This window comes from Prionailurus bengalensis, chromosome C1, assembly GCF_016509475.1.
Source record: "Prionailurus bengalensis isolate Pbe53 chromosome C1, Fcat_Pben_1.1_paternal_pri, whole genome shotgun sequence".
In the NCBI taxonomy this organism is placed as follows: domain Eukaryota; kingdom Metazoa; phylum Chordata; class Mammalia; order Carnivora; family Felidae; genus Prionailurus; species Prionailurus bengalensis.
Window position 1 is genome coordinate 101,936,163 of NC_057345.1, and position 72,089 is coordinate 102,008,251.

The following is a 72,089-nucleotide window of genomic DNA, read 5'->3' on the forward strand; positions in this document are numbered from 1 at the left end:
CTAGGTAAAAGCGGTGTGCTACTTATAGTGCAAACACAACCTCAAGATAAGTCTTGCAGCAATTCCTTTTAATCTCTAAGTTCTTCCTATACATACTTGGCCTCCAAAAGCCATCATATATGCTACTGTAATTTTAAGCCAAGATTTTAGAACATCCTTTAATAAGTATTTTTGTATTTTGTTTTACTTAATAATTACAACTTTATTGTTTCCTAGTCTTTGCAGATACAAAACTGAAGTACAATAAAGAAAAAAAAATTATGTCCCAAATTATAAAGTCAGAAATGGCTGAGTCAGGGTTCAAATCCAGATGGGTCTGATTGCAAGATTGTAAAACCCTCTAGGTCCTTTCCTCCACCATGTGGCAAACTGACATGCCAGGCAGCTTCTCCTGAAAGCGCTTTGGACCCCAGGCCTCAGCACTAATGGGGCATTAGCATTTCTCTTTGCATTCATCCCCAGACATCCTTTCAGCTTGGCTTATTCTGACACCATATTTCCTATAGCAAAGGAAATGCTGTAAAATATGGGAGCTTTCAGATGTAGACTTGATTGAAATGGGTGAAGTTTGTTTTCTTTTATGTTCTATTTCTCTCTCATGCCTTCATAAGCTAGTGGATCCAGATGGCTGAAAACACCAATTAAAAACAAAGAGAACACTAGGGAAGGAGCAAGGGAGAGAGAGATACCAAGTGGTAATTAGGGATGAGACAGCTGAAATGGCTTCATGATGGTAAAGATTCTTTCATTCCAGAAGAATGTGTGTGCAAATTAGAGTCTTTTTCTCCTTCTGCACTGTAAAAGCAATTTAACATTAATAAATTGCCACCAGAGTTCTTTATTTCTGTAAGAAAATGTATGCCAGTGTATATTTCCACAGTAAGCAAAGTATGTCATTTAATTTACAGATTGGCTGGTGGAAAAAGGTGAAGGAAAAAGCCAGGCTTCACAGATCCTTAAACCCACGGTCAGACAACCTATGTGGCTAGTCCAGGGCCGGCTGCTTAGACGACAGACATTTTTAAGGCCCACCAGCCTCACCTGAAAGCAACTGAGAGAAAGACTTAGCACCTTGGAAGCACACAGACTGACCACTTTTGCATTCAGGAAACCATATGCATATAAACTTCTCTCAACTTAGAAGCAAAAGTGACAGAGGCAGAGAGAGTGAGAGGAGGGGAGGTGGTGGGTGGGAGGAAGAGAGACAGAAAAGAGGAAAGGGAAAGGGGGAATGAGACAGGCTACAGAAAAGGGAAAGAGAAGAGGAAGGGGTCAGGAGACATGGGGGAGAAGGGAAAAGGGAAGAAAGAATGTAATATGGGAAAAACTAGAGAGGAGAATTACAGGCTATTTCACAAAAAAATATATATATTACTTTCTGATACCAGAAATATTGTGAAATAGGTTAAATAACTGCTTCTATGTACTAGATTCACTACTAGCAAATTTAGGAACAGCTCTGTAATGACTTGTGATTAGCTTTATACTTGCTCACTTCTAATAAAAACCTTGCATATGCTTGAAAGCAGGTTTACTCAAGTTTACAGAAGCAGTTTGTTTGAGAAATTTGGGGGGCAGGCGGTTTCCATTGGGGAACCAAGAAACAGAAAATCTGAACAGAACAAATTAGTAGCAAAGAGACTGAATCAGTAATCAAAACTTCCCAACAACAACAAAAAGTCCAGGACCGGATGGCTTCACTGGTGAACATTTAAAGAAAAATTAATACTACTCTTTCTCAAGCTCTTCCAAAAAAACTGAAGAGATGAGAACAAACACATCCAAACTAATTTTATAAGGCCAGCACAATCCTGATACCAAAGACAGACAAGGACACTACAAGAAAATTACAGGCCAATATCCCTGATGAATATAGACGCAAAAATACTCAACAAAATATCAGCAGGTGAAATTCAACAGCATATTAAAAGAATCATACACCACGATGAAGTGTAATTCAGTCCAGGATGGTCCAACATCCACAAATCAATAAATGTGATACGCCACATTAACAAAATGAAGGATAAAAATCATATGATCGTCTCAATAGATGCAAAAAGAGCATGTGACAAAATTTAACATTCTTTCAAATTAAAAACTCTCAACAAATTTGGTGGAGATGGAATGTACCTCAATGTAACATGGGCCATATATGACAAGCCCACTGCTAACATCATACTCGATGGTAACTGAAAGCTTGTCCTCTAAGATCAGGAACAAAACGAGTTTGTCCACTCTTGCCACTTTTATTCAATATAGTACTGGAAGTTCTAGCCAGAGCAATTAGGGAAGAAACAGATTTTTAAAAATCCAAATCAGAAAGCAAAAAGCAAAATTGTAATTGTTTGCAGATGACTTGGTATTATGTACATGAAATGTTAAAGACTCCACCAAAAAAACTATTAGAACTAATAAATGAATTCAGTAAAGATGCAGGATACAAAACTAGTATCAAATATCAATTGTGCTTCTATATACTAGCAATAAACTATTGAAAAGAGAAATAAGGAAATAATCCCATTTACAATGGCATCAAAAAGAATAAAATACTTAGGAATAAACTTAATGAAGAAGGTGAAAGATCCGTACACTAAAAAACTATAAAATATTAATGAAGCAAATTGAAAAAGACACAAAAATATGGGAAGATGTTCCACATTCATGGGTTGGAAGCCTTAATACTGCTCAAATGCTCATACTACACAAAGCAATCTACAGATTGCACGCAGTCTCTATCAAAATTCCAATGGGATATTTTTTTTGCAGAAGTAGAAAAAATAATCCTACAATTCTTATGGAACCACAAAAGATCCAAATAGCCAAAGCAATTCTGAGAAAGAACAACAAAGCTGGAGGCATTACACTTACTGATTTCAGATTATATTACAAAGCTACAGTAATCAAACACTATGGTATGAGTATAAAAACAAACACATAGATTAATGGAACAGAATAAGCCCATAAATAAACCTATGCATATATGGTCAATTAATGTCCAACAAAGAAGCCAATAATATATGGGGAATAATGGGGAAAGGATGGTCTCTTCAGTAAATGGTGCTGTGAAAACTAGACATCCATATGCAAGAAAATGAAACTGTACCCCTATCTTACACTATACACAAAAATAATCTCAAATGGATAAAAGCCTTAAATGTAGCACGTGAAAGCGTAAAACTCCTGGAAGAAAACATGATGGGTAACCTCCTTAACACTGGTATTTGCAACGACATTTTCGATTTGACAACAAAAGCAAAGGCAAGAAAAGCAAAAATAAACAAACGGAATAACATCAAACTAAAAAGTTTCTGCACAACAAGAGAAATAATCAACAAAATGAAGAGGCAACCGTCTTGGAACAGGAAAAAAATGTTTGCAAACCACAGACCTAATAAGGGGCTAATATCCAAGATAAATAAAGAACCTATACAACTCAATAGCAAAAAAAAGCCTTAATAACCTGATTTTAAAATGGGCAAAGGACCTAAAGAGACAGTTTTCCAGGGAAATACAAATAGCCAACAACTACCTGAAGAGCTGTTCAACATCACTAATCATCAGGAAAAGGGAAATCACAACACCGCAGTGACATATCACCTCATGACTGTTAGAATGGCTATTATCAAAAAAGAGATAAATACTGACAAGGATGTGGAGAAAAGGGAACCCTTGGTACAGTGCTGGTGGGAATGTAAACTTGTACAGCCACTATGGAACAGTATACAGGCTCTTCAGGAAATTAAAAACACAACTATATGATCTGGCAACCCTACTTCTGGGTTTATATCCAAAGACAATGAAATTATCTCAAAGAGACAGCAGCACCCATATGTTCACTGCAGCTTTATTCATAATCGCCAAGATATGGAAACAACACAAGTGTCCATCAATAGATGAATAAGGAAAATGTGGTATACATTTACGTTATTCAACCTAAAAAAAAAAAAAAAAAAGGAAATCCTGCCACTTGAGACAACATGAATGTACCTGGAGGGCATTATGCTAAGTGAAATAAACCAAAGACAAAAACTGCATGGTATCACATACATGAGGAATCTTTAAAAAAAAAAAAAAAAAAAAAGTCAAACTCAATGCAACTCCTTAGCTTCACCTCCAGGGCATCTGATTCACTAAATAGAAAGGTTGGGAGAGCAGGGAAAGTACCTGGGAATTTGCATATAAATAAAAATTTGCCCATCAGGCAATCCTAAACTATCTTTGAGAACCCCCCCAGACGTAACTTTTAGTGTTCAGCTTCATTCTCTTCACTTCCAGTAATGTCTGTACAGTCCTACTAATTTTCTGCATAGTGCCTACTTAAGCAAATTACTGCATGAATTCTCCTGGGTTTTCATTGTATTTCTCTTGTCACATGGTTTAGAATTAGGTCAATCTAGGGGCGCCTGGGTGGCTCAGTCGGTTAAGAGTCCGGCTCGGTTTCGGCTCAGGTCATGATCTCACAGTGTGTGAGTTCGAGCCCTGCGTCGGGCTCCGTGCTGACAGCACAGAGCCTGCTTGGGATTCTCTCTCTCTCCCTCTCTCTGCCCCTCCCCCACTCACTCTCTCTGTCTCTTTCTCAAAAATAAATAAATAAAACTTAAAAAAAAAAAAAGAATTAGGTCAATCTACAGTGAGTTAGGGTAGAAGTAAGAAAAAGCAATTTTAGCCAGGAAGAAAATCAAAAGACAAAAGGTTACTCTTACCAAGCCATTATATTTTTTTTAGTGGCAAAAAAAAAATTAATTTCAATATATAAAGCCAAGAAACAAAAGCTTCTTAGGATCCAACTGCTTTCAAAACTCCATTCATTCATGTGTTTTGAATTGAGAATGCTGGAGCTGTAATAGTAGTGTCAGCAAAGCCACTAGACTGTTTAGTCACTGTCTGGAATCTTCTCATTTAGGGACTCCTAGCCCTGCTTTCAAAATCATACAGGTTTTCAATCATCCCGGGATGTCATAGAGTACTCAAAACCAATTTCAGTTTAACTTCATTTAAACACAGCAATTTCTACTTAAAATAACACTTAGGATACAATTAAAGAAAAAAGTTATGAGATAATGTCCAATTCTTCCTATAAAAACAATTCTTCCTAAAAAAATCTCTTTACATTTTATTTATCTAGCAAAAGGTCTAAGAATATAGTCACTAAAATGTCAACAATGATTCCCCCTGAACAATACAAATCTAGATAAATTCAAATTTTTTCACTTTTTCTATTCAGTGTCTTTTTCTGAATTTTTCTAAATTAATATATAAACAGGAAATAGGAAAAAAGAAATATATTCCTGAACGGTTATAGAAATCCGGCAGTTACAGGGGCGCCTGGGTGGCGCAGTCGGTTAAGCGTCTGACTTCAGCCAGGTCACGATCTCGCGGTCCGTGAGTTCGAGCCCCGCGTCAGGCTCTGGGCTGATGGCTCGGAGCCTGGAGCCTGTTTCCGATTCTGTGTCTCCCTCTCTCTCTGCCCCTCCCCCGTTCATGCTCTGTCTCTCTCTGTCCCAAAAATAAATAAACGTTGAAAAAAAAAAAAAAGAAAACTTTCTCTTTAAAAAAAAAAAAAAAAAAAAAAAAAAAAAAAGAAATCCGGCAGTTACAGAAATCATCATGTCAATTCTCAGTTCATAATCAATCCCTCTATCGTCAAGAGCATCTTTTCTCTTAAATAGTTTCTTTTCCTCAGATTATTTCTCCTCAGAGTCATTCAAATATATACCTGGTAGGGTGCCTGGGTGGTTCTCTTGGTTAAGTGTCCAACTTAGACTCAGGTCATGATTTCATGGTTCATGAGTTCAAGCCCTGTGGCTCTGTGCTGTCAGCTCAGAGCTTGGAACCTGCGTCTCCGTCTCTTTTTGCTCCTCCCCTGCTCATGCACTGTCTCTTAAAAATAAACACATTGTCTCTCTGTCTCTTAAAAATAAACACAAAAATGTTTTAAAAATTAATAAAATATATTTTAAAAAATACACCTGGTACTGTAATACTGGAATGAATGAATCTCCCTTTTGTATTCCCTTTCCCTCTGGTTACTAACCCTGGACATCTTTCATAGAAGAGTTTTCTTCACTTTGCACACCCCTTTCTCCCCCAACAGTAGCACATTACTTCTATAAAATCGGTGGTTGTATTACATTTAAAATTGTTTTCCTTCTCATTTTAAATAATGCACAATTATAAACAATTTGGAAAAATAAAATAAAAACCATCCATAAGTGCATTATCCAAAAATACACTAAAATATTAGCTGATGTTATTTCCTATTAAGTTTGTATATACATATGGGTGTGTGTGTGTGTGTGTGTGTGTGTGTCTAGTTGAGTGCAATTCACTGGGCCCTCCAGAAAAAAATTTAGCCAAAGAGGTGAAAGACCTAAACTCTGAAAACTGTTAAGACATTGATGAAAGAAATTGAAGATGACATAAATGGAAGACATAACACTCTCTGGACTGGAAGAACTAATATTGTTAAAATGTCCATTATACACAAAGCAAGCTACTGATTCAACGCAATCTCTACTAAAATCCCAATACTATTTCTCATAGCACTAGGACAAAAAAATCCTAAAATCTGTATGGAGCCACAAAAGACCCTGAATAGCCAAAGCAATCTTGAGAAAAAAAGAACAAGGCTGGAGGTATCACAAGCCCAGATTTCAAACTATACTACAAAGCTAGAGTAATAAAAACAGTACGGTACTGGCACAAAAACAGATACATAGATCAATGAAATAGAATTGAGAGCCCAGATCAACTCATGTTCATATAGTCAATTAATCTATGACAAAAGGGGTAAAAATATACAATGGGAAAAGAGAATCTCTTCATAAATGTTTTTGGAAAACTGGAAAGCTACATACAAAAGAATGAAACTGTACCACTTTCTTACACCACACACAAAAATAAACTCAAAATGGATTAAAGACCTAAATGTAAGACTCCAAACCATAAAACTCCTAAAAGAAAACATAGGTGGTAATCTCTTGGACATGAACCTTGGCAATATTTTTCTGAATATGTCTTCCCCAGGCAAGGATAACAAGAGCAAAATAAGCAACTGTGACTAAATCAAACTAAAAAGTTTTTGCACAGTGAAGGAAAACATCATTATAATGAACTGGTAGCCTATTAAATAGGATAAGATATTTGCAAATGATGTTACAGTAAGAGGTTAATATCCAAAATACGTAATGAATTCATACAACTCAACAACAACAAAATAATAGTAGTAATAACCCAATTTAAAAATGGGCAGAGGACCTGAATAGACATTTTGCAAAGAAGATATACAGATGGCCAATAGACACATGAAAAGATGCTCATCACTAATCATCAGAGAAATGCAAATCACAACCACAATGAGCTATCACTTCACACTAGTCAGAATGGCTGACCATCAAAAAGTCAAGAAATAACAAATGTTGGACACCATGTGGAGAAAAGAAACCCCTTGCACACTGTTGGTAAGAATGTAAATTGGGGGGTGCCTGGGTGGCGCAGTCGGTTAAGCATCCGACTTCAGCCAGGTCACGATCTCGCGGTCTGTGAGTTCGAGCCCCGCGTCAGGCTCTGGGCTGATGGCTCAGAGCCTGGAGCCTGTTTCCGATTCTGTGTCTCCCTCTCTCTGCCCCTCCCCCATTCATGCTCTGTCTCTCTCTGTCCCAAAAATAAATAAACGTTGAAGAATGTAAATTGGTGCAGCTACTGTGGGAAAGTATGAAGGTCCCTCAAAAAACTGAAAATAAAAGTATCATAAAATCCAGTAATTTCACTTCTGGGTATCTACCCAAAACAAACGGAAACACTAATTTCAAAAGATATATGTTTATTGCAGCATTATTTATAATATTCAAGATATGAAAGCAACCTAAGTGTCCATTAACAGATGAACAGATAAATAAGATGTGGTATGTACACACACAGACACACACACAGAGGAATATTACGCAGCCATAAAAAAGAATGAAATATTGCCATTTGCAACAACATGGATGGATCTACAGAGTATGGTGCTAAGTAAAATCAGTCAGACAGAGAAAGAAAAATACCATGTGATTTCACCTATATGTGAAATATAATAATAACAAACAACAAAAAAGGAACAGACTCATAAATATAGAGAACACATTAATGATTGCTAGAAGGGAGGGGGACTGGGGAGATGGGAAAAATAGGTGAAGGAGTTTAAGAGGCACAAATTTCCTGTTATAACTTAAATAAGTCATGGGATGAAAAGTAGAGCATAGGAAATTCAGTCAATAATATTGTAATAATGTTGTATGTAACCACACATATGCTGTATATATTATATATAATGTGTAATTGTCAAATCACTATGTTGTATACCCGAAACTAATATATTATATGTTAACGATACTTCGAGTAAACTTTTTTTTAAAAAAGATGTCTGAATCTCTTTCCCATACCCATTTCAAATCCCCTGGAAGAAGGCTCAAATTGGCTCAGTTACCCGTTTCTAGTCCTATCAACTATGGACAATGTGAGGTCATTAACAGGGCTCCTAGAAGCTGATCACTGGAAATGGAGGCCACAGCAAAAGGGACTCCATTAAGCAGGGTAGATATTTCAAATATACCTTACCATATAATCAAAAACTGGTAGAAGACCTACTGGGTGCACACTTGTCTCTGAAAGGGAAAACTCAGGCTGATGTCTTTAGAGAGGAAACATCATTTCAGTAACTGATGGTGTTTTGTCTGTGTATTAGGTGAGTTTCATTTTATTATGGCTAACTATTCAGTAGTCCATAACTTCAAAATTGTCCACTTGGATATAACTCTTCTTTACTTTTTCCGGGAAGTAAGAGCTGAACACCACTCTGCCTTTTCTTTTTCTGAAATATGGATTTTAAAGATATAGTTGAAAGTATTAACATGAATTCATGGTTTTAATTTATATAGCTGATAGATAGATAGATAGATAGATAGATAGATAGATAGATAGATGTGTGTGTGTGTGTATACACTGAGAAATGGCAAAGTGGCCCATGACATCCAGACACTGGATGACACCCACAACTAGGCCTTGATGTTCTCCTTTATAAATGATGTCCAATATAAATGATCTTACAGAGCATAAATACCAGATAAAGCCACTCTGTGACTATCTCATATCAACCAGACAGGAATGTTCTTGAAATGGCACCAAAAAACACAAAAACAAAAACAAAAACAAAAAAACACTTTGTAGCTTTAAGCATGGGGGGAAAAAAACAAAACAAAACAGGATCACCGTGCAAACTACAAAAATAACAAAACATCCCTCGATTTTGGCTACTGTGTTGACTGCTTCTTTTCAAATTATAGCTTTAGGGGCGCCTGGGTGGCACAGTCGGTTAAGCGTCCGACTTCAGCCAGGTCACGATCTCGCGGTCCGTGAGTTCGAGCCCCACGTCGGGCTCTGGGCTGATGGCTCAGAGCCTGGAGCCTGTTTCCGATTCTGTGTCTCCCTCTCTCTCTGCCCCTCCCCTGTTCATGCTCTGTCTCTCTCTGTCCCAAAAATAAATAAACGTTGAAAAAAAAATTAAAAAAAAAAAACAAAAACAAATTATAGCTTTAACCTCTCTCTAGTCTTCTCTTTTTCTAGATAAAATATATTAAGATTTCCAGAGCAAAGTCCCACTTCCTTAAATACTTCCCCAAAACGCCTAACACAAGCCCAAATATTGTAGTAAATTCCAACACCGTCTTACTAAAATGACTCATCATTATCCATGGTATACAACCTCCCTCATGGCATTAAGTAGTAACAACTTGTATAAGTACAGGTGTGTTCCTAGTGGACGCTGGCTAGAGAGTACTGACAATGAGTGTGTGTGTGTGTGTGTGTGTGTGTGTGTGTGTGTGTGTACGTGTGTGTATGTATATCTATGTATGTATGTATTTCCTAAATTTACTGTCTGCTGACAAACTCCAAAACAATGACCCCTAACACCCAGATATTAAATTCTAAATATCCTTTTCCAATAAGGCAACAGACTCCTTAGAGAAAAGACTAATTCAAGGACTGGGGCGGGGAAAGTAAGAGATGAGCCCAGAACATCTTACGGTGCCAGGAAGAAATACTTGAAAGAAAGAAAGAGAGACAGACTGATAGCCGGAAGGGGGGAGAGGGGTGGGGGGGGGGAGGAAGGGAGGGAAAGAGAGAGGAAGATGGGAACTTGTCAAAGGACACAGGAGCCTACTTAAAGGGGCTCCTGATTACCAAATATGAGACAACTTGAACAACAAAATAATAGTAATGGATTACAGCTCACAAAATAGTAAAAAATCCATCCGTCCATACTAATACAAATAATTGGGCAAATAAATCAATGGGGAGGAGTAGTTCTTCCTTACAATTCCAACTAATAAATGTAAACAAAAATCATGAAAAGAGAAAATTATCAATTAACAAATATCAAATGTTTCAGGCAAAAATCATCAATGGCTTAAAAAAATAGTGGACAAAAAGTATAATGATAAATGGTTTTTCATGGTCTCAAAATATCTCATCACCAGATACTTATTAATTGTAAAAAAAAAAAAAAGGTTAACTTTAGAGTGGAGAAAACCAGCAAACATGACCTTTAATTATGTAATAAATGTTAACATCACAAGTCATGGGAAAAATTCTTAATCATGTGCTTCTGGATGCCACAACGTGAAAAACACAACACTTGCTTCTTTGGTAATCCTAATCATCAAGAAATATCTGACACACCCAAAATGAAGAATATTCTACAAAAATAACTGGCAAGTACTCCTCAAAAGTGCCAAGTCACGGGGTGGCTAGGAGGCTCAGTCGGTTGAGTGTCCGACTTCGGCTCAGGTCATGATCTCGCAGTTAGTGGGTTCGAGCCCCACGTCAGACCCTGTGCTGACAGCTCAGAGCCTGGAGCCTGCTTCAGATTCTGTGTCTCCCTCTCTCTCTGCCCCTCCCATGCTCATGCTCTGTCTCTCTCTCTCTCAGAAACTAAACATTAAAAAATTTTTTTAAAAAAGTGCTGAAGTCATAATAGAAAAAATGAGATTAGAGGATTGTTCCAGATTAAAGAACATGTGAAAATTAATGGTGATATATGATCCTGGACCAGAAAAATGATATTGTTAAAATATGAATAAGATCTATTAGATTAGATAATAATATTGTATCAATGTTAGCTTCCTGATTTTAATAACTATATTGTAGTTATTTAAAATGTTAGCATTTAGGGAATCAGGATTATGGAGTATTTGAGAATTCTTAAAACTATTTTTTGAACACTTTCATAAGCCTGCAACTATTTCACAATGAAAAGAGGTTTTTTAATTTAAAAATGAGACTTCTATCTTATAAAAAATAATAGACTTCTATCCTTTACTCTTGTTCTACCGATGTACTAAACTAACAAAAGGGCAATTAAACTTTAAGCCTTCAAAAGCCACATGCCATAAATGCCTCTTTAGGGAACAGTTAACACATAGGTTACAAAAATTGCAAAGAAATATATACTATCTAAACAAATTTTACTCATGTTCAGTTTCAAAAAAATACTAGTGATCATATAACATAAAAATTTAAAAGCTACTCAGGCAATTCTACACATTGTAGCTTTTTCCTATTATTTCCTCTTATTTTCTTCTTTTTCCTAATCCCTTACTACTATTGCATTTTCAATTAAGTTTTTATTCCATTTATTTTTATTTCTTAGATAACTTTTTTAATATTTCTCAAAAAATTTTAAGAAAATAAATTAACAAAAAGCACCCATAATCTCATCCTATTTTTAAAATGATTATTTTATTTAATTATATAAAATATAAACTATAGTCTTTTTAACACTGTCAGTGTTACAAGGTACAAATAGCACTATAATTGTCATAATTTTACTCATCATGCCTAACATTGTATCTACCCAAAGTCACAAAAGAATGTAATCAGCCAGATGTTTAGTCCTAAAAAAAAAAAAAAGATATAAACATATGACTATTAGAAATACCTGGTGTTTGCATAGATTATTCCAGTTTTCCTCAAATGTTCAGCTTCATTTGGCACAGTGTCTCACCTCCCTGGGTTGATGAACACCGATTCTCTCACACTATACTATCTATAAAGTCCAGAAGTAGGCTTATACAAGTAAATCTATATATTGTTGACACTTCAAGATGAAGGGATAGCTCACATTAATGTTAACTAACACAGTATGTTTTGAAATCGTCTTTACTGCCTTGACAAATCCTAGGAATGGTGGTTAAAAACGTAGTCTAAAAGAGATTCCCTGTATCATAGTAATTAATCAACCGTGGACTAGGGGCAATTCAAGTTTGAAGCAATGCCAGTAGCCTGGAGTGACAATGTTATTTAGAAGAGCTTCTTTGAGTCGCCTGGGTGGCTCGGTCAGTTGAGTGCCTGACTTCGACTCGGGTCATGATCTCACAGTTCGTGGGTTTGAGCCCCGCATCGGGCTCTGTGCTGACAGCTCAGAGCCTGGAGCCTGCTTCGGATTCTGTGTGTGTCTCTCTCTCCCCCTCCCCTGCTTGTGCTCTGTGTCTCTCCTTCTCAAAAATAAATAAACACTAAAAGTTTAAAGAAGAAGAAGAAGAAGAAGAAGAAGAAGAAGAAGAAGAAGAAGAGGAGGAGCAGCAGCAGCTTCCTTGGCCCACTGGAGGCAGAGAAGGAAAATAGTAACATGGAACACTTAGCCCCAAAACTTCAGGTATAATATAGGCCTTTAGTTAGTTCTGGTAACATCTTATCTCCCTGGGGAGTCTCTCCATCAAAAGATGCCCCAGCCCTTTAGCCAAAGTCTTAGGGTATGTTATGAATGTCCTTGGTCAGCACTGGGAAGTAACTATAACATTTTGTTATAAAAATTACAGCATTACATATGTAGGGCTTTTATAATCATCATTATGATTTCCTCTTTGTCTGCTATAAGGCCCCTCCAAAACTCTTTGTTTTAGTCAGTACCACAGCCCCACTGTATATACCATCATTACCAGGCACCACTTAGTATGCCTATTTCTAAATTTATGAAGAAGTAGAGTGTTTGTAGAGAGGAGTTAAGATGTGGAGGCGCATGGGAACCCTAGCTTGCCTCGTCCCTTGAACACAGCTAGATAAATATCAAATCATTCTGAACACCCAAGTAATCTAGCTGAGGACTCAGAGAACAAACTGCACATCTAGAGGGAGAAAACAGGCCACACCATGGAAGATAGGAGGTGCAAAGACAGGATTTGGGGGAGAAAAGAATTGCAGGTGGCTATAGAAGGGAGGGAGCCCTGATCATGGGGGTGGGGGGAGAGAAAGAGAGAGACAGGACAGAGCACCACTGACTGGGAAAATGAGAAGGGCTGAGTATCATGAGTTTTCACAAGCAGCAGAGCTCAAAGACTGAAGTTTTAAAAGTCCATGCCATGGTGGGTGTGGAGCCTGGGGGTTGCAGTGATGCTCCCCTGCAGGAGGGCAGAGGCCAGGGAGCATGGTCTGAGGTTCCCCTAGGTTGCACTGGGAGACAGAGTTCCCCTTTTTGGAGTGCATTTGGAAGAGATAGCATTGCCTCTCAGGACACAAAAAAGCCAGTGAGCGCCATTGTGCTGTCCCATCCATTAGCACAGGGGCAGAGATATCTGCTGCGGGCAGCCAACCTGAATGCAGGTTTTATGCTTCTCTTTACTGTAAACTCCAAGCCTCTGCATACTGATGCGACTACCATGGGACAAAATGACACCAGCCACACCCCAACAAGACCCACACCCAGAGGATCAGTGAGGGTCCTTGCCATGCCGGGTCCCTAAAATTTAGAGTTTTGAAACTCAGCCAGCATGCCTGAGATAAAACACAAGTGCACTGCACCGCCAGGTGAGCAGACAGCCTAGACACAGACAGGTGAAGGCAGGGATCTGCAGGATGTCTGGGACACACAAGGGGAGACTGTTCACTCTTCAGTGAGGGCTTCCTGAACAGTGGTGGGTACAAATTCTCTTGAGGGAAGAGAGATTGGGCTGACACCATTTTAATCCCCCATGCATCAGCATGGACAGACTTCAGTGAGAAACACAGTGCCCACAGTGGAGGCTTGAGCAGTTTACACTAAGTCCCGCCCTCCCTGCACTCTGCAGGTGCATTTTTTACTAGGGCAAGTGTGCCTGAGAGCCAGAGCAGAAGCAAGCCCCTCCCCCAGAAGACCAGCACAAAACCCCCATACGCAACCAAGTCTACTGAGCATAGAGTGCTACAAAACTTCAGTTCTAGTAGAAGTAGGATCTGGCTTCCTTTAAGAAGCAGACTAAAAGCACACCTACTTAAAAGTTGCCACACTAGACAACAACCAAACCCTCCTCACCCCCCCACCCCCACCCCGCCACTGCAGGCAAGGAGAAACTCTGCAGAGGACTGACCTGAGGGAAAGAGCAGCCAAAACACAAAGGCAGAGTGCATACAGCATATAGCAGAAATACCTCCTGAGGCCCCAGGCCCTGGACAGTATATGACCTCTTCTTAAGCCATTTATCAACAGCAAGAAACATAACTGGCTTTCCTAACACACAGAAGAAGACAGAGACTGGACAAAAATGTCAACTGGAGGAATTCATCCCAAAAGAAAGAACAAGAAAAGGTCATGGCCAGAGATCTAATTGAAATAGAGATAAAGAATATGCCTGATCCAGAATTTAAAACAACAATCATAAGGATACTAGCTGGGCTTGAGAAAAGCACAGAAGACACCAAGGAGGAGCACCTGGGTGGCTCATTTGGTTAAGGGTCCAACTCTTGATTTTGGCTCATGTCATGATCTCACAGTTTGTGGGATCGAGCCCTGTGTAAAGCTCTGTGCTGACAGCGTGGAGCCTGCTGGGATTCTCTATCTCCTCTCTCTGCCACTCCCCTGCTTGTCCTCTCTCTCAAAAATAAACAAAATAAACTTTAAAAAAAGGACACCAGGGAGTCCTTTACCCCAGAGATAAAAGACCTAAAAACTAATCAGACCAAAATAAAAAATGCTATAACCAAGATGTGAAACCAACTGGATGTAATGACCACATGGATGGGAAAAAACAGAGGAACAAAGAAGCGATATAGAAAATAAAATTATGGAAAATAATGAAGCTGAAGAGGGAAAAAATTATGATCTTAAGGTAGACTTAGGGAACTCAACAACTCCATAAAGCATAATAACATTTGTATCATAGGAATTTCAGAAGAAGAGAGGGAAAGGGGTAGAAGGTTTATTTGAGGAAATTGTAGCTGAAAATTTCCCAAATCTGGGGAAGAAAGCACACATCCAAATCCAGGAGGCACAGAGAACTCCCATCAAAAGCAGGCCAACACCTAGACATATCATAGTTAAATTTGCAAAATGCAGAGATAAGGAAAAAAATCCTGAAAGCAGCAAGGGAAAAGAAATCCCCAACTTACAAGGGGAGACAAATAAGATTAGCAGCAGATCTACCCACAGAAACTTGGCAGGCCAGAAAGGAGTGGCATGTGATATTCAATGCACCAAATGGGGAAAATATGCAGCCAAGAATACTTTATCCAGCAAGGCTGTCATTCAGAATAGAAGGAGAAATAAAGACTTTCCCAGACAAACAAAAACTAAAGAACTTCATGATCACTAAACCAGCCCTGCAAGAATATTAGAGGGGACTCTCTGAGTGGGAAAGAAAGACCCAAAGCAACAATGACCAGAAAATAACAGAGAAAATCTCCAGAAACAATGACTTTACTAGTCATACAATGGCTCTACATTCGTATCTATCAATAATTACTCAATGTAAATGGACTAAATACTCCAATCAAAAAAAAAAAATAGGGCATCAGAATAAATTAAAAAACAAGACCCATCTATATGCCTACAGAAGGCTCGTTTTAAACTTAAAGACACCAGCAGATTAAAAGTGAAGGGATGGAGAAACATTTATCATGCTAATGAACATCAAAAGAAATCCAGAGTAGCCATACTTACATCAGATAAACTAGAACTTAAACCAAAGACCGTAATAAGAAATGAAGAAAGGCACTATATAATAATAAAGGGGTCTATCCAGGGTGCCTCGGTGGCTCAGTCGGTTAAGTGTCTGACTCTTGATTTTGACTTAGGTCATAATTTCAGAGTTTGTGACTTTGAGCCCTGCATCAGGCTCCGTGATGGCAGTGCTGAGCCTGCTTGGGATTCCCTTTCTCTCCCTCTCTCTCTACCTATCTCCCACTCTCTCTCTCAGGATAAATAAATAAAGAAAAAATAATAAATAAATAAATGAATGAATGAATGAATGAATAAATAAATAAATAAATAAATAAAGGGGTCTATCCAACAAGAAGATCTAACAACTGTAAATGTTAATGTCCCCAATTTGAAGGCACCCACCTATATAAATCAAAAAGCAAAAAACATAAGCAAACTCACTAATAATAATACAGTAACAGTAAGGGACTTTAATACCCTACTTACAACAATGAGAAAATCAAAAAGGAAACAATAGCTTTGAATGACACACTGGAGCAGATGGACTTAACATATATTCAAAACATTTCATCATAAAGCAACAGAATACACATTCTTTTCAAGTGCACATGGGACATTCCCCAGAATAGATTAACTACTGGGTCACAAATCAGGCATCAACAAACACAGTAAGACTGAGATCATACCACACATATTTTCTAACCACAATGCTATGAAATAAAGTCACACACACACACACACACACACACACACACACACAAATTGGAAAGACCACAAATTCATGGAGGGTAAAGAAAATCATACTAAATAATGAATGGTTTAACCAGAAAATTAAAGAAGAAACTAAAAAATACAGGAAAGCAAATGAAAATGAAACACAATGGCCCACAACCTTTGGGATGCAACATAAGTGGTTGTAAGAGGGAAGTATATATCAATACAGAACTACTCAAGAAGCAAGAAAAATCTCAAATATACAACCTAATCTTATACCTAAAGTAGCTAGAAAAGAAACAGCAAATGAAGACTCAAGCCAGGAGAAGAAGGGAAATAATAAAGATGAGAGCAGAAATAAATGATATAGGAACAAACAAACAAACAGTAGAACAGATCAACAAAACTAAAAGCTGGTTCTTTTTTTTTTTTAAGTTTATGTATTTTTGAGACAGAGAGAGACAGAGCATGAATGGGGGAGGGGCAGAGAGAGAGGGAGGCACAGAATCCGAAGCAGGCTCCAGGTTCTGAGCCATCAGCCCAGAGCCTGACGTGGGGCTCAAACTCACAGACCGCGAGATTGTGACCTGAGCTGAAGTCAGACGCTTAACCGACTGAGCCACCCAGGCTCCCCTAAAAACTGGTTCTTTAAAAGAATTAATAAAATTGATAACCCCTTAGCCAGACTTACAAAAAGAAAAGAGAAAGGACCCAAATAAATAAAATCATGAATGAGAAAGGAGAGATCATAACCAACATGACAGAAATACAAACAATTATAAGACTATATTATGAAAAATTATATGCCAACAAAGTGGGCAATCTAGAAGAAGTGGATTAATTTCTAGAAACATACATTCTACCAAAACCGAGACAGGAAAAAATAGAAAAATTGAACAGACCTATAACCAGCAAAGAGATTGAATCAGTAATAAAAAAAATCTCCCAACAAACAAAAGCCCAGGGCCAAATGGCTTCCCAGGGGAATTCTACCAAACACTAAAACAAGAGTTAATACCTATTGTTCTCAAGCTATTCCAAAATATAGAAATGGAAGGAAAACCACCAAACTCCTTCTATAAGGCCAGCATTACCTTGATTCCAAAACCACAGACCCTACCAAAAAGGAGACTTACAGGCCAATATCCCTGATTAACATCAATGTAAAAATTCTCAACAAAATACAGAAAATCAAATCCAACAGTGTTTTAAAAGAATCATTCCCCACCAACAAGTGAAATTTATTCCTGGGTTGCAAAAGGTGGTTCAATATTCTCACACATCAATCAACGTGATATACACCACATTAATACAAGAAAAGGAAAGAACCATATGATCCTCTCAATAAATGAAGGCACAGCATTTATTCTTGATAAAGACCCTCAACAAAGTACACATAAAGGGAACATACCTCAATATCATCAAGGCCATATATGAAAGACCCAGAGCTAATATCATCCTCAATGGGAAAAAACTGAAAGCTTCTCCTCTACCATCAAGCACAAGACAGGGATGTCCACTCTCACCACTGTTATTTAACATAGTACTGAAAGTCCTAGCCTCAGCAACCAAACAACAAAAAGAAATAAAAGGCATCCAAATCAGCAAGGAAGAAGTCAAACTTTCACTATTTACAGATGACATGCTACTCTATGTAGAAAACCCAAAAAATTGCTATGATTGATAAATGAATTCAGCAAAGTTGCAGGATACAAAATCAACATACAGAAACCTGTTGCATTTCTATATACCAAGAATGAAGCAGCAGAAAGAGAAATCAAAGAATCAATTCCATTTAAAATTTCATAAAAAATAGAATTCCTAGCATTCCATGCTCACAGACGGGAAGAACAAATATTGTTAAAATGCCCATACCACCCAAAGTAATCTACATGTTTAATGCAATCCCTATCAAAATACTACCATTATTTTTCACAGAGCTAGAATAAACAATCCTAAAATTTGTATGGAACCACAGAAGACCCGGAATAGTGAAAGCAATCTTGAAAAAGGAAAGCAAACCTGGTGGCATCAGGATTCTGGGCTTCAAGCTATACTACAAAGCTGTAGTCATCAAGACACTATGGTACAGGCACAAAAAACAGACATATAGATCAATGGAACAGAATACAAAACCCAGAAATAGTCCCACAACTTAATGGTCAACTAATCAACAAAGCAGGAAAGAATATCCAATGGGAAAAAAGACAGTTTCTTCAACAAACAGTGTTGGGATAATTGGACAGGAACATGCAGAAGAATGAAATTGGGCCACTTTCTTACATCATACATAGAAATAAATGCAAAATGCGTGAAAGACATAAATGTGAGACAGGAAACCATCAAAATCCTAGAGAACACAGGCAGCAACCTCTCTGACCTTGGCCAGAGCAACTTATTACTAGACACAAGGGAAACGAAAGCAAAAATGAACTCCTGGAAACTCATCAAGATAACAAGCTTCTGCACAGGGAAGGAAACAATCAATGAAACTAAAAGGCAGCCTTTTGAATGGGAGAAAATACTTGCAAACGACATATCTGATAAAGGGTTAGTATCCAAAATCTATAAAGAACTTATCAAACTCAACACTCAAAAAATAAATAATCCAGTTAAGAAATGGGCAAGAGACATGAATGGGCATTTTTTTTTTCCCAAAGAAGACATACAGATAACTAACACACACGAAAAGATGTTCTACACTACTCACTATCAGGAAAATACAAATAAAAACCACAAAGAGATGTCACATCACACCTGTCAGAATTGCTAAAATTAATAGCACAGGAAACAAGATTTTGGCAAGGATGTGGAGAAAGGGGAATCCTCTTTTGGTGGGAATGCAAACTGGTGCAGCAACTCTGGAAAATAGTATGTAGATTCCTCAAAAACTTAAAAACAGAAGTACCTGACAACCAAGCATTTACACTACTAGGTATTTACCAAAAGGATAGAAATACACTGATTTGAAGGGGCACATGCACCCTGATGTTTATAGCAGCATTGTCAATAGGCAAATTACGGAAAGAGCCCAAATGTCCATCAACTGATGAATGGAAAAGATGTGGTGTATATATACAATGAAATATTACTCAGCCATCAAAAGGAATAGAATCTTCCTATCTGTAAGGACGTGAATGGAGCTAGAGAGCATTATGCTAAGTGAAATAAGTCAGATAAAGACAAATATGTGACTTCACTCATATGTGGAGTTTAAGAAACAAAACAGATGAACATGGGGAAGGGAAGGAAAAATATGATAAAAACAGAGAGGGAGGCAAACCATGAGAGGCTCTTTTTTTTTTAATTTTTTTTTTCAACATTTATTTATTTTGGGGACAGAGAAAGACAGAGCATGAATGGGGGAGGGGCAGAGAGAGGGAGACACAGAATCGGAAACAGGCTCCAGGCTCTGAGCCATCAGCCCAGAGCCTGACGCGGGGCTCGAACTCACAGACCGCGAGATCGTGACCTGGCTGAAGTTGGACGCTTAACCGACTGCGCCACCCAGGCGCCCCATGAGAGGCTCTTAAATACAGAGAACAAACTGAGGGCTGCTGGAGGGGTGGTGGGTGAGGGAATGGGTTAAATGGATGATGGGCATTAAGGAGGGCACTTGTTGGGATGAGCACTGGGTATTATATGTAAGTGATAAATCATTAAATTTTAAGTCTAAAACCAATATTACACTACATGTTAACTACCTAGAATTTAAATAAAAACTTGAAACATAAATAAACTTAAGAAGTGGATATAAGAAGTTACAATTGTTCAGTATGTGTATACCTGTGTGTTTGAAAAAGTGCTAAGTGTTAGTCCCCATATACCTAAGTCTATCCACCTTGTTCTGATAACAATTTGCTTCATGTTACAAGGCATAGCTGTCTTTGAACTGAAAGAACAAGTGCCACTTGGGGCGCCTGGGTGGCTCAGTCAGTTAAATGTCCAACTTCGGCTCAGGTCATGATTTCACAGTTTGTGGGTTCGAGCCCCGCATCAGGCTCTGTGCTGACATCTTGGAGCCTGGGGCCTGCTTCAGATTCTGTGTCTCCCTCTCTCTCTGCCTTTCCTCTATTCATGCTCAGTCTCTGTCTCTCGAAAATAAACATTTTAAAAAATTTAAGGAAACAATAGGTGCCACTTGATAGTCAGATATTAGATATCTTATATTTCCTTCTGTGTTAGAAATACCAACAGCTCCAAATGTGAGGAATGTTAAAACAGCCAAAAATATGAATCAAGCAATCCATATAAATAATAAATCAGACCTGAAAAAAAATGGATATACCATGTTTCCTATAGTATACCTTTACTGAGATGTAGTTAACATACAAATGAACAGCACATATTTAAACCATAAATATAATATTTGACATATGGTTGCATCCTTTAAATCAACACATCAACATCAAAATCATGAACATATCCAACCACCATTTTCCTCATGTGCCTTTCATTTTTCAATTATAGTAAAAAACATGTAACATTAAAATTGACCCTATTAACCATTTTTTGTGTACAGTACAATAGTGTTAACATACACACTATATTGTACAACAAATCTCTAGAACTTTACATCTTGAAAAACTGAAACCCTATACCCATTAAACACAAACTCTCCTGTTCTCTGTATTTCCAGCCCCTGACAACCACCATTCTATTTTCTGTTTCTATGACTTTGACTACTTTACATAGCTCATATAAGTGGAATCTTAACAGTATTTGTCCTTTTGTAACTGGCTTATTTCACTTCGCATAATGTCCTCAAGGTTTATCCATGTGGTAGCATACGACAAAATTTCCTTTTTTAAAGCTAAATAATATTTTACGTATGCATATACTACATACATGTTTTATGTATATATTACATATATAAATTTTACATATGTATATACCAGTTTCTTTATCCATTCATCCATTGATAAACATTCAGATTATATCTACATTTCGCTACTATAAATAATACTGCAATGAACATGGGGCAGCAAATATATCTTCAAGATCCAGTTTTTAATTCTTTTGGATATATATCCAAAATTGGGATGGTAACCATATGTTTAATACCTTGAGGAATCTCCATATTGCTTTCCATAACATCTGTGCCATTTTACTTTACCACCATTGGACAAGTGTTCCAATTTCTCCATATCGTCACCAACACTTGTTTTTTTTGTGTGATTTTTTTGTTTGTTTGTTTTTTTGATAGTGGCCATCCTGGTAAGGGTAGGTGATATTTCATTGTGGTTTTGATTTGCATTTCCCTGATGATTAGTGATGTTGAGTATCTTTTCACATGCTTGTTGGCCATTGTATATCTTCTTTGGAAAAGAGTCTATTCAAGAATATTGCCCAGTTTTTAATCAGATTATTTGTTAAAATTTGTTGTTGACTTGTAGGAGTTCTTTAGATATTCTAGATATTAACTCATTATCAGACATATGACTTACAAAATTTTTTCCCCATTCGGTAGGTTGCCTTTTCACTGTTAACTGTTTGTTTTTTCCATGCACAGTTAAGTTTGATGTAATCTCATTTGTCTCCTTTTCCTTTATTGTTTGTGCTTTCAGTGTTGTAGCCAAGAAATCATTGCCAAACCTCGTGTCATGAAGCTTTTCCCCTGATGTTTCCTTCTATGGTTTTTATACTTTCAAGTATTACATTTAGGTCTTTAATCCAATTTAACTTTTGTGGATGGTGTAAGGTAAGACCCAACTCCATTTTTTGTATTTAAGTCCACAGGTTTTCCAACACCATTTATTAAAGAGACTAACCTCTGCCCATTGTGTACCCTTGGCATGCTTGTGAAAGACCATTTGACCATATACATGAAGGTTTATTTCTGGGCTCTCTATTCTATTCCATTGGTCTCTACATGTTTTTATGCCAGTACCATACCGTTTTGATCACTGTAGCAAGTTTTGAAATCAGGAGGTGTGAGGCCTCCTTTGTTTTTCTTTCTCTAAATTGTCTTCACTATTCTAGATCCTTTGGGATTCAATGTGACTATTACATTTTTGTTTCTATTTCTGCAAAAATGCCATTAGGATTTTGATAGGATTTGCATTGAGTCTGTAGATCACTTTAGATAGTAGAGATATTTTAATAATATAATGTTTTCCAATCCATGAATTTACAATGTTTTTCCACTTATTTGTGTCTTCTTTAATTTCTTTCAACAATGTTTTATAGTTTTCAGTGTGCAAGACTTTTGCCTCCTTAGTTAAGTTTATTTCTAAGTATTTTTATGCTATTGCAAATGAGGTTATTTTCTTAATTTCCATCTCAGGTTGTTCATTGTTAATGTATAAAAAGAAACACAACTGGTTTTTATGTGTTATGTTTGTATCCTGCAAACTTACTAAATTTGTTCATTTAGTTCTACGAGGCTTTTTTAATGGAATCTGTAGGGTTTTCTACCTACAAGTTCATGCTATCTGTGAACATAAATAATTTTACTTTTTTTATGATATCGATGACTTTAACTTCTTTTTCTTTCCTAATTGCTCTATGACTTTCACTATTACATTGAATAGAAGTGGTGAGAAAGGGAATCCTGCCTTACTCCTGGTCTGAGAAGGAAAACTTTCAGTTTTTCACCATTGAGTATGATATTAGCTGTGGGATTTTAATATTTGGCTTTTATTAAATTGAAATTATTTCATTCTGTTCCTAGTTTGTTGAGGAGTTCTATCATGAAAGGGCACTGGATTTTAAGAAATGGTTTCTCTTCACAGAAATGATCACATGGGTTTTTTCTCCTCATTCTGTAAAGATATTGTATTATAATGACTAGTTCTTATATGTTGACCCATCCTTGTACTGCAAGAAAAATCCCACTGGTATATAATCATGGTGTATAATTCTTTTAATATATTGTTGAATTCAGTTTGCCAGCATCTTGTTAAGTATTTTTTGCATCAATATTCACCAGGGCTATTGGTATGCCATTTTCATTTCTTATAGTATCTCTGTCAGATTTTAATATCAAGGTAAAGCTGGCCTCAAAAAATGAGCTTGGAAGCATGCCTCCTCTTTAAATTATTCTGAAAAGCTTGAGAAGGATTGGTGTTAATTCCTTCTTTAAATGTTTGGTAGAATTCTCCAAGGAAGTTATTTGGAGCGGGGTAGGGGTGGGAGAGGGGTAGTTTTCATTACTATTTCAATCACATCTCGTTAGTTACAGGTTTGTTTGGGTTTTTTATTTCTTCATGATTCAGTCTTTGTAGGTTATATGCTTCTAGAAAATTGTAAATTTCTTATAGGTTTTCCACTCTATTGAGGTGTAATTTTTCATGATAGTCTCTTACGATCTTTTTTTTTTAACTCATGTGGCCTCAGTTGTAATGTCTCTTCTTTCATTTTTAATTTTATTTACTTGAGTGCTCTCTTTTTTCTTAGTCTAGCTAAGGGCTTGCCAATTTTATTGATCTTTTCAAAAACCGATTCTTAGTTTCATTTATTTTTAAACTATTTTTTTCTATTTTATTTATTGTGCTCTAATTTTTATTATTTACTTCCCTCAGCTAATTTTTGGTTTAGTTTTTCTCTATCTGAGGTACAGAGTTAGGTTTTTGTTTCTTCTTTTATAATGTAGGAATTTGTCACTATAAACTTCCCTTTTAATAATGCCATTACTGCATCCATCAAGTTTTGTTATATTTTATTTTCATTACCATTTATCTTAAGATATTTTCTAATTTCCTTTGTGGTTTATTTTTTACCTATTTGGTTGCTTCAAAGTGTGTTGTTTAGTTTCCACACATTTGTGAATTTTCTAGTTTTCCTTTTGCACTTGATTTCTAGTTTCATTCCCCTGTGGTTACTTGGAAAAGATACTTGGTATGATTTCAATCTTCCTAAATTTGTTAAGAGTTGTTTTGTAACCTAAAATGTGATCTGTCCTCAAGAGTGTTACATGGCAAAAAAAAAAAAAAAAAAAAAAAAAGGGGATGTTTCATGGCACTCAAGAATAATGTATTTTCTGTTATTGTTGTGCAGAGTGTTCTGTATATGACTGTTAGGTCCAATTGCTCTATAGTCTATAGTGTTATTCAAGTCCTCTACTTCCTTATTTATCTTCATATATATATATATATATATGTGTGTGTGTGTGTGTGTGTGTGTTATATATGTTCATATATATATTTATTTACATATGTGTGTACATATATATGTACATTATTTATATATGTGTGTACACATATATATGTACACACATATATGTTAAAAGTGAGCCTTTTTAATTTAAACTCAAATTAGTTAACCCAGTAGAAGAACCCATTGATTCACCTCTTACATATGACACCCAGTGCTCATCCCTAAAACTGCCCTCCTTAATGACCATCACCCATTTAACCCATCCTCCCACACACCCCCCCAGAAACTCTCAATTTATTCTCTGTATTTAAGAGTCTCTCATGGTTTGCCTTCCTGTCTGTTTTAATATTGTTTTTCCTTCCCATCCCATATGTCCATCTGTTGTGTTTCTCAAATTCCACATATGAGTGAAATCATATGATATTTGTCTTTCTCTGACTGACTTATTTCGCTTAGCATAATATACTCTAGTTCCATCCACAGTGTTGCAAATGGCAAGATTTCAATATTCTTTACCACACAAGTAGTATTCCATATATATATATATATATATATACCACATCCTCTTTATCTATATATATCCATATATATATATTCCATTATATCCTCTTTATCCATATATATATCCATATATATATTCCATTATATATTCTTCCATATCCATATATATATATTCCATTATATGGAGGAATATATATGGAATACACACACACACACACACACACACACACATACACACCACATCCTCTTTATCCATTCATCAGTCAATGAACATTTGGGCTCTTTCCATAATTTGTCTATTGTTGATAGTGCTTAATACTGGGGTGTATGTGCCCCTTCAAATCAGCACTTTTGTATCCTTTGGATAAATACCTAATAGTGCAATTGCTGGGTCGTAGGGTAGTTCTATTTTTAACTTTTTGAGGAACCTCCACACTGTTTTCCATGGTGGCTGCACCAGTTTGCATTCCTACCAACAGTGTAAAAGGGTTTTCCTTTCTCTGCATCCTCGCCAACACCTATTGTTTCCTAAGTTAATTTTAGCCATCTGACAGGTGTGAGGTGGTATCTCATTGTGGTTTTCATTTGTATTTGCCTGATGATGAGTGATGTTAAGCATCTTTTTATGTATCTGTTAGCCATCTGGATGGCTTCTTTGGAAAAGAAAGAATCTGTGAAGTAGAAAACAGGCTTTTGAAATTACACAGTGTGAGGAGGCAAAAAAAAAATGGAAAAGAGTAAAGAAAGCATATGCAAATTATATGATACCGTTAAGTTGTGTCAGGTGGGGAGCCAACCTGAATGGGAACTCACTTGAGCATTCCAGGTACCTTCAGCTTTGGCCACCCTCCTTCAGCTGTCCCTAGCTATCTCACTTTTCTCTTCTTCCTGCAGACCTGAGTATCATTTCCTCCAAATACTATTTGCCACTGCCTTCATACACAGCACACACCATGCCATCCTCATCTGCCTCATGCCTCCAGTAGAAAAAAAATAAGAAATATATATAATCTATGCACTATTAAAGTTTCCAAAAGGAGAAGAGAGATTAAAGGGGGCAGAAAGCATATTTTAAAAAATAATGGCTAAGAACTTCCCAAATATGGGGAGAGTTTTGGACATCCAAGTTCAAGAAGCTAATCAGTCACCCCAAAATTTCAACACAAAACAATCTTCTCCAAGGCACATTATAATTAAACGGTCTTAACATCAAAGAAAAAGAGAGAATTTTTAAAACAGCAAGAGAAAAAACATTTCCTCAAATACAATGGAGGCTATCACTGGATTTCTTAGTAGAAACTCTGTAGGCCAGAAGAAAGTGAAATGACACATTCAAAGTGCTTTCTGAAAGAAAAATACTGCCAATCAAAAATACTTTATCTGGCAAGGTATTCCCTCAGAAATGAAGGAGAGATAAAGACTTACCTCCAAAAAAAATCCCTCCAATCTTAGGGAATTTATCACCACTAGACCTGCCCTACAAGAAATACCAAAAAGACTTCTTCAAGCTGAAATGAAAGGATATTGATTTGAATATGAAAACAAATGAAAATATAAAACACATTGGTAAAAGTAAGCATAAATTCAAAATAAGAATGCTCTAAACTTGTAGTATGGTAACATGCTAAGCATTTAACTCTAGTATAAAAGTTAAAGGACAAAAGTATAAAATTAACTATAGCTACAATAAGTTGTTAATGAATATGCAATAGAAAAAGATGTAAACTGTGGGTGCCTGCATGGATCAGCTGGTTAAGCACCCAACTCTTGATCTCAGCTCAGGTCTTGATCTCAAAGTCATGAATTCAAGCCCATACTGGGCATGAAGCCTACTAAAATAAATAAATAAATAAATGTAAACTGACATCAAAAACAAAAATGGCAGGGGGAGAAAAAGGGTAGAGTGTTGTATGTGATTGAAGTTAAGTTGTTATCTCCATAAAATATATTGTTACACCTAAAAGATCTTTTATGTATGCTTCATGGTAACCACATAGCAAAATCCTATAGTTGCTACACAAAAGATAAAGAGAAAGGAATTAAACAAAGCATATTACTACAGAAAATCATCAAAATTCATAAAGGAGAATAGCAAGAGACAAGGAAAGAAACAAGAGGACTTCAAAATGTCATAAAACAATAAGATGGTATTAATAAGTCCTCCCCTACCAATAATCACTTTGAATGCAACGGATTAAATTTTCCAGTCAAAAGGCTGAATGAACAAAGAAACAAGACCCAACAATATGCTGCCTACAAGATACTCATTTCAGCTTTAAGGACACAGATAGGGACAAAGTGAAGTGATGGATAAACATATTCAACACAAATAGAAAAACCAAAGTAGAACAGGGATAGTTACACTTATGCCAGTCAAAATAGACTTTAAATAAAAACTGGACCTAGAATAAATGGACACATTCCTAGGAATAAACAAACTACCAAGACGGAATCATGAAAAAATAGAAAATCTGAACAGAACAATAGTAAGTAAGATCAAATTAGTAATCAAAAACTTCCCAACAACAACAACAAAAGCTCCATACCTGGTTTCACTGATGAATTCTATCATTTTTTAAAGACTTTATGCCAATCCTTCTCAAAATCTCCAAAAAAACTGAAGAAGAGGGAATGCTCCCAAACTCATTTTATGAGGCCAGCATCACTCTGATACCAAAGACAGATAAGGACACTACAGGAAAAGATTATAGGCCAATATCTTTGATGAATACAGATGCAAAAAAAAATACTCTGTCAAATACTAGCAAACCAAATTCAACCACACAATTTAAAAATTATACAACAGGATCAAGTCGGATTATTCCTGAGATGCAAGGATAGTTCAACATACACATATCAACCAATGTGATACACCACAGAAATAGAATGAAAGACAAAAATCATACGATCACCTCAACAGATGCACCAAAAGCATTTGCCAAATCTAACTTCCTTTCATGACAAAAACTCTCAACAAATTAATATAGATGGAATGTACCTCAGTATAATAAAGTATAATATATATTTTCTTTCCGAAATATATATATGACAATAATATGTGACAAACCCACAGCTAACATCATACGTGATGGTGAAGGACAGAAAGCTTTACCTCTAAGATCAGAAACAAGACAAGGGGGGGCCACTCTCACCACTTTTATGAAACAGTACTCAAAGTCTTAGAGCAATTAGGCAAGGGGAAAAAAAGGCATCCAAATCAGAAAGGAAGAAGCAAAACTGTCTCTATTTGCAGATGATATAATCTTATGTGGAGAAAACCCCAAAGACTCCACCAAAAAAAACTATTACAACTAATAAACAAATTCAAAAGTTGCAGGATATAAAATCAACATACAAAATCAGCTGCATTTCTGTAAAACAGTATTGTTCTGTAAAAGTAATAAAGAAAACAATTCGTTTATAATCGTATCAAAAACAAAATACTCAGGAATATATTTAATCAAGGAGGTGAAATAGCTTTACTGTAAGACACAGATAAAAGAAATCAAAGAAGGCACAAATAAATGGAAAGATATCCCGTGTTCTTGGATCAGAAGAATTAATATTGTTAAAATGGTTTTATCACCCAAGAATTAATATTGTTAAAATGGTTTTATCACCCAAAGCCACCAAAAGATTCAATGCAATTCCTATCAAAATTCCAATGGAATTTTTCACATATTAAAAAAATCCTAAAATTGGTATGGAACCACAAAAGACCCCAGATATCCAAACAATCCGGAGAACAAAGAACAAAGCTAGAGATACCACACTTCCTGATTTCAAACTGCATTAAAAGCCTATCCTAATTAAAACAGCATGGTACTGGCATTAAAATAGATACATAGATCAATGGAACAGAACAAAGAGCTAAGAAATAAACCTATGCATATATGGTTAACCAATATTTGACCAGATTTTCAAGAATACTCAATGGACAACAGACAGTCTCTTTAATAAATGGTGCTGGAAAACTAGATAAGCACATGGTGAAGAATGAAACTGGACCCCTATTTTACACCACTCACAAAAATTAACTTGAAATGAATTAAAGACTCGAGTGTAAACCTGAAACTACAAAATTCCTAGAAGAAAACATAGAAAAAAAGACCATGACATTGGTCTTGGCATTAATTTTTGTGTTATAACACTAAAAGTGCAAACAAAAACAAAAATTAATAAATGGGACATCAAAACAAAATATTTCTATACAGTGAAAGAAACAATCAACAAAATGAAAAGGCATCCTACATAATGGGAGAAAATATTTACAAATTATCTAACTAACAAGGGGTTAATATCCAATATATATAAGGAACTAATATAATTCAATAGAAAAAATAATCCATTTAAAAATGGGCAAAGGACCTGAATAGACATTTTTTTCCAAAGAAAACATACAAATGGCCAAAAGGTACATAAAAGATATCCAGAATCACTAATCATCAGGAAAATGCTCACACCTGCTAGAATGGCTATTATCAAAAAGACAAGAAATATATGTATAATATATAGTATATATATAGTGTGTATAATTATATATATTATATGTAGTATATATTACATATAATATATAATATTAAATATATAATTATTATAATGATATATAATATATTATTATATTACATGTAATATATTTAATTATTATACAACATTACTGAGGCAAAAATCCAATAGGGTACTCTTCCCAATGGTCTGTGAATAACATCTTCCATTCTGCCTGGTAGAGGCAGACACCATTACAGGCCCTTTGTAAGTCCTGCTACTGATCTCTCTAATCCCTCAAGTGATTTTTTTTCTCTAGTCTCAAGTAGTTTCCTCATACACATGTAGTGTTCCGTATCCTCCCCAATACTCAAGTGGTACCCTTTACAGATCTCAGGAGTCCCGTCTCTGTGCAGCTCTCCCCTCTCCAGTATTCTACTCTGAAAGCTTTAGCTGCCCTGATCTCCCAGAATTCTCAACTCTGCCACCTCAACTTAAGAGTCTGTTTGGGCTTGCCTTTCTGCACCGTGGTCTCAAAACTGTCTCAAGGCAATAAGCTGGAAGCAGGCATAAGGGACTTCACTTATCTTCTGTCTCTCATGAACTACTCTTCTTCATCATCTGGTGTCCAACATCTTGAAAACCACTATCTTCAGGTTTTTAAAGTGTTTTAGGTAGGCAGGCAGATAAATATTCTTCCTGTTGTACCATCTTTTCTAAAAGTAGAATGGACCCTACAATGTTTATTAATGGTAAGATTCAACAACATCAAGATATCACACCTCCCACAAATTATAAGGCAATGAAATTCCAATTAGAATCACTACAGAACTTTTTAACTAGAAACACTGATTCTGAAATCTATATGGAAGCTAAAGTTCTGACTATAACAAAATTCCCATAACCCTGTCATGCTTCATCTCCTTAATATTGTTCATTTGCCTTCACAGTACTTACCAGTACTTGAAATACTGTCTTTATTTTGGTTGTGTTTTTTTTTTCCTGTCTTTAACACCGCACCAGAATTTAAGATCTATGAGAACAGAAATTTTGTTCTGTTCACTGCTATATCCCTAGAATTAACATATACATAGACACAAAATAATTATTTACTGAACAAAAAATATACGTCAAGACAATTCTGAAGAAGAACACTGGAAATCTGGCTTATCAGATATTGAAGCATTAGAAAGTAATAAGAGGTCTTGGTTATTACTGCATGAGTGCCCAGAGAGCTCAATGGAACAACAGGGAACTCAGAGGCAGTCCTTATCATATATAAAATATGGTTAACATATGACACTAGTAGTATTACAAATCAGTTGTGAAATGATACAATTTAGTTCATAAATGTTCAGAAAATTGTCTTCCTTAAAGGAAAAATAAGTCTCTTCCTCATATACATGTTCCCTTTGTGCTATGTACAAAAATAAATGCTTTATACTTCGAAGACCTAAATATCATTTTAAAAAACTTTCAGAGGGTGCCTGAGTAGCTCAGCAGGTTAAATGTCTGACTCTTGATCTCAGCTCAGGTCTTGATCTCAGGGTTGTGAGTTCAAGGCCCGCAATGGGCTCCACCTTCGGTGTGGAGCCTACTTAAAAAAAATTTTTTTAATAAAAATAAAAACCTTTAGGGGCGCCTGGGTGGCGCAGTCGGTTAAGCGTCCGACTTCAGCCAGATCACGATCTCGCGGTCCGTGAGTTCGAGCCCCGCGTCAGGCTCTGGGCTGATGGCTTGGAGCCTGGAGCCTGTTTCTGATTCTGTGTCTCCCTCTCTCTCTGCCCCTCCCCCATTCATGCTCTGTCTCTCTCTGTCCCAAAAATAAATAAAAAACGTTGAAAAAAAATTTAAAAAAATAAATAAAAAATAAATAAAAACCTTTAGGAACAAATAGAAAAGAAAATCTTTATGACTCCATGGAAGGAAAGGTTTTTTTAGACATGACACAGAAGCACATCTTATAAAAAGAAAGGTTGATAACTTTGATTATATAGAATGTAAATCTTCTGTAATATGAAAGAAAAGCATAAACATAGTGAAAATATAAGATCCCAAAAGAAGATATTTGAGACTTATATAAGAGTCAAAGAATCGGTTTTAATAATACACAGAAGTCCTACCAAAAATTTTGCACATAAAAATAACCCAATGGGAAAATGAGCAAAGGATATGAATAGGGAATTCATAGAAGAGGAACCCTGGACAGTCAACAAACACATACAAAAATTATTATCTTTATGCATAACCAAAAAAACCCCTCCAAATATAACATGTTATATCATACCTAAAAATTGGCAAAATTGAAGTCTGATAATATCAAGTATTGGTAAGAGTGGGAGAGATGTAAGCTCTCCACACTGCTGAAGAGTATAACCTGGCACAACTATTCTATTTTTTTTTTATATTTATTTATTTTTGAGAGAGACAGAGACAGAATGAGAGTCGGTCAGGGACAGAGAGAGAGGGAGACACAGAATCCGAAGCAGGCTCCAGGCTCTGAGCCATCAGCACAGAGCCATCAGCATGGAGCCCGATGTGGGGCTCAAACTCACAGAGCTGTGAGATTATGACTTGAGCTGAAGTCAGATGCTCAACCAACTGAGCCACCCAGGCACCCTGGCATAACTATTCTAAAGAGCAATTCTTCAATCTTCAGTAAAGTTAAAAATGTCCCCATCCCACAATTCAATAATTTTATCTCTAGATTTATGTCCTAGAGAAACTCTTACACATATGCACCAGGATATATGCAGAGAGAAATTTATTTGTTCAAGTAATATTTTGGAAGCATTTAAATGTAGTCAGTATAGAGAACAGATCAATAAAATGTGTAGTGATAACAGAACAGGCTTTCTCAAGTGCAGGTCAAGGAGAGACTTAAGCCCTAGTGGTCTAAAGCACTCATTATATGCAATGAATTAACATCTTCCTATACATTTAGAATGATACTAGTTTTGGGGCACCTGGGTGGCTCAGTCAGTTAAGCCTCGGACTCTTGATTTTGGCTCAGGTCATGGTCTTATGGTTTCTGAGTTCAAGCCCCATGTTGGACTCTGCACTAACAGCATGGAGCCTGCTTGGGATTCTCTCTCTCCCCCTCTCTCTCCCTCTCTCTTTGCCCCTCCCCTGCTCATGCTCACTCTCTCTCTCTCTCTCTGAAAATAAATACATAAAAAAATTAGGATAACACTAGTTATATACCATCCTTGCAAGAATTGAGAAAAGAGCCATTCAAATCATTGTCCTGGGTTTATTTGAAGAACCCTACTTAAGAAAGCCTGCTACACAGCAAATAATTCAATGAACTGGAACTATATATATTTGTATGGACAGATTCCAAAAAAACATAAGAAAGGCTAACTATAAAAAAACCAAGATGCAACACGAGACATATGAAAGCATTCATGTAAAATTTAAAAACATAATATAGTGTTAAATACTGGTTTTGGATATTAGTCAAATATATAGTAAAAATTTTTTAAAAATATGAACTGGAGTGATACACACTAAATTAATGAGAGTAGTATTTGGGGAGAAAGATGGGATGATGTAATTTGGAAAAAAGAGGGACTGAGGGAATTGGGGGAGTAAAGAAGGAAAGAGAATAGAAAAGTAGACGTCAACTTTATAAGCAATATTTTATATATTTCATATATAAAGTACAGTTGACCCTTGAACAATGGTTAGAGTCACCAACCCCCATGCAGTTGAAAATCTATATAACTTCTGACTCCCCAAACACTTAACTCATAATAGTCCATTGCTGACCAGAAGTCTTATCGATAATATAAACAGATTAACACATTTTTATATGTTGTATGTATTATATACTGTATTCTTACAATGAAGTAAGCTAGAGAAAAGAAAGTGTTATTAAGAAAATCAGGGGCACCTGGGTGGCGCAGTCGGTTAAGCGTCCGACTTCAGCCAGGTCACGATCTCGCGGTCCGTGAGTTTGAGCCCCACATCAGGCTCTGGGCTGATGGCTCGGAGCCTGGAGCCTGTTTCTGATTCTGTGTCTCCCTCTCTCTCTGCCCCTCCCCCGTTCATGCTCTGTCTCTTTCTGTCCCAAAAAGAAAAAAAAAAAAAAAAAACATTGAGAAAAAAAAGAAAATCATAAGGAAGAGTAAATACATTTACAGTACTCTACTGTCTTTATCAAAACCTTCTGCATATTTGTGGACCCACACAGTTCAAACCCATGTTGTTCAGCAACATGGGTTGTTAAGCAACAATGTCAAAATATCAACATTCATTAATTCTAGGTATTGGATACACAGCTTGACAGCACTTCCATATTTATTAACTTTTACCCAAAAAAGCCAAGATATTAAAGTAAAACTTTGCCTAAAGCTTTTATAAGAGAAAGAAAAACTCTCAATTCCTTTCCGTCTTTTCCTGCATTCGCTAACTTTTACTGATCTGCCATGAGTGTTTTACAGGAAAGTAGGCCATTCTATTGTTTTGCTATATCCTGTCATTCAGTACCCAAAAGCCTGACTGTTGTCATTCTTGAGTGTAAGAGGGTTGTAAACACTAAAACAGCTTTTCACAATAACCCACTGGCTGGGAAACCTGAGCAAACAAAGAAAGGAGAAAATTAACTCTGGTTTCTGGCCAAAATAATTTGCTTATGATAAACAAAATAGACAATTTCCAGTTCCCACCCCATAGCAGATTAAGACCACCTGTGTTGTTAATTCTCTTCAAATTATTTGATAGTTCTTATTCCTGTACATTTCTCAGTTATGTCATTACTCTTTATTTTTATTTTAACCCATGCAGCACTATTTGTTCTTCCTTGGCTTTCTACTTGTAGAGTCAACACTTCTAACTTATTTCTGCCTCTCTCAGCCCAAAATTTAGACAGGATTCTAAAACTCTGAATTTGTTACTCCTTAACAAGTGATGCCCAACTTAACTTGAAGCCTTTGACTTTTCCTGAAACAGCACGTTGACGTCACTCTCCGTGCCTTCCCCAGGAGTGGAAGACGCTGGCTCTCCCATATGTGGAGCCATCAAGTAACGCCTCTCATAATTCCAGACTGCCTCTTGTGTCACTGAGGAGCCCAGCAGGCAAGAGAATAAACTTGCAGGCTCAATGAGCTACAGAAAAGTAGGCAGGTCATGGGGTGAAATAAACATTAAGACATGCAGAGATTAGCAAAAATGGGAAGGCTTTGCCACCCTAGGGCTAAAGAGGCAAGGGGAAAGGAACCTTTTTAAAGAACCTAGTGAGAGTGTGATATGTGGGAGAAGGGCTACTCTCTGGGGTTGCAGTCTTGAAACGATTCGGCTGCTACTGGAAGTGGTGCTGAGAAGAAATAGAGCGACCTCTCTCTCCTCTTGCCTTCTCTCTCTGGCCAAACCCACCAAAATCCAGTCAGAAGTGCACCCAGGTGATACAGGCTTTAGGGGACAGCCTTCTAGGGCCCCACACTGGTTCCATGGGTAGGAAGACTGGTTTTATGGGGGAAGGGGCAAACAGAGAATAACCAGCACATCGCTGAAGACATGGTGTTTCCACCTCCATAAAAATCTTTCCTCCTTTCAAGTTCATGTTATCTGATTGTGCCACCCTCTACCACTCCTCAGTGCTGTCATCTGTCTCACTTTTACTACAACTCTTGCCATCATCATAAGCAACTTCACTGTGTACGTGGATGACCCTTCTGACAACCTAGCTTCCAAGTTTGTTTACCTCAATGATAACAGCAGGTACCTATGGCATGGTTCAGCATCCCATGGTAAGCTACCGACCATAGCCCTGTATCTCACACTGGGTGGTACTGCCTTTGCTGACACAGAAGAAACTGCTTATCGACGAGATAGGAATTCCCTCAGTTTCCCATTTCCAAACTTATTTGCATCCATTCTCCCTTCTTACTCCAGTTTCAAGGAGTAGGTTTTTTCCTCTTGAAAGTAATCAATCTACCTGCACTCTTTATCTGATCCCTCCCTGTCTCTTTCAAGACTTTGCTCCATCAATTATATTCTCTTCCCTTCTACTATCCCTTCCTCATAGACCATATGTGGGCTCAAGTCCCTCTTATTTAAGAAAAAAAGAAAAAAATAAGGATACTTCCGTCGATCCAATATTCTTCTCTCATTGCTACCCTGCTTCTCTTCTTAGCAAGTTCCTCCTATAGCCTACTTCTTTCTCTGCTTTCACATGCTCTCTCCAACTACTTAACCCTCAGCAATCTGTCTTAGCCCTACTTACCCACTTAAATGAACTCACCCCATAAAATAATACTTTTCAGTGTCGTCGTGTGGCATTTGACATTGTTGACTACACCCATTTCCATTTTACTTTCATGACTTCTAACACAACACTCTTTCCTTAGCTTCTTCTTATCTATGGCTTTGCCTTCTTTGTCTCCTTACTGAATCTACAAGCTGTGGCTACTCCTTAAAGGTTAGTGTTCCTAAAGGTTCTGCCTTTGGCCCACTTCCGTCACTCAACATGATACTTCTAGTCAGCGTTACCCTTCATCATCTCAGAACTTCAGCTACTACCACATGCTGATGGCTTTCAAATTCCTGCCTCTAGCCCAGACCTCATATCCAAGTTCTAGATGCCACATTTTTATTTAACAAATACTTAAATAGTGCTTTCTATGTTCTAGACACTGAGCGTTACAAATATAAATTCACTTGCTCCCATAACAACTCTACAAGGTAGGTATAGAAGAGGAAAATTGAGGCACTGACAGGTTGTATAACTTGCCCAACGTCACACAACTAGTAGTTGGCTAAGGCAGGAATGAACTCAAACAGTCCATGGTGAACTCCAAAGTTCATGTTGTTAACCATTAGGCTGTCCTACTGTTATATAAATTCCTGATATCTTCATTTTGATGTCTCTTAAGTATCTCTAACTCAGCATGTTCAATACTTGACTCATCACCTCTCTCTAAAAATTGTTCTTCCCAGATGAACTAACACTAGGCAGGCAAATATTCAGAGACTCCTTAAAATTATTTAATTACTTTTTCAATATGTAATTAGATACAGTGGGAGAAATTGATTTAATAAACATATATATTTCATGTTAGACTTGCTAAGTCCTTTGACACAATATAACATTTCGATATTTTTGAAATTGTCTTTTACTTTATAATAACTTTCTATCACTCTAAAATAAATGACCTTTAAGCAAGGATGAAGTTTCACTTTTGTAGATATGGTTAGAGTCTTTTTAAAATACATTTACAAGTTTTATTTTTTCTGATTTATAGGTCAGCAAAATATTTTATGACCACTTTTTGAGTAGTAACATTTTACATAGATAATGTCAAATAAGTCAGATGTTATTTGACATGGGTGTTTCTGGATCCAATAGGTCAGACTCTCTCTTCACATATGTGATAGAGTCTTAAAGTAAACCAAAATTACTATGAAAATAAACTTTGTTAACATTATCAATGAATGTTTTATCCATCTAGAGTCTGTACAAGATTGTAGGTAAATTCATCTTAATGAGCCATGCTAAATGCTCCTAAAACCACAAGCCAGATTTACAAGAAAAATTCCTTAGCACTTTTCCTATATTATATGAAACCTAGAATCAGTTATAATTAGAATCCTAAGGACAAATAAACTCACTGTTCATTTTTGTATATATTCCCTGCAATATAATTTGGTTTCATATTGCGAAATTAAGTGTAACAGGCCACCTAGCAAGATTATAGTAATGTCAGCAATTAGTCAAATATTATTTTGCTGTGCGTGCTATAGTGTGAGTTCTACAAAAAGAACACTTCCAATCAATCAATGTTGAGTAACAAATTCTTGAACATAATTTCCTGACATAGCAGAGAGTGGGTGTTGTTCTATTTCATTTTTCACTTTAAACTCAAGAAAATTTCTAACAGAATAGGGGAAATAAAAATACATTCACTAATTCACTTCTACTCACCAAAACTGAGCAGCACATGCTCCAAAATTTAAAAAGAAAAAATCTTGGTAAATTTTCACTACCATTTTTTAGTTCTTTTCAACTAGTCAACCCCTTCATAGACATATTAAGATGTTTAAATTTTAGCTACTAAAACTTATAATAAATCACATGTCCCAGGTAAACAGCACTTTTCCATGCTTTAGTTAATATCACAATTGTTATTGATAGTAGATGCTGGCCTTGGGTGACTCTTACAGCTGCTTTCAGGTTTGGGGACAAGACATGCAACTACACACTGTATCTTTTTTTTTTTTTAAGTATATGTATTTGAGAGAGAGAGTGCACTCAAGCGGGGGCAGGGGACGGGGGGGGGGGAGTCCAGAGAAAGAAGGAGAGGAGAGAGAGAGAGAGAGAGAGAGAGAGAATCCCAAGGAGGCTCTGCACTGTCAGCACAGAACCCAAAGCAGGGCTTGATCTCACGAACTATGTGAGATCATGACCTGAGTTGAAGCCAAGAATCGGACGCTTAACCAACTGAACCACTCAAGCGCCCCAACTACACCCTGTATCTTGGATGCATGTTTCCCATAATTCCTCAGAGGGAGGAGGACAGCATCAGTGGGGATTTGTGTTTCTTTCTCTCCCACATGCTATTTAGTTTACCAAGACTGGGACCAATTTACCTGGAAGAGGACCAATTTTAGTGGTTGTGCATGGAAACCTGAGTCATTAACTGGCACTAGAGCTGTGATTCATGATAATGATGTATTAGTATCTTTTATAGATTGATGCCTTGGGCAGCTGCTTACAGGCCTGACTCATCCCCTAACTCTCCATTCTCCTCACTTTGCAGACTGTAAAAACTAACTAATGATTTCCAAGACGGAAACCAGAGAATCATGAAAATTCTTATGTCTCTCAATCCCCTTCGCTAATTCAATATATTATTACCAAGTTTTCGGGCTATACTGTCTGCTGTATATCAACTTACACACCTTATTAGGAGTGGTTATGCATCACACCCTCTCCCCCTCTCCTCAACTACAAGCCCCTTGAAGGTAGAAATGTTGTCTTCTTTAGCCTCCACCCCCAAGGCAATGTCTGGCCTACAGTTCATAGTTTTAAAATGACCACTGAAAGAAAGCATGAATGAATGAGTACATCTCTGAGCTGACACTAGGTAAATTGTCCAGAAGATAATGATAGGTATATCAGAATATCACACAGTTATCTGAAAATAAACTTAGGTATGGAATATTAAAAATAACCATAGCTACCTCTTTCAAAGACGAGGATATCAACAATGAATAACAAATAACAGTTTTTGAATGATTCCCCACTAAAAACATATAGAAAACAGCTACACCATTCTTAGACTTGGATTGTCCCTACCGTCCAGTTCCTCCAGATGAAGCAATTCTTTCAACAGATGCTGTGGCTTATGGTACAGAGGTTAGATTCTCCCTTCATATATGTGATGGAATTTTAAATCACATTATGTAAGAAACACTGTAACATATAAGTGCATGTCTGATCCTCTTGGATTCTATGATGAATACACAGGAAATGAGATACGATGTAACAAAGTTGAGAACAGGCCTTGAGCAGAAATTAAGGCCTCTTTACTTTTTAACTCTTCTTTCTTAATATAGTTTGTATACCAGGACTCACTCTGAATTGCCTCAAAAATGGTATCTTTATTCATAGGAGATCTACGACTGTTTGCATCCTTAAAGATTGGCAAGGATCTCCACCAATGGTGTTTAAAGTTCTCTGAAAAAAAAAAAAAACCTGACTGTGTAAAAGAAAAACTGAAAGCCTGTGTATCCACCCTAGATATCAGCTCTGTCAGTAGCCCCTGGCAGTACTTCTATATCGGGAAGTGACTTGCTTTACCCGTGAGGGTTTGAAATACTCCAGGGAAAAGCATATGCCAGCTTCTGTCTAGTCTCACAAGAACTTCTTCACCTGGTAACGGACCCAACTTTTGAAACACAGCCTAATGATTGATTGATTGATTGATTGATTTAAATTCAAGTTAGTTAACATACAGTGTAGTATTGGTTTCAGGAGTAGAACCCAGTGATTCATCATTTCCATATGACACCCAGTGCTCATCCCAAGTGCTGTCCTTAATGCCCATCACCAATTTAGCCCATCCCCCCACCCACCGCCCCTCCAGCAACCCTCACTTTGTTCTCTGTATTTAAGAGTCTCTTATGGTTTGCCTCCCAATTTCTATCCTGCTTCTTTTCCCTTTGATTATTCTTTTCCCCTAATTCATTTTATATCAAACTCATATTCTGGTTTCTTATTCTATATGGTATTTACTCTCCAGGTCTAATTTCCTTGCTAGAATTTCTTTTTAGGTAACTTAAAATGTTGCCTTTTCTCAACTAAAAATATAATTTTTATTATTTTTATTTTTTTTAAGTTTATTTCTTTTGAGAGACAGCACACACAGGCAGGGGAAGGGGCAGAGAAAGAGGGAGAGGCAGAATCCCAAGCAGTCTCCACACTGTCAGTGCTGAGCCCAGTGTGGAGCTCAAACCCACAAACCATGAGATCATGACCTGAGCTGAAGTCAAGAGCTGGGCACTTAACTGATTGAGCCACCCAGATGCCCCCAAAATATACTTTTTAAAACTCAGAAATAATATTATTATATACCTTCTCAGAACCTTGTTGCTCACTATTTCATGAACGTTGAAGACAGCAACACTGTAAACTATAAAAAATATTTTTTAGCTATAAAATTACAAAAAATATTTCAAATAGGATTTTATTTTATAATAAGTCCAGAAAGAGTCAAAGAGGTTCCAGATTGCTATCAAAGGACATGATTCTTGGGGGGGATGCATGGGGTTTTATGACCAGGGGTAGAAGCATGGTACACTTGTATCCATATTCCTTTAGCCTGTACCCAATCACATTGCCTTCTTTTACATCTCATCAGTCTCATTCATCACATGATCACTTCTACATGCAAGAGAGTCCAGAAAACACTCTTTCAGTAAGGAAGAATGGGAATTTGTTAGGTAACTAGCAATATCTACCACAGGGATACAATGTTGAATAATGCATGGTATCAGCCTTATATATTATATAATAAAGAAAGATTCAGAGTGTAGAATATGGTTGGAAGGGTAAGATGATGTCATTATAATTGGACTTAGGTTCTCGGCAAAAGAATTAAGTATTGGCATATCGCCAGAAATTTTTCAGCAAGAGGGTGATATGGCTTTATCACAAAGCACTGGTGCTACATGTGAACTATAACCTTGCAGCTTCCAAGACCCAGGAGAGTCACATATTCTTCAATTATGGGAAAAGAGTGATGCAGAAAGAGGAAGAGAGGGGTATAGGGCAGGGATGCTGAGACCTGTCTCACCTCTAAGATCTCTGATAATGAGAGTCCATTTGGTTTCTCCTCCAAGCCTTAAGCTGTGTTCATTTAGCATTGGATGAAACAGTTCTTGGGATAGAGCTTCTGATGCTCCCAAGATCAGCCACTGGGCTTTGACAGCTAAAGTTCAAGAATAAGTCCTTTTGGGCACCTGGGTGGCTCAGGTGGTTAAGCATCTGACTTAGGCTCAGGTCATGACCTTGTGGTTTGTGAGTTCAAGCCCCACATCGGGCTCTGTGCTGACAGCTCAGAGCCTGCCTGCTTTGGACTGTGTTTCCTTCTCTCCCTGCACCACTTTCTCAAAATAAATAAACATTAAAAAAATTTAAGAATAAGTCCTTTCCTACAAGCAAAGTGAACCTCCCCAAAACTTTCACCCATTTTTGTTTTATTCTCAATGGTTAATATTTTGAAGGTCACGGTCATGGTATTTTTTGGAAATATAAAAATAGCTATAAACCTTCCCTCAAAAAAGTATGCATATACACAAAACTCACATGTAGGTTGTACCATGGATCTCCAGTTAAGAACCCTTGACCTATAGCAACTTAAAGGTGTACTTACACTTCTATATTATATTATATTATAGCCCCTCTAACACTTGAATGCAGCTTTTATATCCTTTTCATTTATTTGTCAAATGTTGATAAAGCCTTTACTAGTTTCAAATCCTGTTCTAAGCACTTTTAATTCATTTAATGTTCAGAGCAACACTATCAAGTAGGCATTATTATTTGTCCCCTTTTACAGATGGCAAAACTACAGCAACTTAACCTGCTAAAGCTTGGACAGCTACTAACCAGAACAACCAAGATTTGCGAGTACCCTGTCTGGTTCCTGAGACTATGCTGTTAGCACTATGATGCCTGTTGATGGTTTAGCTGGGGAAAGAGAAATCTAATTTCTTTTACTATATTTACATTTCCTAACTTCTAGACCCCTCAGTCTTCTTTAGGCAATGTAATTTGACAATCAATGTCCCTTTAAAATGTGCTGCCCAGTTCCAGACGCTATAAATGTACTGGTATAGCATCATACTGGGTCAGCTTTTTTTGACAGCCACAAAGGGGTCATTCATACTGGGGAAGGACAGGATGAAAGAGGAGGCCTATGGGTCTTCCTCAGCTTCACACTGTTCTGGGTCCTCCTGAGCAAGAGTTAGGAATAGCTTTGGGATAGATATATCTGTAAGACTTTATTATACAATATCCCAGGCAAAGTCATGCATGGATTCTTTTTCTTTCAGAATGAAACCTATCCCAGGCTCCAAGTAATCATCCCCAAGGGAATTAAGTAGTCCCTAATTAAGAACAATACTACTAAATCCTAGCCTGAACCACAAAATAGCCACACTTGAGGAATCCACACCACTAAATAAAGAAGGACTGTTAATCTATGCTGACACCTTTAGCTTGATTTTATTTTATTAGAAGGATTTTAAAACGGTTATTATCTCCTGGTTTACATAATCCTACACTTCCCTTAAGGCAACATGAACTGAGATTCATAGCTTGAATTTACAATCCTCTGCAGCTGGCAGTGCTGGGACTCAAATTCAAGACCACAGAATGTCACTAGTAGATACATATTTGGAAAGTTGGGGGTTGGTGGGAGTTGCTGGGATGTGATCCATCAAATTGTCTGAGGTGAGGTGTTTGGGAATTTGTACTACAAGCAAATCTAAACTTCAACTAATTTGACTTAAAGGTTCCATGACCTCTCTTAAGTGGGAGACTCCCTTGCTCCAGCATACTTACCCTCTATCTTTGTCTGGTGCTAATAATTTAGCCAGCGACAAGCTATGCTTAAAGATCAACTTTTTTCTGCTACAAACATGACTTCAGTCCAAGTATTTAAGCACCTGAACTCAAGTGAGGATAATAAATGTCAGAGGAATATTTATAGCTTGGTATATGGAGACTTTCCAGGTCCCTGTTCTGCAATAACACAGATCCATCTGCTAAGAGCATTAGAGTTGTGTGTTGTTGCTTTTTTTCTTCTTTTTTTTTTTCCAAGATGATAGGTTCTGAAAATAGAAAAACTGTAGTATGCAAAGACCAACATTGACTTTAACCCTTTGCTACTCAAATAATTACTAAATTAGGACTTAATTACCAAGGGCAAAGTTTCCCTACAATCCCGGCTATTGGATGAGAGCCCAGAAGGAATATTATCTCAGTCTTATATAAGCCCCTGTCATCATTGCCCTGATAGATCTACTGGAGGATTTACTATATAGTTGTCAGACTTTAGGGACCTGGGGTTAGTCCACTCCCTAATCTATCGTTGGGATTATGAGTGTTTTTACTGCTATATCATAAACATAGTTACCACCGGTACTATCATAAGTTAATGTATTTCTATTGTAAGGTCTGAGAAAGAGTACCTGTAAAAATCTACAAAGAAATATACGTATTTGTACCAAGAAGTTATTTAACTTCCCTTCTATGACTGGCAAGGGCAAGAAGAACCTCTTTGGTCTTTTCCATCTGTGTGTCCCAACCTAGATGCTCAGAGTCAATGAGTTGCTAAATGAGAAATTCTATGCATTTGTTGAGATTAATACAAGAGTACAAAAGCAACACAATGAAGTGGAAGAATGATACAATATCTCTTCTGTGACTAAAGAATGAATATTCTCTGCAACACAAAAGCACAGAAGACAGTACTTTGGTATGTCAGGAAGTTTGCCTCATGTTACATCTGGGCTTGTTTTGAAATGGTATGCAAATTAAATTTTGCACAATGTATTTTCCTTTACAGCACAGTTTCAAGTTCATTTCATTTCTAGGTCATCAATTGACATTGACTTCCCTCTTTAAATTTGTTTATTTTTTAAAAGATGCTAACTGCAGACAGTTGAGTTAACCATATTCCTCAGGCTATGGCATATTATTATTTTGGTCTGCGCAAGGCACCCCTCTTAGCTATTTATTAAGTTATCCCTTTGTCATTCCCATTCTGTAGTCCCGTATCTTGCTCTCACCCTATGATCAGCTCCCCTCATAAGCTTGTTTTTAAATCTTTTCTTCATACACAGCCTCAAAAATGGGAGTGGTTGCTGTATACATGACATTTAATGTAAACTGCTAGTGCTGTGCTACAGATACTTTCTTACTTTTTTTCCACTCAGCAATATATTTTTAAGATAAAGACTTCCTGCTTTACATCCATCCAGTTTGCACTTCCTGGTTTCTGCAAACATTCCATCATATGTATTCACCTTGTGTTAATACTCCCCCAGGGTTGAAAAACAGATTGCTATCATCTTCCTGCTACCACAAATAACACTATGATAAACTGTGCTTTAAGCTTCTATTTGTTCTGTACTCGATAATGAAAGCCTTTAAACAAATATTCAAGTGCAATGATAGATTCCCTAAGAAAATATGCGGACTTTTATTGCAAATTAGGTTACACGGCTATTTCCCTTATTATGCAAATAATTATCCTTAATATGTTTGTGGTATAAGTTTTCTGTCTGGACTTACATACATTTGACTTACATAAATATAAAACATATAAATGGAACAATCCGGACATTCTTCCAGCTCAGTGGCTTCATGCTTTGTTCCCTTATGTATACACTGTTTCAAGTAATCAGCTTTCTTCCTTGAGATATTGTATCCCAAGCCAATAGATATGATTGCTCAGAAGTCCTGACATTGGCCTTACATTTTCAATTTTTTTTAACTTATTACTTTTTAGATATTTTTCCTTAAGTAAAAATGGTATAGGACACTATATAAGTTTCAGGTGTACAACATTATAATTTAACATCTGTAGGCACTACAAAGTGACTTTTAGGCACTTTTAGGCACCACTAAAAGTCTAATTACCATCCATCATCATACAGTTGACCCCATTCACCCAATTCACCCACCCTCTCACCCCTTGCCTTCTTGTAACCACCTAACTGTTCTCTATGAGTTTTTGTTTTGTTTTACTTTTTACTTAGGCATACGACTGAAATCATATAATATTTGTCTTTTCTCCACATTATTTCAGACTTATTTCACTATGCATAATACCCTCAAGGTTCATCCACATTGTCACAAATGGCAAAAGTTCATTCTTTTTCATGGCTAAATAGTATTCCTTTTTAACCACATCTCCTTTAACCATTCATCCAACACACTTGTAGGTTTTTTCCATTTCTTATCTATTGTAAATAGTGCTGCAATGGAAATTGAGAAATCTTCAACTTCTTTCATCCGTGTCTTAGAATTTTCAGTGTATTGGTCATTCACCTTCTTGGTTAAATTTATTTATAGGTATTTTATTCTTTTTGATGCAATTACAGATGGGATATTTTCTTATCTTTATTATAACTCATCATGTGTGTATATATATGCCACAGATTCCTATATGCTGATTTTGTATCCTGCTACTTTACTGAATTCACTATTTAGTTCTAACTTTCTTTTAGTGGCGTCCTTTGGGTTTTCTCAATATAGTATCATTCTATCTGCAAATAGTGAGTTTTACTTCTTCCTTTCACATTCTGATGCTTTTTCTCCTTTTCCTTGCCTAACTGCCATGGCAAGGACATGTCAAATAAAATACTACGTTAACTAAATGTGGTGAGAGAGTACATCCTTATCTTGTTCCTGATCTTGGAAAAAAAGCTGAATGGAGGAAAACCTTTCAGCTTTTCACCATTGAGTATGGCACTAACTGTGGGTTTGTCATACATGGCCTTTATTAGGTTTAGGTACCTTCACTCTGTACTCACTTTGTTGAGAGTCTTTTTCATAAATGGATATTGAATTTTGTCAAATGCTTTTTCTGCATATTGAGATGATCATATGATTTTTACCCTTTGCTTTGTTAATGGGGTGTACCATGTTGATTCATTTGCAGATGTTGAACCATCCTTGCATTCCTGACATAAATTCCACATGCTCATGGTATAAGATCCTCTTAATTCATTACTGAATTTGACTTGCTAATATTTTGTTGAGAATTTCTCCGCCATGCTCATCAATGATATCGGCCTATAATTTTCTTTTTGTGATGTTCCTCTCTGGTTTTGTAACAGAATGATGCTGACTTCATAAAATAAGTTTAGAAGTGTTTCCTTCCTCTTAAATTTTTTGGAAGGGTTTGAGAAAGATAGATGTTAAGCCTTTTTTGAACATTTAGAATTCATCAGTGAAGCCATCTGATCCAGGACTTCTGTTTGTTGAGAGGTTTTTGATGACTGATTCAATCTCCTTCCTAGTAGTTAATTGGTCTGTTCTGATTTTCTCATTCTTCATACTTAGAAGGTTGTATGTTTCTAGAAATGTATCCATTTCTTCCAGGATGTCTAATTTTTTGGCATATGATTTTTCATAATAGTCTCTATTTCTGAGGTGTCAGTTCTCTTCTTTTTCATTTCCGATTACAGCCCTCTTTCCTTTTCTTGGTTTAGTCTACCAAAGCTTTATGAATTTTATCTTTTCTAAAAAACAGCTCTTACTTTTTCACTGTTCTCCATTTTTCTAGTCCTCTTTTATTTCTACTCTGATGCGTATTATTTCTTTCCTTCTACTGACTTGGGGCTTCAGTTGTTCTTTTTCTAGCTCCTTTACATGTAAAGTTGGATCGCTTTTTTGAGATTTTTCTTATTTGTGGACATAAGCCTGTATTGCTATGATCTTCTCTCTCAAAATGGTGTTTGCTGCATCCCAAAGTTTTTTTGGTATGTCATATTTCTGTTTTCATTTGTCTCTAGGTATTTTTTTTAGTTTATTCTTTGATTTCCTTGATGACCCAGAGGTTGTTCAGTAGCATATTGTTTAATCTCCACATTTCTGTTTTTTCCCAGTTTTCATCTTGTAATTGTTCTAGGTCATACTATTGTGGTCAGAAAAGATACTTGATATGATCTCAATATTCTTGAATTTATTGAGACTTGTTTTATGGCCTAACATGTGGTCTATCCTTGAGAATGTTCCACGCACTCAAGAAGAAAGTATATTCTGTTGTTTTTGGATTAAATAATCTGTATATACTTATTAAATTCATTGGGTCTAGTGTGTCATTTAAGACCAATGTTTCTTCATCGATTTTCCATTTATTTTTTTTAATGTTTTTATTTTTGAGACAGAGAGAGACAGAGCATGAGCAAGGGAGGGGCAGAGAGAGAGGGAGACACAGAATCTGAACCAGGCTCCAGTCTCTGAGCTGTAAGCACAGAGCCCAACGTGGGGTTCAAACTCACAGAGTGTGAGATCATGACCTGAGCTGAAGTCGGATGCTTAACCGACTGAGCCACCCAGGTGTCCCATTAATTTTCCATTTAGATGATCTATCCATTGATATAAGTGACCTGTTCAAGTTCCCTACTACTACTCTACTACTATCCACTTCTCATTATAAATCCATTAGTATTTGCTTTATATATCTTTGTGTTTCTATGCTGGGTGCATATATAAATGGTACACCTTGCTTGGTTGACTTCTTTATCATTACCTAATAGTCTTTTGTGTCTATTATTATAGTCTTTGTTTAAAGTCTATTTTTTGTGCTACAAGCACAGCTACATAGCTTTTTGCTTCCATTTACATAGAATATATCTCTCCATCCCTTCACTTTCACTCTGTGTTCTTACATATAAAGTGAGTCTTTTTAGAAATAGCACATAATTTTTTTTTAATCTATTCACTCACTCTATGTCTTCTGATTGGAAAGTCTGGTCCACTTACATTTAAAGCAACTATTGATAGGTCTGTATTTTTGCCAATTTGTTGGTTGTTTTCTTTTTCATAGTTCTTCTCTATTCCTTTCATCATCTCTCTTGTCTCTTATGGTTTATGATTTTCTTTACTGTTATGTTTAGATTCCTTTGATTTTTTGTGTGTTTACTCTAAGCTTTTGTTTAATGGTTACACATATAATTTCCCATGTATATAAATGTTTTGAGTTAACAGAAACTTAATCCTGAATATATTCTAAAGCCTTATACATCTCTATCCCCATTTTATTTTTTTATTAAAAAAATTTTTTTAATGTTTACTTGTTTTTTTACAAAGACAAGAGCATGAGTGGAGGAGGGGCAGAGATGGAGACACAGAATCTGAAGCAGGCCTCGAGGCTCCAAGCTGTCAGCATAGAGCCGGACGCGGGGCTGGAATCCATGAACCATGAAATCATGACCTGAGCTGAAGTCAGATGCTTAACTGACTGAGCCACCCAGGCACACCTCCCCATTTTATTTTTGATGTCGTGTTTTACATCTCTTTATTTTATGCATCCTTAAACTAATTATTACAATTTTAGTTAATTTTACTATTTTTGGTTTTTAGTGTCCATACTTGCTTGTAAGTGATTAATCCACTACTTTTATTATACATTTATCTTTAGCAGTGAGATTTTTATTTCATATGTTTCTTGCTCTTAATTAGTGCCATTTCTTTTCAGTTTAGAAAAGTCCCTTAACATTTCTTATAAGGTCAGAATAGTGGTGATGAATTTCCTTAGCCTTTGCTTATCTGGAACACCCTTAAACTCCCCTTCAATTATGAATTATAACCACATCAAGCAGAGAATTCTTGGAAGTTTTTTCCTTTCAGCACTTTGAATATGTCATGCCACTCGTAGCTTGCAAAGTTTCTGCTGAACAATACACTGGTAACCTCATGGGTTTCCCTTGTATGTAACAGTTTTGTTTTGCTGCTTTTAAGATTCTCTTTAAATTTTATCCTTTTAATTGTAACATGTCTTGATGTAGATCTCTTCAGGGTCATTTTATTTGGAACTCCTTGGACTTCTTGGACCTCTATGCCTGTTTCCTTCCCCAGAGAAGGGAAGTTTTTGGCCATTTTATTTTATTTCTTAAAGTAAGTTTTCTGGCCCTTTCTCTCTCTTCTCCTTCTGGGACCCATATTATACAAATATTATTCCACTTAATGTTATCCCAAAGGTCTGTTATCCTCATTTATAAAAATTATTTGTTCTTTTTTGCTATTCTATGTGAGTTCTATTGTTTTCTCTTCTACATCATTGATAAAATCTTTGGCCTTAAAAACTCTACTGCTGAACACCCCTAGAGCATTTTTCACTTAGATTTTACATTCTTCAGCTCTGTAACTTCTGTTTGAAAGCTTCTAATATTTTCTCTTTGTTGAGGGTTTTTTTTTTTACTTTCAAGTTTTTATTCAAATTCCAGTTACATACTGGAATCTTAGTTTCAAGAGAACTTAGTTATTCATCACTTACATATAACACCCATTGCCCATCCCAACAAGTGCCCTCCTTAATACCCATCACCCACTTAACCCATTCCCCCTGCCCACCTCCCCTCCATCAATCCTCAATTTGTTCTCTATACTTAAGACTCTGTTTTATGGTTTGCCTCTTTTATTACCATGTTCATCCCTTTTGTTTCTTATATTCCACAAATGAGTGAAATCACATGGTTATTTGTCTTTCTCTGGCTGACTTATTTTGCTTAGAATAATACACTCTAGCTCTATCTACATCATTGCAAATGGCAAGATTTCATTATTTTTGATGGATAAAAAATATTCCATTGGGTATACACATCTTCTTTATCCATTCATCAGTCAGTGGACATTCAGCTCTTTCCATAATTTGGCTATTGTTGATAATGCTGCTGTAAACATTGGGATGCATATTTCCCTTCAATACAATATTTTTGTATCCTTTGTGTAAATACCTAGCAGTGCACCTGCTGGACCATACAGCAGTTCTATCTTTTACTTTTTGAGGAACCTCTGTACTGTTTTCCAGAGCAGCTGCACCAGTTTGCATTCACACCAACAGTGTAAAAGGGTTACCCTTGCTTTGGGTGGTATAGAAATTTTAACAATATTTGCTCTTCCAATCCCTGAATATTGAATGTTTTTCCATTTCTTTGTGTCCTCTTCAATTTCTTGACTTAAGTGCTCTACAGTTTTCATGTACAGATCTTTTACCTCTTTGGAAAGGTTTATTTCTAGGTATCCTATGGGTTTGGGTACAATTATAAATGGTATCAATTCCTTATTTTCTGCTACTTCATTATTGGTGAAAAGAAATGCGACAGATTTCTGTACATTGATTTTATATCCTGCGACTTTGCTGAATTCATATATCGGTTCTAACAATTTTTTGATGCAGTATTTTTGGTTTTCTACATAGAGTGTCATGTCATCTGCAAAAAGTGAAAGTTTGACTTCTTCCTTACTGACTTAGATGCCTTTTATTTCTTTTTGTTGTTTGATTGCTGGAGGCTAAGACTTCCAGTACTATGTTAAATAATAACGGTGAGAGTGGACATATCTGTCTTGTTCCTGACCATAGGTGAAAAGCTCCGAGGTTTTCCCCATTGAGGATACTAGCTGTGGGTCTTTTGTATATGACCTTTATAATGTTGAGATATGTTCCATCTACCCCTACTTTGTTGATGGTTTTTATCAAAAATGGATGCCATATTTTGTCAAATGCTTTTTCTGCAACTATTAAGAGGATCATATGGATCATTATCCTTTCTTTTACCAATGTGGTAGGTATATCACATTGATACTGAACCACCCTCCAGACAAGGAATAAATCCCACTTGAACATGGTGAATAATTCTCTTAATGTACTGCTGGATTCTGTTTGATATCTTGTTGAGAAAATCTGCATCCATGTTCATCAGGGACATTGCTCTGTAATTCCCCTTTTTAGTGGGTCTTCCTCAGGTTTTGGAATCAAGGTAATGCTGGCCTCACAGAAGCAGTTTGGAAGTTTTCCTTCCATTTCTATTTTTTTGGAACATTTTGAGAAAAATAGGCATTAACTCTCTAAATGTATGGTAAAATTTCCCTGGGAAGTCATCTGGCACTGGAATTTTGTTTGTTGGAAGAAGTTCGATTACTGATTCAATTTCTTTGCTGGTAATGGGTCTGTTCAAATTTCCTATTTCTTCCTGTTTTAGTTTGGCAGATTGTATGTTTTGAGGAACTTGTTCATTTCTTCCAGATTGCCCAACTTGTTGGCATACAATTTCTCATAATATTCTCTTATAAAAATTTGTATTTCTGTGATGCTGGTTGTGATTGCTCCTCTTTTATTCATGCTTTTATTTATTGGGGTCCTTTCTCTTTTCTTTTTGATAAGTCTGGTTATGGGTCTGTCAATCTTAAATCCTTTCAAGGAAACAGCTCTTAGTTTCATTGATCTGTTCTGGGGTTTTGTTTATTTGTTTATCATTAATTTATGCTCTTTTTTTTTATTCCCTTCTTCTACTGGTTTTAGACTTTATTTACTATTCTTCTTCTAGGTCTTTTAGGTGTAAGGTTATGTTGTGTATTTGAGACTTTTCTTGCTTCTTGGAATTAAGTCTGTATTGCAATATACTTCCCTCTTAGGACTGTCTTTGCTGCATCTCACAAGTTCTAGACGCTCGTGTTTGCATTTTCATTTGTTTCCTTATACTTTCTTATTTCTTCTTTAATTTCCTGGTTAACCCATTCATTCTTTAGTGGGATGTTCTTTAACCACCATATATTTATGGTCTTTCCTAATTTTTTCTTGTGGTTGACTTCAAGTTTCATAGCATCGTGATTTGAAAATATGTATGGTATGATCTCAATCTTTCTGTACCTGTTAATGGCTGATTTGTTACCCCATATGCGATCTGTTCTGAGGAATGTTCCATGTGCACTCTAAAAGAATGTGTATGGCACAAAAACAGACACATAGACCAATGGAATAGAATAGAAACCCCAGAACTAGACCCACAAACGTATGGCCAACTCATCTTTGACAAAGCAGGAAAGAACATCCAATGGAAAAAAGACAGCCTCTTTAACAAATGGTGCTGGGAGAACTGGACAGCAACATGCAGGAGGTTGAAACTAGACCACTTTCTCACACCATTCACAAAAATAAACTCAAAATGGATAAAGGACCTAAATGTGAGACAGGAAACCATCAAAACCTTAGAGGAGAAAGCAGGAAAAGACCTCTCTGACCTCAGCCGTAGCAATCTCTTACTCGACACATCCCCAAAGGCAAGGGAATTAAAAGAAAAAGTGAATTACTGGGACCTTATGAAGATAAAAAGCTTCTGCACAGGGGCGCCTGGGTGGCGCAGTCGGTTAAGCGTCCGACTTCAGCCAGGTCACGATCTCGCGGTCCGTGAGTTCGAGCCCCGCGTCAGGCTCTGGGCTGATGGCTCAGAGCCTGGAGCCTGTTTCCAATTCTGTGTCTCCCTCTCTCTCTGCCCCTCCCCCGTTCATGCTCTGTCTCTCTCTGTCCCAAAAATAAATAAACATTGAAAAAAAAATTTAAAAAAAAAAAAAAAAAAAAAGCTTCTGCACAGCAAAGGAAACAACCAACAAAACTAAAAGGCAACCAACAGAATGGGAAAAGATATTCGCAAATGACGTATCGGACAAAGGGCTAGTATCCAAAATCCATAAAGAGCTCACCAAACTCCACACTCAAAAAACAAATAACCCAGTGAAGAAATGGGCAGAAAACATGAATAGACACTTCTCTAAAGAAGACATTCGGATGGCCAACAGGCACATGAAAAGATGTTCAGCGTCGCTCCTCATCAGGGAAATACAAATCAAAACCACACTCAGGTATCACCTCACGCCAGTCAGAGTGGCCAAAATGAACAAATCAGGAGACTATAGATGCTGGAGAGGATGTGGAGAAACGGGAACCCTCTTGCACTGTTGGTGGGAATGCAAATTGGTGCAGCTGCTCTGGAAAGCAGTGTGGAGGTTCCTCAGAAAATTAAAAATAGACCTACCCTATGACCCAGCAATAGCACTGCTAGGAATTTATCCAAGGGATACAGGAGTACTGATGCATAGGGCCACTTGTACCCCAATGTTCATAGCAGCACTCTCAACAATAGCCAAATTATGGAAAGAGCCTAAATGTCCATCAACTGATGAATGGATAAAGAAATTGTGGTTTATATACACAATGGAATATTACGTGACAATGAGAAAAAATGAAATATGACCTTTTGTAGCAACGTGGATGGAACTGGAGAGTGTGATGCTAAGTGAAATAAGCCATACAGAGAAAGACAGATACCATATGGTTTCACTCTTATGTGGATCCTGAGAAACTTAACAGGAACCCATGGGGGAGGGGAAGGAAAAAAAAAAAAAAAGAGGTTAGAATGGGAGAGAGCCAAAGCATAAGAGACTGTTAAAAACTGAGAACAAACTGAGGGTTGATGGGGGGTGGGAGGGAGGAGAGGGTGGGTGATGGATATTGAGGAGGGCACCTTTTGGGATGAGCACTGGGTGTTGTATGGAAACCAATTTGTCAATAAATTTCATAAAAAAAATAATAATAAAAAAATAAAAGAATGTGTATTCTGTAGCTTTAGGATGAAATATTCTGAATATATCTGTTAAGTCCATCTGCTCCAGTGTGTCATTCAAAGTCACTGTTTCCCTGTTGATTTTCTGCTTAGATTTTCTATTGCTGTAAGTGGGGTGTTAATGTTCCCTAATATTAATGTATTATTATCAATGACTTTCATTATGTTTGTTATCAGTTGATTTATATATTTGGGTGTTTCAAGTTGGGGGCACAAACACTTAACAACAGTTAGATCTCCTTGATGGATAGACCCCTTTATGATATAATGCCCTTCTTCATCTCTTATTATAGTCATTAGTTAAAATCTACTTTGTCTGATATACATATGGCTGCTCTGGCTTCCTTTTGATGTTCGTTAGTATGATAGTTGATACTCCATTCCCTAACTTTCAATCTGTAGGTGTTTTTAGGTCTAAAATGAGTCTCTTGTAGGCAGCATATAGATGGGTCTTATTTGTTTTTAATCCATTCTGATACCCTATGTTTTTCAATTGGAGCATTTAGTCCATTTACAGAGTGATTATTTTAAGATATGACTTTAGTGCCATTGTATTACCTGTAAGGTTGGTGTTTCCATTGATGGTCCTTTCTAGTCTTAGTTGCTTTGGTATTTTTTTCCCCCACTCAGACATTCCTCTTTAATATTTTTAGTAGGGCTGGATTAGTGGTCACAAACTCCTTTCGTTTTTATTTGGGAAACTCTATCTCTCCTTCTATTCTGAATGACTCCCTTAGTGGATAAAGTATTCTTGGCTGCATAGTATTCCCATTCAGCATGTTGAATATATCCTTCCATTCTTTTCTGGACCACCAAGTTTCTTTGGACAGATCTACTACAAATCTGATCTGTTTCCCCTTGTAGGATAAGGACTATACTTCCCTTGCCGCTTTCAAGATTCTTTCCTTGTCTCTGTCTTTTGTGAATTTGATTGTGATATGTCTAGGTAATTACCAGTTTTTGTCAAATTTAATGGGAGTTCTCTGTGCTTCCTGGATTTCAATGTCTGTGTCCTTACCCTGATTAGGGAAGTTTTCAGCTAAAATTTGCTCAAACAAACTTTCTGCCCCTTTTTCTCTCTCTTCAGCTTCTGGGACTCCTAGGATCTGAATGTTATTGTGTTTTAAGAAGTTGCTAAGTTCCTTAAGTCTACATTCATGATCTACTACTATCCTTTCTGGCTTCATTATTTTCCATAATTTTATCTTCTATATCACTGATTCATTCCTCTGTATCTAGGTTATAGCATTTTTAATTTCAGCCCAATTAGATTTTAGTTCTTTTATCTCTACAGCAAATGATTCTCTCATGTTTTCTCCACTTTTTTCAAGCCCAGCTAGTACTCTTATGATTAGTGTTTTAAATTCTAGTTAAGACATCTTACTTATGTCTGTATTGATTAAATCCTTGTCCATAATTTATACTTCTTGTTCTTTCTTTTGGGGTGAATTCCTCCGTCTTGTCATTTTGTCCAGAAAAAAAAAAAAAACAAAAAGAGAAAACAAACAACAACAAACTAGGTTTGTTTTAGTCTGCTTGTTAAAAGAAGATATATCCAAGGATGCCTGGGTGGCTCAGTTGCTTAAGTGTCTGACTTTGGCTCAGGTCATGATCTCATGGTTCATGAGTTCAAGCCCCACATCAGGCTCTGCACTGGCAGCACAAAGTATGTTTCAGATTCTCTATCCCCCACCCTCTCTGCCCCTCACCCACTCACACTTTGTCTCTCTCAAAAATAAACATTTGAAAAAAATGCTGGATTCAAAAACTATATACATACACACACACACACACACTGATAAGCAAAAATTTAAAAATAAGAAATAAACTAAATTAAAAATTAAAAAAAAATGCCAGATCCTATTTCCCCTAGAGCTGAAGCTTTTCAGCACTCTATGATCAGTAGACTTGGTGCTTGTGAGTGGTCTGTGCTGGCCTTCTGGGAGGGAGGCCTGTTGCACTAATTCTCAGACTGACTTTCCCATACAGGAAATAAGCATTTAGGGTGTAGGGGGTGGGGCTTGGTGTAACGACAGCAGTCTCCAATTGGTGGTTCTCTTTAGCTCACTGAGGTTGGTCACTGCTGGTGGGCCAGGGGTGAAAATGGCCTCACCCTGCTCTCTCATCTCTGAAATGGGGAGCTCATGCGCAGGAAACCATCACAGATGAGCAAACAATTACCCCTCCTGTGTCCCCAGCTTCAGTCAGATCCTCACATGCACCCTATCTAAGTCTGAGCTGTCTACCCTCCTATGTTTTATCTCAGATGTGGCTGGGTTTCAAAACTAACTTCAAAGACTCCCCCATTGTACAGCCCTACATTGATATTCTGGGGGAGGGTGTCACTGTGGCTGTGTTAGCTTGTACCAAAAAATGGTTGAGCCATGGTTCCTAGTTTATGATAAATCACAGCACAAAGCTGGTGCCAAGGTTTGCTGCCCTCAGCTGGTGTCTTTGTTCCTATGCTTGTGAAAGGAGCAGCTCAATCACATCCACAGGGTCTTTTGCCCTATCACCTCTACCAAATGGAGAGGCCATATCACCTCTACCAAATGCACTCCAAGAAGGGGAATAGTTTCTCTCCGTATGACTCAGGGGATCATACTACCCACTACTGCGTCTCTTTCCTCCTTCCCCAGCAAAGCACCACCAGGCATGACCTTGGCAATGGCACTGACCTATGAAACTTCAGACTCTGTGCTCCACTGTTTAAAAAACACTCTCCTTGGGGCACCTGGGTGGCTCGGTCGGTTAAGCGTCTGACTTCAGCTCAAGTTATGATCTCACAGTTCATGTGTTCAAGCCCCATGTCGGGCTCTGTGCTGACAGCTCAGAGCCTGGAGCCTGCTTTGGATTCTGTGTCTCCCTTGCTCTCTGCCCCTCCCCCGCTCATGCTCTGTCTCTGTCTCTCAAAAATAAATAAATATTTTAAAAAAATTTTTTTAAATGCTCTCCTTTTTCCAAGTCAATGGTTTGGGGGAAGTGGTTTACCTGTGAAATCCCCTACTCGTGTTTTCACTTTTTTCATTCTTTCTCTCTCTTTCTCTCTCTCCCTTCAGCTACCAGGACTCCCTCCCCTCCCCAACACCTACAGCTCTTTTCTCCCCTAAATCAACTCTCTATACTTCCTACCTTCTACAAGGTGGTCATTTTTTCTGCTTGTAGATATGCAGCTTTGTTCTTTCAGGCTTCAGATCAATTTCTCAGGTATTCAGAATGATTTGATATTTATCTAGGTGTGTTCAAGGGAGGAGGCAAGCTTAGGGTTGCTCTAGTCATTTGCCATCTTAACAATCCCCCTACAACTCTTTCCTAATTTAAGTAAGGTCCTAATAAGGATATTTTTAGGCTGAGGCCAAAGTAGAAAAGAAGACTTAAACCCAGATTATAGGGTGCATGTCTTTACATGTTGATAGTTCTTTTAGGACAAGATACTAGGCATGTATATGGGCTAGGAAAATATCAATATTATCACCTTAGGACATTTGCATAAGTTTTCTCTCTGCCTGAAGAATGTTTTTTCCCAATTCTTCATCTGAATGATTCCACTTATCTCTCAAGTCTCAGTTTCAATGTATCTTTCTTGATGGGCATTCAGGAGGGCACTTGTTGGGATGAGCACTGAGTGTTATATGTAAGTGATGAACCACTGGGTTCTCCTCCCAAAACCAATAATACACTGTATGTTAACTAACTTGAAGTTAAATAAATACATTTTTTTTAAGAAATCACTTCCTTAGGCCCCTGTTAGCTGACATGTCTGAATATAAATTTGTCTTTCTATGCCATCCTTTCATCTTTTAGGTCCTTTATCATAAATTTTAATTCCATATTTGTGTATTTACTAGTGGTTATCAAACAACGTGTTTAAGAACCCTGGGGAGCTAATTAAAAACGTAGACTCTTGAATCTAACTTCAGAAATTTCTACACAGTAAATCTTAGTTGGGACCCAGAAATCTAGATTTTTAACAAGTTTTCCCAAGTAGTCCTGATGTAGGTAGATCTACAAACACACTTGTGGAAGTTCCCCGTGACGGTAGTAACCATGTTTCTTTATGTCTACACCTCTAGCATCTAGCAGAGTGATCAATAAATATTAGCTGCATTACAAATAGTAGGACAAAAAATGTCCAACATGCTTTGGCAAGTGAGTCAGTGGACCAATACTGCAATGGGTCAAGGCTGCCTTCAGACCCAGGAAAACCTTCGATATCTAAAGAGTAGGTGGAAGAAGTTAGAAAATGAGAAATGAAAGAGTTCAGAGGGGGGTAAAAAAGGAAGCCAAGTATTAGGGTTTTGGCCAGAAGTCAAAGTTGATGAGCTGTCAGCAGCCAGTCTTTATTGTGATGAGTCAAAGACTATATACAAGACTCCCACGGGGTATCCAGTTCAAAATTTCAGCTGGATAAGGGCACTATCTTCCTTTCATCGCAGTGCTGCTTTCAACACATCAGGAAACACCATATCACTCCTTGACAGAGCCTGGCAATTTGAACTAGGAAGATAATCTGATGCCTTTAAAGCTGGCTGATATTTTCATTTGTGATTCTGCATGGCAGTATTGCCCCTCCTTTTCTGATCTGTCCCCTGTTGTGAGTGAGGTTTGGCAGCTAGCACTTATTTTAAGGCTGAGCCGGTGGTGGGGTGTTACAAGGGAACTGTAATGCCAGCATTTCTGGTATCTGATAGAAGGTCCTCGAAGGGACAATGATGCATAGGAAAATGGCATCTAGGGAACGAAAAAATACTGAAATGAACCAGAGGGACTTGAGAGGTAAGGCCTGAGGTTACCTTCTGGAGCTACAGATAAGCATAGTAGAGTTGTTTGCTATTTTAGAGTGCAGAAAAGATTATTTAGGGTCTGTCTTTTCAACTTTGCCTTCCAAGCAGAAGTTCAGTTTGGGTACAGTGACTTTAAGGGAAGTCTCAACAAAATCAAGCGTTCAGGAAACCAGTTACTGAAAAAAGTTGACTCAGTAAGGAATGGTAAGAACAGGGCTGGAAAGAAAGTCAATTTCTGCATGGCAGTCAGCATAGCTATGTGAACTCTACCTATACCTTTAGGGAAAAACAAATGTTTGCCTTCTTACCTGCCATTCTGTCTTTATAAATTTCTGTCTTTAGATGTTCCTTTTTAAGGAGTTGGCATACAGACAGTCTCTGACAAGGCAAAATATCTTTAATGGGTTTTCTCTGAGTTAAGATCTTTGGCCTCTTCCAATCTTTCATCTCCTTTGAGCAGTAAATCCCTTTGCTCTTTTAGACAGCTCTTGAGACCAGGTTGACATAAACAGTAATATCTTCCAGGAAGCATGGCAGCTCTGCTTAGAAGAACCTGGAGTGCCTGGGGAATACTTGGCTGCAAAGTTTTGTGGTGAGAAATGTGGCAGCAGAGATCAGAGGGGATACATGTCCCTCTGGCTTTTAGTTTGCACTCAAGGGCTATGCTGTCAGTGACCAGAGGCCAAAGCTAGAACAAAGCCTCCTTAATCTGTGCATCTACCAACATCTTTCCCATCTGGCAGGAAGATTCTCCTCTTCTGTTTTCAGTTACTCCCAGTTAATATTTCAAACAGAATTTTTATTTCTGTGGTCCCGATTCTAATCAGACCCCTTCCAATCTCTAAAAGGCTTATGTACCTACTATTGCTGGCCTGTTCTCTTGACTTCATCTGAATTACCCAGGATACCACCATGCTGACATTTGGACTCTAATATGACTTTAATTTAATAAATATAAATTTCAGATGGTATTGTTTCTCTTATCTTAACTTTATCCCAGTATGACATTCTAATTACCTACATCAAAATTACCATGAAACGGGAGGACTACCAAATGAAATCTCTTGAGTCCTTGCACAAACATATTTAATCAGAGTCTCTGTAGGTAAGATCTGATAATTCGTATTTGTTCAGCTTTTGTGAAAAAGGGACTTCGTCTTCCAGCTATGGCAGAAGAATTGGTTATCAGACCTCCACAATAAATAGCTATGAAAGTGCACAAAATACATAAGACAATTTTCACATATTAGAAAACATGAAGTATAGAACTGTGATCTCTGAGAAAAATAAAATAAATGAGTTGAGTCTCAAATTATATCAGTTCTCTGCCCACAATCACTTTCCAGATGATGTCCTAGGGAAATATACCCCAAAGGGAGCACAGTGATCTTAATGAAATTAGGAGATAAAGATAAGAATTCAATGTTATTAGCACAGATGAAATTTGTAGGGCATATTATTAGAAGGGGAAGCCATGCAGAAAAGGAACTCCAGAAATCTACATAGAGGTTCCATTGAATTTTTGGTTCAATTCTAAATTACACATGGAGTGATTTTGCAAGTCCTGGCAGAAACTATCAGAGATCTCTCAATTAAATGGATATTCTAGAGATCATACAGAACTGGGAGATGAAGCTATGACCATCCAGAGTAGAGAGATATTGATAAACACTTCAGGCATTCAGTTGATATCCCCAGAAAGTCCACACTTCAGGCACAATATTACTCTAAGGCTACAGTGGGGACAAATCTAGACCCATAGAATCAAATTAAAAGCTCTTTAAAGAAAGATAGCACATATCTGCAATACCCAACAATTTAAAATTTCTTGAAAAGCAAAGAAGTGGGAAAATGTGACCAATGGCCAGAAGTAAAATCAGTCAACAGAAGCAGCCGTAGGAATGAGAGATGTTACAATTAGCCAAAGAGAACTCTAAGAGCTATCACAGTTCCATTTCTTTATCCACCCTCTGCAGATAAGATTTTTTTTAATTTTTCTTAATGTTTATGTCTTTTCGAGAGAGACACAGAATGCAAGTGGGTTAGGGGCAGAGAGAGAGGAAGACACAGAATCCAAAGCAGGCTCCAGGCTCCAAAGCTGTCAGCACAGAGCTTGACACAGGGCTCAAACTCACGAGCCATGAGATCATGACCTGAGCTGAAGTCAGACGCTCAACTGACTGAGCCACCCAGGTGACCCAAGATAAGAATTATAAACTCAGGACAAATAGACCCAAAAGCACTTTAGAGTGAAAACATCAAGCAGATTCTAGATGGAGTTGACACTTTGAAGAATGAAGGACTGAGAACCAATTATATGGAGCTCTTAGCCTTAGTATAGACCATAGATGACATCATAACAGCTAGAACTCACAATTCTTCTGGGATGAACTAAGGTGGAAAGTCTACTAAAACCACAGCCACTATAAAGTGAGGAGGGTATCCCAGAAAGGGAAGAACCAGACAGAGGGAAACCCAAATTTAATGTATCGTCAGCCACTCTGGCTTACCCTGAAATAAGTAAGTGCCAAGTAGACTCCAAACAACTCTATCTGGTTATAGTATCAGGCTGGCCTTATAGAATGAAGCTTCCTTCCTTTTCAATTATTTGGAATAGTTTAAGAAGAATAGATATGAACTCTTCTTTTTTTAATGTTAATTTTAGAGAGAGAGAGCACATACACACACATGTGTAAGCAGGGGAGGAGCAGAGAAAGAGTGAGAGAGAAAGAATCCCAAGCAGGCTCCGTGCTGTCAGCACAGAGCCCAATGCAGGGATCAATCTCAAGAACTGTGAGATCATGACCTGAGCCAAAATCAAGAGTTGGACACTTAACCAACTGAGCCACCCAGGCACCCCAGTATTAACTCTTCTTTTTTTTTTTTTTTTAATTTTTTTTTTTCTCAACGTTTTTATTTATTTTGGGGACAGAGAGAGACAGAGCATGAACGGGGGAGGGGCAGAGAGAGAGGGAGACACAGAATGGGAAACAGGCTCCAGGCTCTGAGCTATCAGCCCAGAGCCTGACGCAGGGCTCGAACTCATGGACCGCAAGATCGTGACCTGGCTGAAGTCAGACGCTTAACCGACTGCGCCACCCAGGCGCCCCAACTCTTCTTTAAATGATTGGTAGAATTAACTTGTTAAGCCATTTGGTCCTGGTCTTTTGTTTGTTGGGAGTTTTTTGATTACTAATTTAATTTCTTTGCTGGTTTTCAGTCTTTTCAAGTTTTCTATTTCTTCCTGTTTCAGCTTTGGTAATTTATATGTTTCTAGGAATTTATCCATTTCTTCTAGCTAACCAAATTCATTGTTTCTCATAATATTTTTCTTATACTTGTTTGTATTTCCGTAGTGTTGGTTGTTATTTCTCCTCTCTCATTTGTGACTTTTCTTATTTGGGTCATTTCTCTTTTTTTAATAAGACTGGCTAAAGGTTTATCAACTTTATTGATTTTTTTCAAAAAACCAACTCCTGATTTCATTGATCTGTTCTATTGGGGTTTTTATAGTTTATATATAATTTATTTCTGCTCTAATATTTATTATTCCCTTCCTTCTGCTGGCTTTAAGCTTCATTTGTTGTTCTTTGCTCCTTTAGGTGTAAAGTTAGGTTGGTTATTTGATATTTTTTTTCTTGAGATAGATCTGTATCTTAGGACCACTTTGGGTGCATCCCAAAGGTTCTGGGCCATTGTGCTTTCATTTTCATTTGTTCAATGTATTTTTTTAAATTTCTTCTTTTATTTCATAGTTAGCCCACTCATCATTTAGTAGCATGTTATTTAACCTCCACGCATTTGTGTATTTTTCCAGATTTTTGCTTGTGGTTGACTTCTACTTTCATAGCATTGCAGTCGGAAAAGGTGCATGACAAAAACAAACACATAGACGAATGGAATAGAATAGAGAACCCAGAATTGGATCCACAAATGTATGGCCAACTAATCTTAGACAAATTAGGAAAGAGTATCCAATGGAAAAAAAGACAGTCTCTTTAGCAAATGGTGCTGGGAGAACTGGACAGCAACATGCAGAAGAATGAAACTAGACCACTTTCTTACACCATACACAAAAATAAACTCAAAATGGATGAAAGACCTAAATGTGAAACAGGAAACCATCAAAACCCTAGAGGAGAAAACAGGCAACAATCTCTTTGACCTCAGCCACAGCAATTTCTTGCTCCAAAGGCAAGGGAATGAAAAGCAAAATGAACCACTGGGACCTCATCAAGATAAAAAGCGTCTGCACTGCAAAGGAAACAATCAACAAAACTAAAAGGCAACCGACAGAATGGGAAAAGATATTTGCAAATGACGTATCAGATGAAGGGTAAGTACCCAAAATCTATAAAGAACTTACCAAACTCAACACCTAAAAAACAAATAATCCACTGAAGAAGTGGGCAGAAGACATGAATAGACACTTTTCCAAAGAAGACATCCAGATGGCCAACAGACACATGAAAAGATGCTCAATGTTACTCATTATCAGGAAAATACAAATCAAAACCACACTGAGATACCATCTCATACCGGTCAGAGTGGCTAGAATTAACAACTCAAGAAACAACAGGTGCTGGAGAGGATGTGGAGAAACAGGAACCCTCTTACACAGTTGGTGGGAATGCAAACTTGTACAATCACTCTGGAAAACAGTGTGGAGTTTCCTCAGAAAATTAAAAATAGCACTACCCTATGACCCAGCAATAGAACTACTAGGACTTTATCCGAAGGATACAGGAGTGCTGATTCATAGAGGCACTTGTACCCCAATGTTTATAGCAGCACTTTCAACAATAGCCAAATTATGGAAAGAGCCCAAATGTCCATCAACTGATGAATGGATAAAGAAGATATGGTTTATATATAAAATGGAATACTTGGCAACGAGAAAGAATGAAATCCTGTCATTTGCAACGACTTGGATGGAAGTGGAGGGTATTATGCTAAGTCAAATAAGTCAGTCAGAGAAAAGACATATCATATGTTTTCACTCATATGCGGAACTTGAGAAACTTAACAGAAGACCATCACAGAAGAGAAGGAGAATAAAATAGAGAGGGTGGGAGGCAAACCATAAAAGACTCTCAAATAAAGAGAACTGAGGGTTGATGAGGGGGGGAGCGGTGGGTGACAGGGGAGAGAGGAAAATATGTGATGGGCATTGAGGAGAGCACTTGGTGGGATGAGCACTGGGTGTTATATGTAAGCGATGAATCACAGGAATCTACCCCCAAAACCAAGAGTATACTGTATACACTGTATGTTAGCCAATTTGGCAATAAATTACATTTTTTTAAAAAAGGTGCATGGTATGACTTTGATGAGGCCTATTTTGTGGCCTAACATTGATCTATTCTGGAGAATATTCCATGTGCACTTGAAAAGAATGTATTCTGCTGTTTTAGGATGAAATGTTCTGAATATATCTGTTAAGTCCATCTGGCCCAGTGTGTCATTCAAAGCCATTGTCTCCTCGTTGGTTTTCTGTTTAGATGATCTGTCCATTGATGTAAGTGAGGTGTGAAAGTTTTCTATTATTGTATTATTAGCAGTTAATTTCTTTATGTTTGTTATTAATTGTTTTACATATCTGGATGCTATCATGTTGGGTGCATAAATATTTACAACTGTTATATCTTCTTGTTGGATTGTCCTCTTTATTATTATATAATGAACTTCTTTGTCTCATTAAAATCTTTGTTTTAAAATCTAGTTTATTCAATGTAAGTATTGCTAGTCCAGCTTTTGACATTGTTTGCATGATAAATGCTTCTCCAACCCCTCACTTTAAATCTGCAGGTGTCTTCTGGTCTAAAATGAGTCTCTTATAGGATGGGTTTGGGTTTTTTTTAATTGATTCTGACACTATGTCTTTTTATTGGAGTGTCTAATCCATTTACATTCCCAGTAATTATTGATAGCTGTGGATTTATTGCCATTTTACTACTTGTTTTGTAGTTGTTTCTGGAGATTTTCTCTGATCTTTTCTTGTCTTTCATGTTTTGCTGATTTTCTTCAGTGATACATTTTTACTTCTTTCTCTTTATTCTTTGCATGTTATGAGTGGTTTTTTATATTTACACTTACCATTAGGTTTGTATATAACCTCTTCTGCAAATAGCAGTCTATATTAAGTTGATAGTCATTTAAGATTGAACCCAATCTTTTCTCCTCTCCTCCCCATGTTTTAGGTATATATATACGTGTGTGTGTGTGTGTGTGTGTGTGTGTGTGTATGTTTTAGGTATATCCTTTTTTGTGAGTTCCTTGACTAATTTTTTATAGAACTATTCATTTTTATTACTTTTGCATTTCTTGCCTTTATACTATCACTTTTAGACTCTCCTTTGCACTCAAAGAATCCCCTTTCATATTTCTTGCAGGGTTGGTTTAGTAGTCCTGAACTCCTTCAGTTTTCATTTATTTGGGGAACTCTCTCTCTCCTTCTATTCTGAATTATAGCCTTACAGGATTGAGTATTCTTGGCTACAATTTTTCCCATTCAATACTTTGAATATATCATGCCACTCCTTTCTGGCATGTTATGTTTCTGTTGAAAAATTTCTTGCTAGCCTTGTAAGTTTTCCTTAATATATATTAATGACTTCTTTTGTCGCTTTTAAGATTTTTTTCTGTATCACTATGTTTTCCAAATTTAATTACAATATGTCTTAGTGTGGTCCTGCATTTTTTTATTTTGATGGGAGTCTTCTGTGTCTCCTAGAACTGCATGCCTGTATCCTCCTCCAGATTAGGAAAATTTTGATCTATTACTTCTTCAAGTAAATTTTCTGCCCCTTTTTCTCTCTTGTTCTTCTGGGATTCCTCTAATACAAATGTTATTACATTTGATGGACTCACTGAATTCCCTAAATTTATTCTCATTTTGCACAATTCTTTCTTTTGTTCAGCTTCACTGCTTTCCATTACTTTGTTTTCTATGTCACTAATTAATTCCTCTGCTTCTTCCAGGCTTCTGTTCATTGTATCCAGCATGTTCTTAATCTCATTTACTGCATTCTTCATGTTGCTCAGCATCAAGAAAATACAAATCAAAACCATGATGAGATACCACCTCACACCTGTCAGAATGGCTGAAATTAACAACACAAGAAACAACAGGTGTTGGCAAGGAAGGGGAACCCTCTTGCACTACTGATGGGAGTGACTGATTCTTTTTTAATTCTTTTATACCTGTGGTACAGGTCTCACTGATGTCTTCCATTCTTTTCTCAAGTCCAATGAGTATCCTTATGATCATTGCTTTAAATTTTCCATCAGGCCATGCTACTTATATCTGTTTCTTTCATATCTTTGGGCATGGCCTCATTTCATTCTTTCACTTGGGATAAATTCCTCTGTCTTCTCATATTGCGTAAGTCTCTGCCTTCTTCTCTACCATTTATCTCTCAACAGGTCCTATAGTGCTCAGGGCCTGGCACTTCAGGGAGTGCCTCCAGTGTATGTTGCATGCACTCTGCTGTTGTATTCTGGCTACTCTGTCCTTTAGGCTAGTCACCTACAGAGGCTTTCCTTGCCTGCTGTGGGCAGTGTTTGGTCCCTGGCCTGAATGTGTCAAGTTTTAATCAGGTGTGCTTTGGTCTTATCATGAAATGAGACCTGTCACCACCTCCACCAGAACTGAGCCCCTGCAAAACCCTCTGGTCAGGAGACATGGTTTGGGCAGGTATTTGTGCTGGACTTCTAGGGGAAGGGGCTCTGCTGTGCCGGGACTGAGGTAAGTGTGACTGAGAAGAGCAGTTCCATGAAAGCACAGGGTGGTGAGGCATGGTGTAAGCAAGTTAAGCAGCCAGTGTCCATGCTGCACTGTGTCCTGCATGTGTCTCTGTGTTTATTCTGAGGGGTAGGGGAGGGAAATGGGGCCAGCTAGCTCCTTTGTTTCTGGAGTAACATCTCCATGAATGATGCCTCTCAGGGACATGCTCTGAGAAGACCAAATAATCTCCCCACTGTGTGCCCCAGGAACACATCAGATCACTGTTTCCATGCCATATGCCTCTGGGTTGTCTGCCGGCCTTCTCTCTAAGAGCAGTGCAGTGCCCTCTGGATTCTATCCCAGCCAAGTGCACTGATCTTTAAAACTCCAGGCTTTAAGCCCTGCTGGTTGCAAGAACTCACGAAATTCAGCCCCTCTCATTTTCCAAGCCAATGGCTATGGGGAAACATTCTCCATGTGCATTCCTGTGTACTCCTCTATAACACACCCTTCTCTGTGACCACAGCCCCCTCCCCTCCACACCAACTCGGATCCATTTCTTCCCTAATTCACATCTCTGCATTTCCTACCTTCTCCAATGTGGCCTCTTCTCTCACATTAGTTGTGGAGTTTGTTCTGTCAGTCTTCAGGTCATTTGATGATTTGATAGTTATCTAGTTGTATTCACAGGACAAGGCAAGCCTAGGGTCCTCCTACTCCCTCTGCCACCATCTTCCTCTATTCCCTCAATAAATAAATTTATGGATGTTTATTAAAATCCTTAGAGCAATCAATAAAAATTAATATAAATGGTATAACTAAAAAAAGAACAAAGTTAAACTGAATTCTAAAAACTAGTCAAAGTTGAAAGCAGGTAGAAAAGAAGGAAAACAATCACAAAAAGGTAGAAACAAAACACAAAGAGTAAAGTAGTAGACCTAAATACAACCATGTCAACAATTAAAAAACAGAAACTGTCAGAATACGTAAAGAACTAAGACCCACTGGATACTATGTATACATAGTATAAAAATAAGTAAATGAATGTAAGACTTCTATTTAGCTCTGATATGTAAAGAGCTTGGAAATCATCACTCAGATCTTTATAAGAAAAAAAGTTTGAAATATTAAATGTTAACAACTGTTCTTGAGCTGATCAAAGAAATGAAATTGCAGAGCAAACCACCACCCCAAAATCTGGAGAGACAAATTCAAAGAGACACAGCCAAGATCTGATTACCTAGGGCAGAAGCTGCTGAAGCTATAAACTGGTAGGAACTCTGTGGGGGTTTTTTTTGTTTTGTTTTGTTTTGTTTTTTTGTCACTTTTCTGGAGACCAAATGTTGACTAGCCTGAGAGTAAGAAACTCCTGGACATGGCACATTTTCATGGGCTTTGCCTCCAGGAATTCCACAATGTTCTTATAAAGAAGATCCAAGAAATATCACTTCCTCATTCTGGCAGGGTAGAGAAAATAATCAGTGTGTAGTATACCCATGGAATATTTCATAACAAAGGACTACTATCCAGAAAAAATAACTTTGCCAGAGTCACATCTCAGTTAGGATAAGAGCATTTCTCCAGCTCCAACCACCTCTAGACTTCCTATCTCATTTAACAACAACAACAACAATAACAACAACAACAACAAAAAGAACAGTCAACATAGGTCAAGACCTCTTGGAAATACATTGGGAACACTATAGCCAGGGAAGGGAATAAAAATGGGGTTTGGAGCATTATATCCCTGGATAAACACATCTGAAGGTCACAGCCCCAAGACACAAGCTCACTAAAACACTAAGATATAACCAGATAATTAGAGAACACTCCCCCTTCCACACACTTTACCACAATAATAGGGCTTTAGTACAATGACAGCCGGTTACAGGTGAAAAGCTACAAGACACATACACTGACTTTTTTTGGGGAGGAGTACTAAGGGAAGCTCAAAATCAAGAGGGGAGACAAATACACGGATACTAGAGGAATCTGAAGCCTCTGCCACCTACAGCTACAGAAAACATTAAATATCCTAACTTCTAGATTACTGTAAATCCTCACAATGAAGGTCTATTTACCATAGTTCTTATTATCTACAACAGATCCAGCTTTCAATAAAAAATTTATGGGGCGCCTGGGTGGCGCAGTCGGTTAAGCGTCCGACTTCAGCCAGGTCACGATCTCGTGGTCCGTGAGTTCGAGCCCCACGTCAGGCTCTGGGCTGATGGCTCAGAGCCTGGAGCCTGTTTCCGATTCTGTGTCTCCCTCTCTCTCTGCCCCTCCCCCATTCATGCTCTGTCTCTCTCTGTCCCAAAAAATAAATAAACATTGAAAAAAAAAATTTATAAGTCATGCTACAATGCAAGAACAAACACAATGTGAAGAGATAAAGCAATCATAAGAATCAGACAGATATGACAGATACTGGAATTATCAAAAAGGGAATTTAAAGTAACTATGATCAATATATTAAGGGCTCTAATCAAAAATGTAGGCAACATACAATAGCAGATGGGTAATGTTAGCAGAGAGATGGAAACTCCAAACAAGTAAATGGATGAAAAAGACCATGCAAATAGTAAGCATAAGACTGGAGTCACTATATTAACATCAACAAAAAATAGACATCAAGATAAAGAGTATTGTCAGAAATAGAAAGAAACATTTCATAATACTAAGAGGGTGAATTCAACCATATAACACTCATAAACATGTACATGGCTAATACCAAGGTTTCAAAATACACGAAAAAATTTAGAGCTGAAGAGAAAGACAATTTCACAGTCATAGTTAACCATACTAACACCCCTCTCTCAACAATTTATAGATCAAAAGACAGTCAATAAAAGCATAGATAATCAATGATACTATTATTCATCTTGACCTAATTGATATTTGTAAAACATTACTCCCAACAACCATAGAACACATATTATTTTCAATTACATACAGTATGTTCACCAAGATAGAGAGCACGTGCTGTGATCTAAAATAAGTGTCAATAAGTTTCAAAGGACTAAAATAATACAGGATATGTTCTCTGGCCACAAAAGAATTTAATTAGAAAGCAATTAACTGCTATGAACATTGGGGTGCATGTGCCCCAATCATATGTATCAATATACTGATCATATTTGAATCAATATTTTTGTATCTTTTGGGTAAATATTTAGTAGTGCAATTGCTGGGTCATAGGGTAGTCCTATTTTTATCTTTTTGAGGAGGCTCCATACTATTTTTCAGAGTGGCTGCACCAGTTTGCATTCCCACCAACAGTGTAAGAGGGTTTCTCTTTCTCCACATCCTCACCAACAACTGTTGTTTCCTGTGCTAAGTTTAGCCATTCTGACAGGTGTGAGGTGATATCTCACTGTAGTTTTGATTTGTATTTCCCTGATGATGAGTGATGTTGAGCATCTTTTCATGTGTCCATTAGCCATCTGAATATATTCTTTGGAAAAGTGTCTATTCATGTCTTCTGCCCATTTCTTAACTGCATTATTTGTTTTGGGGGTGTTGCGTTTGATAAGTTCTTTATAGATTTTGGATACTAATCGTTTATCAGATATGTCATTTGCAAATATCTTCTTTCATTTTGTAGGTTGCCTTTTAATTTTGTTGATTGTTTCCTTTGCAATGCAGAAGCTTTTTATTTTGATGAAGTCCCAATATTTATAGCAGGATTATCAACAATAGCCAAATTATGAAAAGAGCCCAAATGTCCACTGACTGAAGAATGGATGAAGAAAATGTGGTGTATGCATATGTGTATACACACGCACACACATACACACACACACACACACACACACAAGAATATTATTTAGCCATCAAAAAGAATGAAATCTTGCCATTTGCAATGATGTGGATGGAGCTGGAACAAAATGGAATAAGTCAGTCAGAGAAAGAAAAATACCACATGATTTCACTCATATGTGGAATTTATGAAACTAAACAGATGAACATAGGGGAAGAAAAAAAGAGAGGGAGACAAACCATAAAACAGACTCTTAACTATACAGAACAATCTGAAGGTTGTTAGAGGGGAGCGGGGCGGGGGGGGGGATGGGCTAATTGGGTGATGGGTATTAAGGAGGTTGCTTATTGTGATGAGCACTGGGTGTTACATGTAAGTGTTGAACCACTAAATTCTACTCCTGAAACCAATATTACACTATATGTTAACTAACTAGAAGTTAAATAATTTAAAACCAAGAAAGAAAGAAGCAAGCAAGCAATTGACTAAGCTATCTAGCAAAAAAAAAAAAAAAAAAAAAAAAAAAAAAACCAACCACAATAGTTGGAAATAAACAACACATTTCTAGTCTGTGGGTTAAAAAAGAAATCACAGGAAAACAGAAAATAGTTCAAACTGAACAAAGAAAAATATATCAAAAATATGTATCAGTGCTCAATGGGAAATTTATTTTTAAACACTATGTTTAAAATATATATAAAGGTAAAGGGTGCCTAGGTGACTTAGTTAAGTGTCTGACTTCGGCTCAGGTCATGAACTCGCAGTTCATGAGTTCAAGCCCCATGTCAGGCTCTGTGCTGACAGCTCAGAGCCTGGAGCCTGCTTTGGATTCTGTGTCTCCCCCTCCATCTGTCCCTCCCCCACTTGCACTCTGTCTCTCTCTCACTCTCAAAAATAAAGAATTAAATTTTTTTTAATAAAAAGAAATAAAAAGAAAAGTAGAAAATCAATGATCTAAGCTTCCAAGCTTCCACACAAGAATCTAGAAAGGAAGAAAAAAAATTTTAATAAGAAAATGAAAGGGAATATAGTAAAGGGCAGAAATCAACAAAATAGAAAATAACATGAAAATTGGCAAAGACATATGTTGGTTCTTTCAAACAATAAGACTGAAAAACCCTTTGCTAGACTGATCAAGAAAATAAATTTGAGAGAAAACACAAATTACCAACATGAAGAATAAAAGAGGGATTATCACTATAAATCCTAAACACACTGAGAATATGTTAAGAGATTATTAATAACTTGTACCAACAAATATAATAAATAAAATCAACAAATTTCTTGAAAAAAGTCAATATACTAAGACTGACACAAAAATTAGAAAATTGGAATAACCTTGTATTTATTATCAAAAACCTTCTCACAAAGAAAATTTCAGGCCCAATTATTTCATTGGTAAGTTCTACATTTAAGGACAAAATAATACCCATCTTACAAGACTCAGAGTATAGAAGAAACACTCTGATTTGTTTTATAAAGCCAGCATAATCCTAATACCAAGAGTTGACAATGTTTCTAGATGTGCAAATACTTAAGTAATAGCAAATTGAATCTGGCAATATAAAAAGTTATGTTTACTATGAAATACCAGGTAGGGCTACCCCAGAAATGCAAGGTTTGAAAATGGGAGTAATTCATCACATTAACAGGAAAAAAAAATGGTATCACTTCAAGGGATGAAGAAAAAGCACTTGAAATAATTCAATATCCATTCGTGACTTTAAAAGCAAAACAAAAACATCTCAGCAAATTAAGAATGAAAGTCAGATTCCTCAAAGCGATGAAGAATATCTTCTAAAATGTACACCTAGAATCACACTTAATGGTGAACTGTGAACACTTTCACATAAGCTTGAGAAAAAGTCCAGATATTCAATCTCATCACTTCTATTCAACATGATTCTAGAGATCCCAGCTATTTCATTAAGGCAAAAAAGAAAATGTAGGCATAGTATCAGAATAAAACAGTAAAACTATCTCCATTTACAGATGACATATTTGTTTACATAGAAAACCCTAAAGAATTCACAAAACAACTACCAGAATGAATAAGTAAACTATGCAAGGTCACAGGCTACAAAATTAATTTACAAAAAAAAAAAAAAATGTAGTTTTTATACGACAAAAAAATAAAAAATGTTATTATATAGAGCAAAACAATTGTTGATAATTTAATAAAAATTCCATTTAAATAGCATCAAAAAACAAAATACTATGAAATGAATTTAACAAAAGATATGCAAGCCTTTTACATAGAAAACTGAAAGACTGCTGAAAGAAACTGAAGAACTAACGGAGTTCTTGGAGCGATAAACCACACAAATACTGTCCACTATCCTCTAATTTGTATTAGGAGTCCACGCAATTGTCATCAAAAATCCCACCACCCTTTTGTAAAATTTGATGATCTGCTTTTAAAATTCATTTGCG